Genomic DNA, 72,089 nt, shown 5'->3' with positions numbered 1-72,089 from the left:
AGATCATGCATCGAATGTGAGTTTCTATGGCCCCTCTTTTACATTTTTAATATTTGGGGGAGAATACATGAGTGTCTATTTAAAGTTTGATGATTTTCAAGTCTTATACATAAAATGACATCATACTTTATTATTGGTTAAGAGTTATGAAAATAACAATTTAGAAGGTATAAAGCATTAATAAATTATATAAGTTATATTAGAATGCTATAAATGATATAATTATACCTTGTTGTGATATATTAATTAATATTAATAAAAATCATTGGATTATAAGTAGATTGACATAAAGATATAAGTTATTCGACGAATCATAAACTGTAATACTCGTCGTATATATGTACATGAAAATATTGAGAAAACGTAAAAAGACACAATATCCACAACAAAATGTGTTATTTGATATAATTGTGTACAAAGGAAATGTACATTGTCTTAAACGACTATAAATAAAGATTTGACGAATATATAATAATTAATTGAAAATATACTAAAAATCAATTATTATTATTATTATCCTCTTGATTATTATGTGGGAATGATTTCTAAGTAAATGATATAATTTATTTTATAAGTATTATAAAAATATAAATCACTTTAGTTGTGATACTAAATGCGTCACATACAATGATATAACTGATTCTCAAATCTTTAGGTATTGTTACCTAATAAATTATATATCATATCAATTATGCAATTTATTGAATATTTGCATAAATGAGTATTCGGCTACGCGAACAAACATCCTCCTTATCGGCTGAAGTAAAGAACTATACAAATTATTACCGCTACAATAGTCGAACGCTACGTTAATTTCACTATTTAACTAATTTCACTAAGTTTCGAAAGTCTTAATAATCTAAGATTCGCATTAGTGACCCTAGTGAACGACAAATATTATGAGTTGAAGAATCGTCATCATGGATTTCGTGGATTGTGTATCCCGTGTGTGTTTGTGGGAGGAATGTATCGAAAGGGGTGAAAGGGAGAGTTTTATGATGGTGTATTTTTCCTTTGTAAGGATCAAATCCTGGAATCGACACCTAGCTCTATAACCGTTAATCCAGGAGGAATCATATATTGTAGGTCTATGTACACGGCATAGATTTATAATAAAGAACTTTAGTGTAGATCTATTTTTTATGGAAAGATTTATGCGAATGGTTATTTTCCGTCTGTGGTTGCTAGCTACAACTTCGTCTGACGAGGCAACAAGCGTCAAGTGTTTCTTTCTTCGTTACTATACGACTGCTTTTAAACGTTAGTAATGATCTCGATTCCTCCATTTATATTTATATTGTGCCTGTGTGGCTTGTTTATTGTGCCTTTTTGGCTTGTGGAGGAGCGACGAATAGTGTCGGTTATAGATAAATTGATATATTGAAGATTCTATTCGAAGAAGTATAGATCTAGATTGAGTCAATCCTCCCAATTTGGGCCGAGTGTGTAAGAGTGTTTAGGTATTTAACTACCTCTCCCTACGACTCAATTCTCCGTAAGCAGAGACGTTTGAAAGAATATAATTGTAAAGATAATGGTTAATATTTGTCGTTGAAATTATACGAGTGGTAAAAATATGCATTTATAATTTACCGGTTATTGAAAAGTATTTTGGGATGAGTTTGCCCCACTGGTTAAGTGTTGATTTCCAAATTAAGTAAGATAATGCTTAATTAATAATATGACACGGATTTACAAAGTTTATAAAATTCAAAATTTTGAGTTTTACATATAAACTATACGAACGTTTGTACAAAGTTTTAAGAGAAAACTTAGCAATTTTATGTTTACACAAAGTGTGATATGACTTTATTTATATAAATTGGTTTCAAAATCTTTATATAAAGAGCATTTCGGTCATGAGAACCGTAAGAATTTGTTATAAGTTTGGTTTACTTATATATTTTACAAATGGTGTATTTTTGGATTTGAGCAAATGACATTTCTAAATGAGTTTTAATATACTTTTATGACGCAATTATTTTATACTTGATAGAAAAATATGTGTTTATAAAAGCTGGTCAACCAGATAAATTTTATAAAACATTTTTGGGTGTAAAAATACTTTGTGTCAAAATCTGTAGAATTCACCAACAATTTTTGTTGACGTATCTTAATACATGTATTCTCAGGTTATTTATAAGGTCAGAAGAGTTTGTACAGAAGATTCTCCGATATTCTTATCATACAAATGTGAATGCCGGATTGTTAGGCATGTGTAGCGTTTCAACAATAACTATTGTCAATGTAATTTCCATTTCGGTAGTAATAAAAGATTATATTTCTATTGTTCAATATATGTTCAATAACTGTGATTACTGGTTTACGTCATGCACCTCGGCGTTTCCGCCGTCGGTCGAGGGTGTGACAAATTATATTTTTAATTTGCTTTTTTCACTACAGAAACAAAGTTTATGCAAAATCACCAAAAAACATCCTTCGGTTAATAAAACTTGAAGATAGCAATACCAAAGTTAGGCTAAATTACAAATTCGATCATTCAACAACAATAAAATGAACAACAAAATAAATATTAACCAAGATAATTTTGAATTTTTTTTTTGAAACGGCCATATATTATTAAAACTCTCAACGTATAAGGAACAAGGTAAAAGAGAGGGACAAGAAACAACAATATACCAACAAAAATAACGACCCATACCAACAAAAATAACGACCCACAACAGAGTATTATTCATCTTTCTAAAGATCTAGTTTTTTAATTGTCACTAGTATGGTATTTGTCATTTACATTAGTTTCATTGTAATCATGTTATTCAATTTTAATCTACTAAACCGATTTAAAATTTAAGTTTGGCAAAAATTATTTGCATTGCTCTCGTGACATGCATATACAAATTATTTTTATTTTTATTGTTTTTTTTTATTTTATTCTTTTACTTTAGAATGTTCAATTTCAACCCTTTTATTGATTTCTTGTAACTTTCTTTTAATAAAAATGATAAAACTTTCAGTAATTAAACTATTAATTAGGCGAACCTATGTTGAGTTGTGTTTCGGTACTAGGCATCATACAGTCATAGTGATAGGTTGTGGTGATGAGGTGACGCCATCACTATAGAGGTTGGCGGTGGGTATTGCACTATTGTGGATGACCTAAGATGAAACGAAAATGATAACATCAAACAAAACAAAAATAGAGTATGATAGTGATGCTTGGAACGAACATGAACTCGGGAGATCGGATATCCTTCATAATCTACTAAGAAAACAAACTCAAGTAACAAATGTAACCCAATGAAAGTTATATTTATACAAAACCAATGTCCATTAGAAAATCGGATTCAAAATCTTATACACTAGGTTAAATCATATAAACACATCATAAATTAAATCATTCAACCAACTAATCTATACCGCACTTGAATATCACCCAAATTAAAGTGGACCAAAAGCATCTAAAAGATCCTTAAAAATTAACTAATATATACACAAATGTGTTGCGTTTCATAATCCCAAATGGCTACTTTATCTAGCACAATATTGTTCCATTAACTTTTTGAAACATTTGATGAAAGACGTAAGTCAAATGACTAATATAGATGTCTTTTGTTTGTAAAATTGGTGTGTACACATTAAATTTGAAATAAATTCACAATTTGGATTTTAGTTCATGTGTGGTTAATGAATCTTTGTAATTTAGTGAAGACATTAATAGAGTCATCGGCCAGGATGCAACTCTATATTGATGTTGGAAACACTTCCTTTTTTACAGTTTAGCGATCATTGTAAAAAATTGGAGAATACAATCATCAACTCAGAGTGGCGTAGCGGAAGCGTGGTGGGCCCATAACCCACAGGTCCCAAGATCGAAACCTGGCTCTGATAATCAAAGAAGCTTCTACAATTATATTTTTAATTTGCTTTTTTCACTACAGAAACAAAGTTTATTCAAAATCACCAAAAAACATCATTCGGTTAATGCAACTTGAAGATAGCAATACCAAAGTTAGGCTAAATTACAAATTCGATCATTCAACAACAATAAAAAGAACAACAAAATAAATATTAACCAAGATGATTTTGATTTTTTTTTTTTTGAAATGGTCATATATTATTAAAACTCACAATGTAAAAGGAACAAGGTAAAAGAGAGGGACAAGAAACAACAATATACCAACAAAAATAACGACCCACAATAGAGTATTACTCATCTTTCGAAAGTTCTTGTTTTTTAATTGTCACTAGTATGGTATTCGTCATTTACATTAGTTTCATTGTAATCATGTTATTCAATTTTAAGACACTAAACCGATTAAAAATTTAAGTTTGGCAAAAATTATTTCCATTGCTCTCATGACATGTATATACAAATTATTTTTATATTTATTGTTTTTTTTATTTCATTCTTTTATTTTAGAATGATCAACTTTAACCCTTTAGTTGATTTCTTGTAACTTTCTTTTAATAAAAACGATAAAACTTTCAGTAATTAAACTATTAATTAGGCGAACCTACGTGGAGTTGTGTTTCGGTGCTAGGCATCGTACGGTCATAGTGATAGGTTGTGGTGATGAGGTGACGCCCATCACTATAGCGGTTGGCAGTGGGTATTGCACTATCGTGGATGACCTAAGATGAAACGAAAATGATAACATCAAACAAAACAAAAATAGAGCATGATAGTGATGCTTGGAACGAACATGAACTCGGGAGATCGGATATCCTTCATAATCTACTAAGAAAACAAACTCAAGTAACACATGTAACCCAATGAAAGTTATAGTTACACAAAACCAACGTCCATTTGAAAATCGGATTCAAAAGCTTATACACTAAGTTAAATCATATAAACACATCATAAATTAAATCATTCAATCAACTAATCTATACCGCACTTGAATATCACCCAAATTAAAGTGGACCAAAAGCATCTAAAAGATCCTTAAAAATTAACTAATATATACACAAATGTGTTGCGTTTCATAATCCCTAATGGCTACTTTATCTAGCACAATTTTGGTCCATTAATTTTTTAAAAGATTTAATGAAAGACGTAAGTCAAATTACTCATATAGATGTTTTTTGTTTGTAAAATTGGTGGGTACACATTAAATTTGAAATAAATTCACAATTTGGATTTTACTTCATGTGTGGTTTATGAATCTTTGTAATTCAATGAAGACATTAATAGAGTCATCGGCAAGGATGCCACTCTATATTGATGTTGGATACACTTCCTTTTTTAGAATTTAGCGATCTATGTAAAAAATTGGAGAATACAATCATCAAATCAGAGTGGCGCAGCGGAAGCGTGGTAGGCCCATAACCCACAGGTCCCAGGATCGAAAACTGGCTCTGATAATCGAAGAAGCTTCTACAATTATATTTTTAATCTGCTTTTGTCACTACAGAAACAAAGTTTATGCAAAATCACCAAAAAACATCCTTCGGTTAATGCAACTTGAAGATAGCAATACCAAGGTTATGCTAAATTACAAATTCGATCATTCAACAACAACAAAAAGAACAACAAAATAAATATTAACCTAGATGGTTTTGAATTTTTTTTTTGGAACGGCCATGTATTATTAAAATTCTCAACGTAAATGGAACAAGGTAAAAGAGAGGGACAAGAAACAACAATATACCAACAAAAATAACGACCCACAACAGAGTATTATTCATCTTTCTAAAGATCTAGTTTTTTAATTGTCACTAGTATGGTATTAGTCATTTACATTAGTTTCACTGTAATCATGTTATTCAATTTTAATCTACTAAACCGATTAAAAATTTAAGTTTGGCAAAAATTATTTTCATTGCTCTCGTGACATGCATATACGAATTATTTTTATTTTTATTGTTTTTTTTATTTTATTCTTTTATTTTAGAATGTTCAACTTCAACCCTTTTATTGATTTCTTGTAACTTTCTTTTAATAAAAATGATAAAACTTTCAGTAATTAAACTATTAATTAGGCGAACCTATGTGGAGTTGTGTTTCGGTACTAGGCATCATACGGTCATAGTGATAGGTTGTGGTGATGAGGTGACGCCCATCACTATAGCGGTTGGCGGTGGGTATTGCACTATTGTGGATGACCTAGGATGAAACGATAATGATAACATCAAACAAAAAAAAAAATAGAGCCTGATAGTGATGCTTGGAACGAACATGAACTCGGGAGATCGGATATCCTTTATAATCTACTAAGAAAACAAACTCAAGTAACACATGTAACGCAATGAAATTTATATTTATACAAAACCAACGTCCGTTAGAAAATCGGATTCAAAAGCTTATACACTAAGTTAAATCATATAAACACATCATAAATTAAATCATTCAATCAACTAATCTATACTTCACTTGAATATCACCCAAGTTAAAGTGGACCAAAAGCATCTAAAAGATGCTTAAAAATTAACTAATATATACACAAATATGTTGCGTTTCATAATCCCTAATGGCTACTTTATCTAGCACAATATTGGTCCATTAATTTTTTAAAAGATTTAATGAAAGACGTAAGTCAAATGACTCATATAGATGTTTTTTGTTTGTAAAATTGGTGTGTACACATTAAATTTGAAATAAATTAACAATTTGGATTTTAGTTCATGTGTGGTTAATGAATCTTTGTAATTCAGTGAAGACATTAATAGAGTCATCGGCAAGGATGCCACTCTATATTGATGTTGGAAAGACTTCCTTTTTTAGAATTTAGCGATCTTTGTAAAAAATTGGAGAATACAATCATCAAATCAGAGTGGCGCAACGGAAGCGTGGTTGGCTTATAACCCACAGGTCCCAGGATCGAAACCTGGCTCTGATTGTGACAACCCAAGTTGTCCCGTTATATTTCCCCGTTACCGTTAACGGAATATTCCAGTTTATAAAAGTTCCGTTAATTAGAGATCGTCAATTTAGATAAACATTCCATTGTTTACATTTAATATGTCGTTAAGTCGTGATTATAGGAAATAAAAACACATAACACATATTTCCATTTACTTGGAAAATATTAGTTTATTATCACAACCACTAAATCGGGTGCGACAAAAAGCCCCGAATAACGGCAGTATTGGGTAGAATTCAACTGAGCCCCGACTCTGAACCCTATATAAAGGTGAGTGGAGTCCATTGGAGACTTTTTACACTCTCTCTCTATACTCTCCCTCTAGACTCGTTTTCGCCCCGAATCCGCAACCAAACGCTTCCAAATTGTAAATCCGCTTACCCTAACCTATTCTAAACATATTGATTCATGTTTATAGCTTAGAAATCGAACCTAGAAGCTGTTGAAAAGGAGTTTACGGCCTAAGCTCCTTCTTAGGCCGTAAACACCTTAAAAGAGGCCAAAATGACCCCAAAAAGTCCCTATAGGCTTGGAAATAAATTAAGGGAATTGTCTAGGAGTGTTTAAGCATTAAATCACAATAATTTGAGGCATAAAAGAGAGTTTACGGCCCAAGCACATGCTTAGGCCGTAAACACCTCTAAACCTTGCAAAAGTGCCCCAAAAACACTCCTAAATCACCCTTAGGCTTCATACATAATTTAAGGACTTAGTATTTTGGGTTTAGCACAACTAAACACAATGAAATGAAGGCACAAAAGGAGTTTACGGCCCAGACATGTTTCAAGGCCGTAAACTCCCCAAACCAAGCCAAAATGTTAGTTTTTACTCCCCAAATGGCCTTAGTCTAATTCTATAAAATGCTAGGAGTGATTTAAGGGCTTAAAACTTCTTTAAATCCATGGTATGAGAGTTTACAGCCGTAAACACCCTTAGGAGTTGTCCCTAGGCCATAAACTCCAATATAATGCCCTTAGAAGCCTTAAACCCACTCATGCCTTTTTGGAAATGTACTTAGAAAAATCCCGTGAACAAGCTAGAAGCCTTAAACACACTAGAACCCCTCACCATGAGTTTACGGCCGTAAACTCATGGTGAGTAGTCCCTGGTCCGTAAACATGGTATTAGGGGTTTACTCTCGGAGAGTAAACTCCATTCTTAAGCCATACACACCTTTAGACGCTACCCGGGACACCCAAACACTTATCTAAAGTGTTTTCCGCTCCTTTGAGTGCGTATACTTGTGTAATTAGTATTAAATATACTAATTGTATGTGAACATATGTTATCATATGCTAAATAGGTCATTGAGTGTGTTCGAGTCCTTGCGTGACACTGAACGCCCAAACGGTACCTTCGTCGGACCTACTTACACCAGGTGAGTTCATACCCCTGAATGGACCTTTTAAATGTTTTTCCATGTTTTATAGGGGGGGAATACAAGTTAAACATGCCAGTTATCATATCAATCACATGTGATTGATAACCCGCATGCACAAGCTTTTACCACTGTACACTATTTTACCGAGTAGGACACTATAATGGTTTTCAAAAAGGTTTTCAATTGTTCAAAACTCTTACTTACACTGTTTTAGCTCAATTCATTTTAAACTGGTTTATAAGGGTTCCAAAGATTTTAAAGGCTTTCAAACTTATTTTACCAAGAACACCAAATGCGATTTTCCTAAATATAAAGGTTTCCTAAGGTTTTCATCAAAGTTCCTTTCATGATGTATACTTCTACTTGTTTGTTACTGCTGCTTCGCTTTTACTTATTTAAAAATCCTACTTGATAACGCATTTCTTTCGTGATACACTTATACCCAATGGACGCTGATACTTATTCACACTCTTACTTAGTGATACGATTCTACTTCACTTATACTTGATATCGCCTCTACTTCACTTATACTCGATACGTTCTTACTTCACTTATTGTGGTCTCTATTTCGTGATGCGCTTATACTTGTTCGACACTCCTACTTCACTTGCGACCGCTCCTACTTCACTTGTTAGACACTCCTACTTCATAAGAATCACTTTCACTTGATACACACTTAGTCGTGGTTAGATGTATGTCTGTGCTTATATAGATACATATAAGTAATCATTGAAAGACTTAGGAAGGTTCGTCCGCCCTATTTCCTTTTCTTCATTGAGATGTGGTCTGGTGGGATCGGATGACCGTTCGAAGGTCGTTTGGTTCATTAGTTATATACTATGTATATGAGTATGGGCGTATAGGAATGCTCTAGTAGATTCAATTAAGAGTCTCTACCTCTAGTCTACACTTACATTAGAAACACACTACCCACTTTTTGGAAGTCTCTACCCACTATTTGGGATGCATCTTCAGGACACGGCTTACTTCGTCGTCTAGTTGGTAACCAGAGTCTCCTGTAGGGAGAGCGGACATTGTGTGTATAGATCTATACGGGATTGACAACCCCGCACCCAGACTGCTAGCTACAGTCCCGGCCTACCAAGCCAACGGGTGACAAATGTCACATCTTATAGACGCTTGTAGGGCGTCTGGAACTCTAGTCAGTATGGTTACGAGTATCCCTTGTTACCTTATAATTCATGGCTTTAAGGTAACGGTATTTCACCGACAATCTACACTGTATGCCGGTAACTCATTCTCAGAGTCACACTGTTTTGACCTTACAAGAAGTATCTTTCATTTGATACTGTCTGGGGTCTGTTTTCTCTGTTTTAGACCTTACTAGACGCATCATTCACTTGATGCTGTCTAGGGTCTGTATTCCACTGTATTCACTGTATCCACTATTTTCACTGTATTCACAGTTTTGACCTTACAAGACGTATCTTTCATTTGATACTGTCTGGGGTCTGTATTCACTGTTTGAGACCTTACCAGCTGTACCTTTCATTTGGTACCTACTAGGGTCTGTGCCTCCATTTGTTAGACTAAACCAACCATGTCGTTCGTTCGATATTTTCCTGGAGTCTATGATTCCTTGCCTTAGTCAGCAGTCCTCACTGCTGCGGCATATGTTATTCCCTGGTTTCGTTTGCTTTCCTCAATAATCAAATTCAGTATTTTGATAATGATAGCAAATTAGGGAAAACTACTTTTTACCACATAACACTAACCAGTCTTGGTAGAAGGCTACTTTTATTAAAGAAAATATAGGATTTTCTGGAAAGAATTCTAATACACTGTAATCACTTAAACTACTACTTTTATTAAAGTTATTTGAATGAAAATGTAACTAAATGCTCATGAACTCACCAGCATTTGTAAAAAATACTGATACTCGCTTTTCAAATAACTTGTATTCTAAGGATAGCATTAGACAGGTACATCTCCGGAGCCGTTGATGGAGATAGCTCAGTACCACGCTGTATTTATTCTATTTGCTTGTATACTTTAATACGTTGTAATGTAATTCATGTAAAACTATTACTATTAATGCAATGTTTTGTTGTAGTTTGATTACTATATGCATGAGTTGTGATACTTGACATGATGTCATCCACCCCAGAACGTTTCCGCCGTTCCGGTTTTGGGGTGTGACAATGATAATCGAAGAAGCTTCTACAATTATATTTTTAATTTGCTTTTTTCACCACAGAAACAAAGTTTACGCAAAATCACCAAAAAACGTCCTTCGGTTAATGCAACTTGAAGATAGCAATACCAAAGTTAGGCTAAATTACAAATTCGATCATTCAACAACAATAAAAAGAACAACAAAATAAATATTAACCAAGATGATTTTGAATTTTTTTTTGAAACGGCCATATATTATTAAAATTCTCAACGTAAAAGGAACAAGGTAAAAGAGAGGGACAAGAAACAACAATATACCAACAAAAATAACGACCCACAATAGAGTATTACTCATGTTTCTAAAGTTCTAGTTTTTTAATTGTCACTAGTATGGTATTCGTCATTTACATTAGTTTCATTGTAATCATGTTATTCAATTTTAAGACACTAAACCGATTAATAATTTAAGTTTGGCAAAAATTATTTGCACTGCTCTCGTGACATGTATATACAAATTATTTTTATTTTTATTGTTTTTTTTATTTCATTCTTTTATTTTAAAATGATCAACTTCAACTCTTTTGTTGATTTCTTGTAACTTTCTTTTAATAAAAATGATAAAACTTTCAATAATTAAACTATTAATTAGGCGAACCTATGTGGAGTTGTGTTTTGGTGCTAGGCATCGTACAGTCATAGTGATAGGTTGTGGTGATGAGGTGACGCCCATCACTATAGCGGTTGGCGGTGGGTATTGCACTATCGTGGATGACCTAAGATGAAACGAAAACGATAACATCAAACAAAACAAAAATAGAGCACGATAGTGATGCTTGGAACGAACATGAACTCGGGAGATCGGATATCCTTCATAATCTACTAAGAAAACAAACTCAAGTAACACATGTAACCCAATGAAAGTTATAGTTACACAAAACCAACGTCCATTTGAAAATCGGATTCAAAAGCTTATACACTAAGTTAAATCATATAAACACATCATAAATTAAATCATTTAATCAACTAATCTATACCGCACTTGAATATCACCCAAATTTAAGTGGTCCAAAAGCATCTAAAAGATCCTTAAAAATTAACTAATATATACACAAATGTGTTGCGTTTCATAATCCGTAATGGCTACTTTATCTAGCACAATATTGGTCCATTAATTTTTTAAAAGATTTAATGAAAGATGTAAGTCAAATGACTCATATAGATGTTTTTTGTTTGTAAAATTGGTGTGTACACATTAAATTTGAAATAAATTCACAATTTGGATTTTAGTTCATGTGTGGTTAATGAATCTTTCTAATTCAGTGAAGACATTAATAGAGTCATCATCCAGGATGCCACTCTATATTGATGTTGGAAACACTTCCTTTTTTTTTAGAATTTAGCGATCTTTGTAAAAAACTGGAGAATACAATCATCAAATCAGAGTGGCGCAGCGGAAGCGTGGTGGGCGCATAACCCACAGGTCCCAGGATTCGATCGTGGCTCTGGTAATCGAAGAAGGTTCTACAATTTTATTTTTAATTTGCTTTTTTCACTACAGAAACAATGTTTATGCAAAATCACCAAAAAACGTCCTTCGGTCAATGCAACTTGAAGATAGCAATACCAAAGTTAGGCTACATTAAAAATTCGATCATTCAACAACAATATAAAGAACAACAAAATAAATATTAACCAAGATGATTTTGAATTTTTTTTTGAAACGGCCATATATTATTAAAACTATCAACGTAAAAGGAACAAGGTAAAAGAGAGGGACAAGAAACAACAATATACCAACAAAAATAATGACCCAAAACAGAGTATTATTCATCTTTCTAAAGATCTAGTTTTTTAATTGTCACTAGTATTGTATTAGTCATTTACATTAGTTTCATTGTAATCATGTTATTCAATTTTAATCTACTAAACCGATTAAAAATTTAAGTTTGGCAAAAATTATTTGCATTGCTCTCGTGACATGCATATACAAATTATTTTTATTTTTATTGTTTCTTTTGTTTTTATTCTTTTATTTTAGAATGTTCAACTTCAACCCTTTTATTGATTTCTTGTAACTTTCTTTTAGTAAAAATGATAAAACTTTCAGTAATTAAACTGTTAATTAGGCAAACCTATGTGGAGTTGTGTTTCGGTACTAGGCATCATACGGTCATAGTGATAGGTTGTGGTGACCAGGTGACGCCCATCACTATAGCGGTTGGCGGTGGGTATTGCACTATTGTGGATGACCTAAGATGAAACGAAAATGATAACATCAAACAAAACAAAAATAGAGCATGATAGTGACGCTTGGAACGAACATGAACTCGGGAGATCGGATATCCTTCACAATCTACTAAGAAAACAAACTCAAGTAACACATGTAACCCAATGAAAGTTATATTTATACAAAACCAACGACCATTAGAAAATCGGATTCAAAAGCTTATACACTAAGTTAAATCATATAAACACAGCATAAATTAAATCATTCAATCAACTAATCTATACCGCACTTGAATATCACCCAAATTAAAGTGGACCAAAAGCATCTAAAATATCCTTAAAAATTAACTAATATATACACAAATGTGTTGCGTTTCATAATCCCTAATGGCTACTTTATCTAGCACAATATTGGTCCATTAATTTTTTAAAAGATTTACTAAATGACGTAAGTCAAATTACTCATATAGATGTTTTTCTTTTGTAAAATTGGTGTGTACACATTAAATTTGAAATAAATTCACAATTTGGATTTTAGTTCATGTGTGGTTAATGAATATTTGTAATTCCGTGAAGACATTAATAGAGTCATCGGCAAGGATGCCACTCAATATTGATGTTGGAAACACTTCCTTTTTTAGAATTTAGCGATCTTTGTAAAAAAATGGAGAATACAATCATCAAATCAGAGTGACGTAGCGGAAGCGTGGTGGGCCCATAACCCACAGGACCCAGGATCGAAACCTGGCTCTGATAATCAAAGAAACTTCTACAATTATATTTTTAATTTGCTTTTTTCTGTACAGAAACAAAGTTTACGCAAAATCACCAAAAAACATCCTTCGGTTAATGCAACTTGAAGATAGCAATACCAAAGTTAGGCTAAATTACAAATTCGATCATTCAACAACAATAAAAAGAACAACAAAATAAATATTAACCAAGATGATTTTGAATTTTTTTTTTTAAAACGGCTATATATTATTAAAACTCTCAACGTAAAAGGAACAAGGTAAAAGAGAGGGACAAGAAACAACAATATACCAACAAAAAAAACGACCCACAATAGAGTATTACTCATCTTTCTAAAGTTCTAGTTTTTTAATTGTCACTAGTATGGTATTAGTCATTTACATTAGTTTCATTGTAATCATGTTATTCAATTTTAAGATACTAAACCGATTAAAAATTTAAGTTTGGCAAAAATTATTTGCATTGCTCTCGTGACATGTATATACAAATTATTTTTATTTTTATTGTTTTTTTTATTCTTTTATTTTAGAATGATCAACTTCAACCCTTTTGTTGATTTCTTGTAACTTTCTTTTAATAAAAACGATAAAACTTTCAGTAGTTAAACTATTAATTAGGCGAACCTATGTGGAGTTGTGTTTCGGTGCTAGGCATCGTACGGTCATAGTGATAGGTTGTGGTGATGAGGTGACGCCCATCACTATAGCGGTTGGCGGTGGGTATTGCACTATCGTGGATGACCTAAGATGAAACGAGAATGATAACATCAAACAAAACAAAAATAGAGCATGATAGTGATGCTTGGAACGAACATGAACTCGGGAGATCGGATATCCTTCATAATCTACTAAGAAAACAAACTCAAGTAACACATGTAACCCAATGAAAGTTATATTTACACAAAACCAACGTCCATTTGAAAATCGGATTCAAAAGCTTATACACTAAGTTAAATCATATAAAAAAATCATAAATTAAATCATTCAATCAACTAATCTATACCGCACTTGAATATCACCCAAATTTAAGTGGACCAAAAGCATCTAAAAGATCCTTAAAAATTAACTAATATATACACAAATGTGTTGCGTTTCATAATCCCTAATGGCTACTTTATCTAGCACAATATTGGTCCATTAATTTTTTAAAAGATTTAATGAAAGATGCAAGTCAAATGACTCATATAGATGTTTTTTGTTTGTAAAATTGGTGTGTACACATTAAATTTGAAATAAATTCACAATTTGGATTTTAGTTCATGTGTGGTTAATGAATCTTTCTAATTTAGTGAAGACATTAATAGAGTTATCGTCCAGGATGCCACACTATATTGATGTTGGAAACACTTCCTTTTTTAGAATTTAGCGATCTTTATAAAAAAATTGGAAAATACAATCATCAAATTAGAGTGGCGCAGGGGAAGCATGGTGGGCCCGTAACCCACAGGTCCCAGGATTCGATCCTGGCTCTGATAATCGAAGAAGGTTCTACAGTTATATTTTTAATTTGCTTTTTTCACAACAGAAACAATGTTTGTGCAAAATCACCAAAAAACGTCCTTCGGTCAATGCAAGTTGAAGATAGCAATACCAAAGTTAGGCTAAATTACAAATTCGATCATTCAACAACAATAAAAAAGAACAACAAAATAAATATTAACCAAGATGATTTTAAATTTTTTTTTGAAACGGCCATATATTATTAAAACTCTCAACGTAAAATGAACAAGGTAGAAGACAGGGACAAGAAACAACAATATACCAAAAAAAAAATAACAACCCACAATAGCATATTATTCATCTTTCTAAAGTTCTAGTTTTTTAATTGTCACTAGTATGGTATTCGTCATTTGCATTAGTTTCATTGTAATCATGTTATTCAAATTTAATCTACTAAACCGATTAAAAATTTAAGTTTGGCAAATATTATTTGCATTGCTCCTGTGACATGCATATACAAATTATTTTTATTTTTATTGTTTTTTTTTATTTTATTCTTTTATTTTAGAATGTTCAACTTCAACCCTTTTATTGATTTCTTGTAACTTTCTTTTAATAAAAATGATAAAACTTTCAGTAATTAAACTATTAATCAGGCGAACCTATGTGGAGTTGTGTTTCGGTGCTAGGCATCCTACGGTCATATAGTGATAGGTTGTGGTGATTAGGTGACGCCCATCACTATAGCGGTTGGCGGTGGGTATTGCACTATTGTGGATGACCTAAGATGAAACGAAAATGTTAACATTAAACAAAACAAAAATAGATCATGATAGCGATGGTTGGAACGAACATGAACTCGGGAGATCGGATATCCTTCATAATCTACTAAGAAAACAAACTCAAGTAACACATATAACGCAATGAAAGTTATATTTATACAAAACCAACGTCCAATAGAAAATCGGATTCAAAAGCTTATACACTAAGTTAAATTATATAAACACATCATAAATTAAATCATTCAATCAACTAATCTATACCGCACTTGAATATCACCCAAATTAAAGTGGACCAAAAGCATCTAAAAGATCCTTAAAAATTAACTAATATATACACAAATGTGTTGCGTTTCATAATCCCAAATGGCTACTTTATCTAGCACAATATTGGTCCATTAATTTTTTAAAAGATTTAATGAAAGACGTAAGTCAAATGACTCATATAGATGTTTTGTGTTTGTAAAATTGGTGTGTACACATTAAATTTGAAATAAATTCGCAATTTGGATTTTAGTTTGTTTGGTTAATGAATCTTTCTAATTCAGTGAAGACATTAATAGAGTTATTGGCCAGGATGCCACTTTATATTGATGTTGGAAACACTTCCTTTTTAAGAATTTAGCGATCTTTGTAAAAAACTGGAGGATACAATCATCAAATCAGAGTGGCGCAGCGGAAGAGATGCATTATATTTTTAATTTGCTTTTTTCTCTACAGAAACAAAGTTTAAGCAAAATCACCAAAAAACGTCCTTCGGTTAATGCAACTTGAAGATAGCAATACCAAAGTTAGGCTAAATTACAAATTCGATCATTCAACAACAATAAAAAGAACAACAAAATAAATATTAACCAAGATGATTTTGAATTTTTTCTTGAAACGGCCATATATTATTAAAACTCTCAACGTAAAAGGAACAAGGTAAAAGAGAGGGACAAGAAACAATAATATACCAACAAAAATAACGACCCACAATAGAGTATTACTCATCTTTCTAAAGTTCTAGTTTTTTAATTGTCACTAGTATGGTATTAGTCATTTACATTAGTTTCATTGTAATCATGTTATTCAATTTTAAGATACTAAACAGATTAAAAATTTAAGTTTGGCAAAAATTATTTGCATTGCTCTGGTGACATGTATATACAAATTATTTTTATTTTTATTGTTATTTTTGTTTTATTCTTATATTTTAGAATGATCAACTTCAACCCTTTTGTTGATTTCTTGTAACTTTCTTTTAATAAAAATGATAAAACTTTCAGTAGTTAAACTATTAATTAGGCGAACCTATGTGGAGTTGTGTTTCGGTGCTAGGCATCGTACGGTCATAGTGATAGGTTGTGGTGATGAGGTGACGACCATCACTATAGCGGTTGGCGGTGGGTATTGCACTATCGTGGATGACCTAAGATGAAACGAAAATGATAACATCAAACAAAACAAAAATAGAGCATGATAGTGACGCTTGGAACGAACATGAACTCGGGAGATCGGATATCCTTCACAATCTACTAAGAAAACAAACTCAAGTAACACATGTAACCCAATGAAAGTTATATTTACACAAAACCAACGTCCATTTGAAAATCGGATTCAAAAGCTTATACACTAAGTTAAATCATATAAACACATCATAAATTAAATCGTTCAATCAACTAATCTATACCACACTTGAATATCACCCAAATTTAAGTGGACCAAAAGCATCTAAAAGATCCTTAAAAATTAACTAATATATACACAAATGTGTTGCGTTTCATAATCCCTAATGGCTACTTTATCTAGCACACTATTGGTCCATTAATTTTTTTAAAAGATTTAATGAAAGATGTAAGTCAAATGACTCATAATGATGTTTTTTGTTTGCAAAATTGGTGTGTACACATTAAATTTGAAATAAATTCACAATTTGGATTTTAGTTCATGTGTGGTTAATGAATCTTTCTAATTCAGTGAAGACATTAATAGAGTTATCATCCAGGATGCCACACTATATTGATGCTGGAAACACTTCCTTTTTTAGAATTTAGCGATCTTTGTAAAAAATTGGAGAATACAATCATCAAATCAGAGTGGCGCAGCGGAAGCGTGGTGGGCCCATAACCCACAGGTCCCAAGATTCGATCCTGGCTCTGATAATCGAAGAAGGTTCTACAGTTATATTTTTAATTTGCTTTTTCACTACAGAAACAATGTTTGTGCAAAATCACCAAAAAACGTCCTTCGGTCAATAAAACTTGATGATAGCAATACCAAAGTTAGGCTGAATTAAAAATTCGATCATTCAACAACAATAAAAAGAACAAAAAAATAAATATTAACCAAGATGATTTTTAATTTTTTTTGAAACGATCATATATTATTAAAACTCTCAACGTAAAAGGAACAAGGTAAAAGAGAGGGACAAGAAACAACAATATGCCAAAAAAAATAACGACCCACAATAGCATATTATTCATCTTTCTAAAGTTCTAGTTTTTTAATTGTCACTAGTATGGTATTCGTCATTTGCATTAGTTTCATTGTAATCATGTTATTCAAATTTAATCTACTAAACTGACTAAAAATTTAAGTTTGGCAAATATTATTTGCATTGCTCTCGTGACATGCATATACAAATTATTTTTATTTTTATTGTTTTTTTTATTTTATTCTTTTGTTTTAGAATGTTCAACTTCAACCCTTTTATTGATTTCTTTTAACTTTCTTTTAATAAAAATGATAAAACTTTCAGTAATTAAACTATTAATCAGGCGAACCTATGTGGAGTTGTGTTTCGGTGCTAGGCATCCTACGGTCATAGTGATAGGTTGTGGTGATTAGGTGACGCCCATCACTATAGCGGTTGGCAGTGGGTATTGCACTATTGTGGATGACCTAAGATGAAACGAAAATGATAACATTAAAAAAAACAAAAATAGATCATGATAGCGATGGTTGGAACGAACATGAACTCGGGAGATCGGATATCCTTCATAATCTACTAAGAAAACAAACTCAAGTAACACATGTAACGCAATGAAAGTTATATTTATACAAAACCAACGTCCAATAGAAAATCGGATTCAAAAGCTTATACACTAAGTTAAATTATATAAACACATCATAAATTAAATCATTCAATCAACTAATCTATACCGCACTTGAATATCACCCAAATTAAAGTGGACCAAAAGCATCTAAAAGATCCTTAAAAACTAACTAATATATACACAAATGTGTTGCGTTTCATAATCCCAAATGGCTACTTTATCTAGCACAATATTGGTCCATTAATTTTTTAAAAGATTTAATGAAAGACGTAAGTCAAATGACTCATATAGATGTTTTGTGTTTGTAAAATTGGTGTGTACACATTAAATTTGAAATAAATTCACAATTTAGATTTTAGTTTGTTTGGTTAATGAATCTTTGTAATTCAGTGAAGACATTAATAGAGTTATCGGCCAGGATGCCACTCTATATTGATGTTGGAAACACTTCCTTTTTTAAAATTTAGCGATCTTTGTAAAAAATTGGAGAATACAATCATCAAATCAGAGTGGCGCAGCGGAAGAGTTGCATTATATTTTTAATTTGCTTTTTTCACTACCGAAACAAAGTTTATGCAAAATCACCAAAAAACATCCTTCTGTTAATGCAACTTGAAGATAGCAATACGAAAGTTAGGCTAAATTACAAATTCGATCATTCAACAACAATAAAAAGAACAACAAAATAAATATTAACCAAGATGGTTTTGAATTTTTTTTGAAACGGCGATATATTATTAAAATTCTCAACGTAATAGGAACAAGGTAAAAGAGAGGGACAAGAAACAACAATATACCAACAAAAATAACGACCCACAATAGAATATTACGCATCTTTCTAAAGTTCTAGTTTTTTAATTGTCACTAGTATGGTATTCGTCATTTACATTAGTTTCATTGTAATCATGTTATTCAATTTTAAGATACTAAACCGATTAAAAATTGAAGTTTGGTAAAAATTATTTGCAATGCTCTCGCGACATGCATATACAAATTAATTTTATTTTTATTGTTTTTTTTTATTTTATTCTTTTATTTTAGAATGATCAACTTCAACCTTTTTATTGATTTCTTGTAACTTTCTTTTAATAAAAATGGTAAAACTTTCAGTAATTAAACTATTAATCAGGCGAACCTACATGGAGTTGTGTTTCGGTGCTAGGCATCGTACGATCATAGTGATAGGTTGTGATGATGAGGTGACGCCCATCACTATAGCGGTTGGCGGTGGGTATTGCACTATTGTGGATGACCTAAGATGAAACGAAAATGATAACATCAAACAAAACAAAAATAGAGTATGATAGTGATGCTTGGAACGAACATGAACTCGGGAGATCGGATATCCTTCACAATCTACTAAGAAAACAAACTCAAGTAACACATGTAACCCAATGAAAGTTATATTTACACAAAACCAACGTCCATTTGAAAATCGGATTCAAAAGCTTATACACTAAGTTAAATCATATAAACACATCATAAATTAAATCATTCAATCAACTAATCTATACCGCACTTGAATATCACCCAAATTTAAGTGGTCCAAAAGCATCTAAAAGATCCTTAAAAATTAACTAATATATACACAAATGTGTTGAGTTTCATAATCCCTAATGGCTACTTTATCTAGCACAATATTGGTCCATTAATTTTTTAAAAGATTTAATGAAAGATGTAAGTCAAATGACTCATATAGATGTTTTTTGTTTGTAAAATTGGTGTGTACACATTAAATTTGAAATAAATTCACAATTTGGATTTTAGTTCATGTGTAGTTAATGAATCTTTCTAATTCAGTGAAGACATTAATAGAGTTATCGTCTAGGATGCCACACTATATTGATGTTGGAAACACTTCCTTTTTTAGAATTTAGCGATCTTTGTAAAAAATTGGAGAATACAATAATCAAATCAGAGTGGCGCAGCGGAAGCGAGGTGGGCCCATAACCCACAGGTCCAGGATTCGATCCTGGCTCTGATAATCGAAGAAGGTTCTACAGTTATATTTTTAATTTGCTTTTTGCACTACAGAAACAATGTTTGTGCAAAATCCCCAAAAAACGTCCTTCGGTCAATGCAACTTGAAGATAGCAATACCAAAGTTAGGCTAAATTACAAATTCGATCATTCAACAACAATAAAAAGAACAACAAAATAAATATTAACCAAGATGGTTTTGAATTTTTTTTTGAAATGGCCATATAATATTAAAAATTCTCAACGTAAAAGGAACAAGGTAAAAGAGAGGGACAAGAAACAACAATATAACAACAAAAATAACGACCCACAATAGAGTATTATTCATCTTTCTAAAGTTCTAGTTTTTTAATTGTCACTATTATGGTATTCGTCATTTACATTAGTTTCACTGTAATCATGTTATTCAATTTTAATCTACTGAACCGATTAAAAATTCAAGTTTGGCAAAAATTATTTGCATTGCTCTCGTGACATGCATATACAAATTATTTTTATTTTTATTGTTTTTTTATTTTATTGTTTTATTTTAGAATGTTCAACTTCAACCTTTTTATTGATTTCTTGTAACTTTCTTTTAATAAAAATGAAAAAACTTTCAGTAATTAAACTATTAATCAGGCGAACCTATGTGGAGTTGTGTTTCGGTGCTAGGCATCGTACGGTCATAGTGATAGGTTATTGTGATGAGGTGACGCCCATCAGTATAGCGGTTGGTGATGGGTATTGCACTATTGTGGATGACCTAAGATGAAACGAAAATGATAACATCAAACAAAACAAAAAATAGAGCATGATAGCGATGCTTGAAGCGAACATGAACTCGGGAGATCGGATATCCTTCATAATCTACTATGAAAATAAACTCAAGTAACACATGTAACCCAATGAAAGTTATATTTATACAAAACAAACGTCCATTAGAAAATTGGATTCAAAAGCTTATACACTAAGATAAATTATGTAAACACATCATAAATTAAATCATTCAATTAACTAATCTATACCGCACTTGAATATCACCCAAATTAAAGTTGACCAAAAGCATCTAAAAGATCCTTAAAAATTAACTAATATATACACAAATGTGTTGCGTTTCATAATCCCAAATGGCTACTTTATCTAGCACAATATTGGTCCATTAGTTTTTTAAAAGATTTAATGAAAGATGTAAGTCAAATGACTCATATAGATGTTTTTTATTTGTAAAATTGGTGTGTACACATTAAATTAGAAATAAATTCACAATTTGGATTTTAGTTTGTGTGGTTAATGAATCTTTGTAATACAGTGAAGACATTAATAGAGTCATCCGCCAGGACGCCACTCCATATTGATGTTGGAAACACTTCCTTTTTTAGAATTTAGCGATCTTTGTAAAAAATAGGAAAATACAATTATCAAGTCAGAGTGGCGCAGCAGAAGCGTGGTGGGCCCATAACCCACAGGTCCCAGGATCGAAACCTGGCTCTGATAATCGAAGAAGCTTCTACAATTATATTTTTAATTTGCTTTTTTCACTACAGAAACAAAGTTTATGCAAAATCAACAAAAAACATACTTCGGTTAATGCAACTTGAAGATAGCAATACCAAAGTTAGGCTAAATTACAAATTCGATCATTCAACAACAATAAAAAGAACAACAAAATAAATATTAACCAAGATGGTTTTGAATTTTTTTTTGAAATGGCCATATAATATTAAAAATTCTCAACGTAAAAGGAACAAGGTAAAAGAGAGGGACAAGAAACAACAATATACCAACAAAAATAACGACCCACAATAGAGTATTATTCATCTTTCTAAAGTTCTAGTTTTTTAATTCTCACTATTATGGTATTCGTCATTTACATTAGTTTCACTGTAATCATGTTATTCAATTTTAATCTACTAAACCGATTAAAAATTTAATTTTGGCAAAAACTATTTGGATTGCTCTCGTGACATGCATATACAAATTATTTTTATTTTTATTGTTGTTTTTTTATTTTATTCTTTTATTTTAGAATGTTCAACTTCAACCTTTTATTGATTTCTTATAACTTTCTTTTAATAAAAATGAAAAAACTTTCAGTAATTAAACTATTAATCAGGCGAACCTATGTGGAGCTGTGTTTCGGTGCTAGGCATCCTACGGTCATAGTGATAGGTTGTGGTGATGAGGTGATGCGCATCACTATCGCGGTTGGCGGTGGGTATTGCACTATTGTTGATGACCTAAGATAAAACAAAAATGATAACATCAAACAAAACAAAAAATAGAGCATGATAGCGATGCTTGGAGCGAACATGAACTCGGGAGATCGGATATCCTTCATAATCTACTATGAAAATAAACTCAAGTAACACATGTAACCCAATGAAAGTTATATTTATACAAAACAAACGTCCATTAGAAAATTGGATTCAAAAGCTTATACACTAAGATAAATTATGTAAACACATCATAAATTAAATCATTCAATTAACTAATCTATACCGCACTTGAATATCACCCAAATTAAAGTGGACCAAAAGCATCTTAAAGATCCTTAAAAATTAACTAATATATACACAAATGTGTTGCGTTTCATAATCCCAAATGGCTACTTTATCTAGCACAATATTGGTCCATTAATTTTTTAAAAGATTTAATGAAAGACGTAAGTCAAATGACTCATATAGATGTTTTTTGTTTGTAAAATTGGTGTGTACGCATTAAATTTGAAATAAATTCACAATTTGGATTTTAGTTTGTGTGGTTAATGAATCTTTCTAATTAAGTGAAGACATTAATTGAGTCATCGGCCAAGATGCCACTCTGTATTGATGTTGGAAACACTTCCTTTTTTTAGAAATTAGCGATCTTTGTAAAAAGTAGGAGAATACAATCATCAAATCAGAGTGGCGCAGCGGAAGCGTGGTGGGCCCATAACCCACATGTCCCTGGATCGAAACCTGGCTCTGATAATCGAAGAAGCTTCTACAATTATATTTTTAATTTGTTTTTTTCACTTCAGAAACAAAGTTTATGCAAATTCAAAAAAAAAAAAAAAAAAACATCCTTCGGTTAATGCAACTTGAAGATAGCAATACCAAAGTTAGGCTAAATTACAAATTCGATCATTCAACAACAATAAAAAGAATAACAAAATAAATATTAACCAAGATGGTTTTGATTTTTTTTTTTTGAAATGGCCATATATTATTAAAATTCTCAACGTAAAAATAACAAGGTAAAAGAGAGGGACAAGAAACAACAATATACCAACAAAAATAACGACCCACAATAGAGTATTATTGATCTTTCTAAAGTTCTAGTTTTTTAATTGTCACTATTATGGTATTCGTCATTTACATTAGTTTCACTGTAATCATGTTATTCAATTTTAATCTACTAAACCGATTAAAAATTTAATTTTGGCAAAATTTATTTGCATTGCTCTCGTGACATGCACATACAAATTATTTTTATTTTTATTGTTTTTTTTATTTTATTCTTTTATTTTAGAATTTTCAACTTCAACCTTTTTGTTTATTTCTTGTAACTTTATTTTAATAAAAATGAAAAAACTTTCAGTAATTAAACTATTAATCAGGCGAACCTATGTGGAGTTGTGTTTTGGTGCTAGGCATCCAACAGTCATAGTGATAGGTTGTGGTGATGAGGTGACACGCATCACTATAGCGGTTGGCGGTGGGTATTGCACTATTGTGGATGACCTAAGATGAAACGAAAATGATAACATCAAACAAAATAAAAATAGAGCATGATAGCGATGCTTGGAGCGAACATGAACTCGGGAAATCGGATATCCTTCAAAATCTACTAAGAAAACAAACTCAAGTAACACATGTAACCCAATGTAAGTTATATTTATACAAAACAAACGTCCATTAGAAAATTGGATTCAAAAGCTTATACACTAAGTCAAATTATATAAACACATCATAAATTAAATCATTCAATCAACTAATCTATACCGCACTTGAATATCGCCCAAATTAAAGTGGACCAAAAGCATCTAAAAGATCCTTAAAAATTAACTAATATATACACAAATGTGTTGCGTTTCATAATCCCAAATGGCTACTTTATCTAGCACAATATTGGTCCATTAATTTTTTAAAAGATTTAATGAAAGACGTAAGTCAAATGACTCATATAGATGTTTTTTGTTTGTAAAATTGGTGTGTACACATTAAATTTGAAATATATTCACAATTTGGATTTTAGTTTGTGTGGTTAATGAATCTTTCTAATTTAGTGAAGACATTAATTGAGTCATCGGCCAGGATGCCACTCTGTATTGATGTTGGAAACACTTCATTTTTTTAGAAATTAGCGATCTTTGTAAAAAGTAGGAGAATACAATCATCAAATCAGAGTGGCGTAGCGGAAGCGTGGTGGGCCCATAACCCACAGGTCCCAGGATCGAAACCTGGCTCTGATAATCGAAGAAGCTTCTACAATTATATTTTTAATTTGCTTTTTTCACTACAGAAACAAAGTTTATGCAAAATCAACAAAAAGCATACTTCGGTTAATGCAACTTGAAGATAACAATACCAAAGTTAGGCTAAATTACAAATTCGATCATTCAACAACAATAAAAAGAACAACAAAATAAATATTAACCAAGATGGTTTTGAATTTTTTTTTGAAATGGCCATATAATATTAAAAATTCTCAACGTAAAAGGAACAAGGTAAAAGAAAGGGACAAGAAACAACAATATAACAACAAAAATAACGACCCACAATAGAGTATTATTCATCTTTCTAAAGCTCTAGTTTTTTAATTGTCACTATTATGGTATTCGTCATTTACATTAGTTTCACTGTAATCATGTTATTCAATTTTAATCTACTGAACCGATTAAAAATTCAAGTTTGGCAAAAATTATTTGCATTTCTCTCATGACATGCATATACAAATTATTTTTATTTTTATTGTTTTTTTATTTTATTGTTTTATTTTAGAATGTTCAACTTCAACCTTTTTATTGATTTCTTGTAACTTTCTTTTAATAAAAATGAAAAAACTTTCAGTAATTAAACTATTAATCAGGCGAACCTATGTGGAGTTGTGTTTCGGTGCTAGGCATCGTACGGTCATAGTGATAGGTTATTGTGATGAGGTGACGCCCATCAGTATAGCGGTTGGCGATGGGTATTGCACTATTGTGGATGACCTAAGATGAAACGAAAATGATAACATCAAACAAAACAAAAAATAGAGCATGATAGCGATGCTTGAAGCGAACATGAACTCGGGAGATCGGATATCCTTCATAATCTACTAAGAAAACAAACTCAAGTAACACATGTAACCCAATGAAAGTTATATTTATACAAAACAAACGTCCATTAGAAAATTGGATTCAAAAGCTTATACACTAAGATAAATTATGTAAACACATCATAAATTAAATCATTCAATTAACTAATCTATACCGCACTTGAATATCACCCAAATTAAAGTTGACCAAAAGCATCTAAAAGATCCTTAAAAATTAACTAATATATACACAAATGTGTTGCGTTTCATAATCCCAAATGGCTACTTTATCTAGCACAATATTGGTCCATTAGTTTTTTAAAAGATTTAATGAAAGATGTAAGTCAAATGACTCATATAGATGTTTTTTGTTTGTAAAATTGGTGTGTACACATTAAATTAGAAATAAATTCACAATTTGGATTTTAGTTTGTGTGGTTAATGAATCTTTGTAATACAGTGAAGACATTAATAGAGTCATCCGCCAGGACGCCACTCCATATTGATGTTGGAAACACTTCCTTTTTTAGAATTTAGCGATCTTTGTAAAAAATAGGAAAATACAATTATCAAGTCAGAGTGGCGCAGAAGAAGCGTGGTGGGCCCATAACCCACAGGTCCCAGGATCGAAACCTGGCTCTGATAATCGAAGAAGCTTCTACAATTATATTTTTAATTTGCTTTTTTCACTACAGAAACAAAGTTTATGCAAAATCAACAAAAAACATACTTCGGTTAATGCAATTTGAAGATAGCAATACCAAAGTTAGGCTAAATTACAAATTCGATCATTCAACAACAATAAAAAGAACAACAAAATAAATATTAACCAAGATGGTTTTGAATTTTTTTTTGAAATGGCCATATAATATTAAAAATTCTCAACGTAAAAGGAACAAGGTAAAAGAGAGGGACAAGAAACAACAATATACCAACAAAAATAACGACCCACAATAGAGTATTATTCATCTTTCTAAAGTTCTAGTTTTTTAATTCTCACAATTATGGTATTCGTCATTTACATTAGTTTCACTGTAATCATGTTATTCAATTTTAATCTACTAAACCGATTAAAAATTTAATTTTGGCAAAAACTATTTGGATTGCTCTCGTGACATGCATATACAAATTATTTTTATTTTTATTGTTGTTTTTTTATTTTATTCTTTTATTTTAGAATGTTCAACTTCAACCTTTTTATTGATTTCTTGTAACTTTCTTTTAATAAAAATGAAAAAACTTTCAGTAATTAAACTATTAATCAGGCGAACCTATGTGGAGCTGTGTTTCGGTGCTAGGCATCCTACGGTCATAGTGATAGGTTGTGGTGATGAGGTGATGCGCATCACTATCGCGGTTGGCGGTGGGTATTGCACTATTGTTGATGACCTAAGATAAAACGAAAATGATAACATCAAACAAAACAAAAAATAGAGCATGATAGCGATGCTTGGAGCGAACATGAACTCGGGAGATCGGATATCCTTCATAATCTACTATGAAAATAAACTCAAGTAACACATGTAACCCAATGAAAGTTATATTTATACAAAACAAACGTCCATTAGAAAATTGGATTCAAAAGCTTATACACTAAGATAAATTATGTAAACACATCATAAATTAAATCATTCAATTAACTAATCTATACCGCACTTGAATATCACCCAAATTAAAGTGGACCAAAAGCATCTTAAAGATCCTTAAAAATTAACTAATATATACACAAATGTGTTGCGTTTCATAATCCCAAATGGCTACTTTATCTAGCACAATATTGGTCCATTAATTTTTTAAAAGATTTAATGAAAGACGTAAGTCAAATGACTCATATAGATGTTTTTTGTTTGTAAAATTGGTGTGTACGCATTAAATTTGAAATAAATTCACAATTTGGATTTTAGTTTGTGTGGTTAATGAATCTTTCTAATTAAGTGAAGACATTAATTGAGTCATCGGCCAAGATGCCACTCTGTATTGATGTTGGAAACACTTCCTTTTTTTAGAAATTAGCGATCTTTGTAAAAAGTAGGAGAATACAATCATCAAATCAGAGTGGTGCAGCGGAAGCGTGGTGGGCCCATAACCCACATGTCCCAGGATCGAAACCTGGCTCTGATAATCGAAGAAGCTTCTACAATTATATTTTTAATTTGTTTTTTTCACTTCAGAAACAAAGTTTATGCAAAATCAAAAAAAAAAAAAAAAAACATCCTTCGGTTAATGCAACTTGAAGATAGCAATACCAAAGTTAGGCTAAATTACAAATTCGATCATTCAACAACAATAAAAAGAATAACAAAATAAATATTAACCAAGATGGTTTTGATTTTTTTTTTTTGAAATGGCCATATATTATTAAAATTCTCAACGTAAAAATAACAAGGTAAAAGAGAGGGACAAGAAACAACAATATACCAACAAAAATAACGACCCACAATAGAGTATTATTGATCTTTCTAAAGTTCTAGTTTTTTAATTGTCACTATTATGGTATTCGTCATTTACATTAGTTTCACTGTAATCATGTTATTCAATTTTAATCTACTAAACCGATTAAAAATTTAATTTTGGCAAAATTTATTTGCATTGCTCTCGTGACATGCACATACAAATTATTTTTATTTTTATTGTTTTTTTTATTTTATTCTTTTATTTTAGAATTTTCAACTTCAACCTTTTTGTTTATTTCTTGTAACTTTATTTTAATAAAAATGAAAAAACTTTCAGTAATTAAACTATTAATCAGGCGAACCTATGTGGAGTTGTGTTTTGGTGCTAGGCATCCAACAGTCATAGTGATAGGTTGTGGTGATGAGGTGACACGCATCACTATAGCGGTTGGCGGTGGGTATTGCACTATTGTGGATGACCTAAGATGAAACGAAAATGATAACATCAAACAAAACAAAAATAGAGCATGATAGCGATGCTTGGAGCGAACATGAACTCGGGAGATTGGATATCCATCATAATCTACTAAGAAAACAAACTCAAATAAGACATGTAACCCAATGAAAGTTATATTTATACAAAACCAATGTCCATTAGAAAATCGGATTCAAAAGCTTATACACTAAGTTAAATCATATAAACACATCATAAATTAAATCACTCAATCAACTAATCTATACCACACTTGTATATCACCCATATTAAAGTGGACCAAAAGCATCTAAAAGATCCTTAAAAATTATCTAATATATACACAAATGTGTTGGGTTTCATAATCCATAACGGCTAATTTATCTAGCACAATATTGTTCCATTAACTTTTTGAAAGATTTGATGAAAGACGTAAGTCAAATGACTCATATAGATGTTTTTTGTTTGTAAAATTGGTGTGTACACATTAAATTTGAAATAAATTCACAATTTGGATTCTAGTTTGTGTGGTTAATGAATCTTTGTAATTCAGTGAAGACATTAATAGAGTCATTGGCCAGGATGCTACTCCATATTGATGTTGGAAACACTTCCTTTTTTAGAATTTAGCGATCTTTGTATAAAATAGGAGAATACAATCATCAAATTAGAGTGGTGCAGTGGAAGCGTGGTGGGTCCATAACCTATAACCTACAGGTCCTAGGATTGAAACCTGGCTCAGATAATCGAAGAAGCATCTACAATTATTATTTTTATTTGCTTTTTTCACTACAGAAACAAAGTTTATGCAAAATCACCAAAAAACGTCCTTCGGTTAATGCAACTTGAAGATAGTAATACCAAAGTTAGGGTAAATTACAAATTCGATCATTCAACAACAATAAAAAGAACACCAAAATAAATATTAACCAAGATGATTTTGAATTTTTTTTGAAATGGCCATATATTATTAAAACTCTCAATGTAAAAGGAACAAGGTAAAAGAGAGGGACAAGAAACAACAATATACCAACAAAAATAACGACCCACAATAGAGTATTACTCATCTTTCTAAAGTTCTAGTTTTTTAATTGTTACTAGTATGGTATTCGTCATTTACATTAGTTTCATTGTAATCATGTTATTCAATTTTAATCTACTAAACCGATTAAAAGTTTATGTTTGGCAAAAATTATTTCCATTGCTCTCGTGACATGCATATACAAATTATTTTTATTTTTATTGTTTTTTTATTTTATTCTTTTATTGTAGAATGTTCAACATCAACCCTTTTATTGATTTCTGGTAAGCTTCTTTTAATAAAAATTATAAAACTTTCAGTAATTAAACTATTAATCAGGAGAACCTATGTGGAGTTGTGTTTCGGTGCTAGGCATCCTACGGTCATCGTGATAGGTTGTGGTGATGAGTTGACGCGCATCACTATAGCGGTTGGCGGTGGGTATTGCACTATTGTGGATGACCTAAGATGAAACGAAAATGATAACATCAAACAAAACAAAAATAGAGCATGATAGCGATGCTTGGAGCGAACATGAACTCGGGAGATCGGATATCGTTCATAATCTACTAAGAAAACAAACTCAAGTAACACATGTAACCCAATGAAAGTTATATTTATACAAAACAAACGTCCATTAGAAAATTGGATTCAAAAGCTTATACACTAAGTTAAATTATATAAACACATCATAAATTAAATCATTTAATTAACTAATTTATACTGCACTTGAATATCACCCAAATTAAAGTGGACCAAAAGCATCTAAAAGATCCTTAAAAATTAACTAATATATACACAAATGTGTTGCGTTTCATAATCCCAAATGGCTACTTTATCTAGCACAATATTGGTCCATTAATTTTTTAAAAGATTTAATGAAAGACGTAAGTCAAATGACTCATATAGATGTTTTTTGTTTGTAAAATTGATGTGTACACATTAAATTTGAAATAAATTCACAATTTGGATTTTAGTTTGTGTGGTTAATGAATCTTTGTAATTCAGTGAAGACATTAATAGAGTCATTGGCCAGGATGCAACTCCATATTGATGTTGGAAACACTTCCTTTTTTAGAATTTAGCGATCTTTGTATAAAATAGGAGAATACAATCATCAAATCAGAGTGTTGCAGCGGAAGCGTGGTGGGCCCATAACCCACAGGTCCTAGGATCGAAACCTGGCTCAGATAATCGAAGAAGCATCTACAATTATATTTTTAATTTGCTTTTTTCACTATAGAAACAAAGTTTATGCAAAATCACCAAAAAAGTCCTTCGGTTAATGCAACTTGAAGATAGCAATACCAAAGTTAGGGTAAATTACAAATTCGATCATTCAACAACAATAAAAAGAACAACAAAATAAATATTAACCAAGATGATTTTGAATTTTTTTTTCAAACGGCCATATATTTTTAAAACTCTCAACGTAAAAGGAACAAGGTAAAAGAGAGGGACAAGAAACAACAATATACCAACAAAAATAACAACCCACAATAGAGTATTACTCATCTTTCTAAAGTTCTAGTTTTTTAATTGTTACTAGTATGGTATTCGTCATTTACATTAGTTTCATTGTAATCATGTTATTCAATTTTAATCTACTAAACCGATTAAAAGTTTATGTTTGGCAAAAATTATTTGCATTGCTCTCGTGACCTGCATATACAAATTATTTTTATTTTTATTGTTTTTTTTATTTTATTCTTTTATTTTAGAATGTTCAACATCAACCCTTTTATTGATTTCTTATAAGTTTCTTTTAATAAAAATTATAAAACTTTCAGTAATTAAACTATTAATCAGGCGAACCTATGTGGAGTTGTGTTTCGGTGCTAGGCATCCTACGGTCATCGTGATAGGTTGTGGTGATGAGGTGACGCGCATCACTATAGCGGGTCGCGGTGGGTATTGCACTATTGTGGATGACCTAAGATGAAACGAAAATGATAACATCAAACAAAACAAAAATAGAGCATGATAGCGATGCTTGGAGCGAACATGAACTCGGGAGATCGGATATCCTTCATAATCTACTAAGAAAATAAACTCAAGTAACACATGTAACCCAATGAAAGTTATATTTATACAAAACAAACGTCCATTAGAAAATTGGATTCAAAATCTTATACACTAAGTTAAATTATATAAACACATCATAAATTAAATCATTCAATTAACTAATCTATATGGCACTTGAATATCACCCAAATTAAAGTGGACCAAAAGCATCTAAAAGATCCTTAAAAATTAACTAATATATACACAAATGTGTTGCATTTCATAATCCCAAATGGCTACTTTATCTAGCACAATATTGGTCCATTAATTTTTTAAAAGATTTAATGAAAGACGTAAGTCAAATGACTCATATAGATGTTTTTTGTTTGTAAAATTGATGTGTACACATTAAATTTGAAATAAATTCACAATTTGGATTTTAGTTTGTGTGGTTAATGAATCTTTGTAATTCAGTGAAGACATTAATAGAGTCATCGGCTAGGATGCCACTCTATATTGATGTTGGAAACACCTCCTTTTTTAGAAATTAGCAATCTTTGTAAAAAATAGGAGAATACAATCATCAAATCCGAGTGGCGCAGCGGAAGCGTGCTGGGCCCATTACCCACAGGTCCCAGGATCGAAACCTGGCTCCGATAATCAAAGAAGCTCTTACAATTATATTTTTAATTTGCTTTTTTCACTACAGTAACAAAGTTAATGTAAAATCACCAAAAAACATCCTTCGGTTAATGCAACTTGAAGATAGCAATACCAAAGTTAGGCTAAATTACAAATTCGATCATTCAACAACAATAAAAAGAACAACAAAATAAATATTAACCAAGATGGTTTTGAATTTTTTTTTAAACGACCATATATTATTAAAATTCTCAACGTAAAAGGAACAAGGTAAAAGAGAGGGACAAGAAACAACAATATACCAACAAAAATAACAACCCACAATAGAGTATTACTCATCTTTCTAAAGTTCTAGTTTTTTAATTGTCACTAGTATGGTATTCGTCATTTAGACTAGTTTCATTGTAATCATGTTATTCAATTTTAATATACTAAACCGATTTAAAGTTTAAGTTTGGCAAAAATTCTTTGCATTGCTCTCGTGACATGCATATACAAATTATTTTTATTTTTATTGTTTTTTTATTTTATTCTTTTATTTTAGAATGTTCAACATCAACCCTTTTATTGATTTCTTGTAACTTTCTTTTAATAAAAATGAAAAAACTTTCAGTAATTAAACTATTAATCCGGCGAACCTATGTGGAGTTGTGTTTCGGTGCTAGGCATCATACGCTCATGACCGGTTGTGGTGATGAGGTGACGCCCATCACTATAGCGGTTGGCGGTGGGTATTGCACTATTCTGGATGACCTAAGATGAAACGAAAATGATAACATCAAACAAAACAAAAATAGAGCATGATAGCGATGTTTGGAACGAACATGAACTCGCGAGATCGGATTTCCTTCATAATCTACTAAGAAAACAAACTCAAGGAACACATGTAACCCAATGAAAGTTATATTTATACAAAACCAACGTCCAATAGAAAATCGGATTCAAAAGCTTATACACTAAGTTAAATTATATAAACACATCATAAATTAAATCATTCAATCAACTAATCTATACCGCACTTGAATATCACCCAAATTAAAGTGGACCAAAAGCATCTAAAATATCGTTAAAAATTAACTAATATATAAACAAATGTGTTGCATTTCATAATCCAAAATGGTTACTTTATCTAGCACAATATTGGTCCATTAATTTTTTAAACGATTTAATGAAAGACGTAAGTCAAATGACTCATATAGATGTTTTTTGTTTGTAAAATTGGTGTTGACACATTAAATTTGAAATAAATTCACAATTTGGATTTTAGTTTGTGTGGTTAATGAATCTTTGTAATTCAATGATGTAACATTCCCCTCTGGCACGTATCACAATAATGTCCGATTTGGGCTACACGACACGAGGTCTTCCCAAGGGGTCACCCATCCTTGGTCAGAGTGTTTTAGTCCCGAAGTGTTTATAGTTCGTATATCTTTTATAGGTTGATATACTTGATTCACTATAAACAATGCTCTGATACCAATCTGTCACACCCCAAAACCGATAACGGCGGAATACGTTTCGGGGTGGAGGACATCATGTACAATATCATCTCAATTGCAATATAGTAAAAACGAGAAACATACAACCATTGCATTACATAAAGAGTTAAGTACAAGTGTGTTTTGTAATGTTAAACAAACACCAAAAGTAATACAAAAATAAGAGATGGATCTTGTAGGCTCCACCTTCTCCAAAAAAAAAGCTGCACCTGTACCTGTTTATCTTTGACCTGAGGATACAAGTTATTTCGAAAATGAATATCAGCATAAAGTTGGTGAGTTCATAAGAGTTTAGTGTGAGATTTTGTATAAAAAGCATTAGAATCGATAGTATGAAAAGCTGCAATTTGCATTCATAAGTAGTAGAAAAACCTAGAAAATCCTATATTTTCTAGAAATACATTGTAAGTGAAAACCTTTAAGAAACATGTAATTTTCGTCTTTGAAAACCATTTATTGTAAAAGTATAATAGTGAATCTCCAATAAGTAATGCAATATGGTAGGTTATGCCTGAAGTCAATAATAGTGGTGCAAACTTCCTTTAGTGTTAGATACTTGTTTACTTCAGGATGTTAACTTAGCCTTTAGTTTAGTATTTTAGTGTGGATATAGCGTATTTCTTGTATGCTACCGATAGTGTGAATAATAGAGGACCCCATGACCTTCCCGATCATGTGTAGTGTAGTGAAGTAGCGGCATCCCTGGCCTGCACGGCTCAGACTGAAATTAACAGTTGGGATGTAATAGCGTCTGCCCCGTATAGATCTATACATGCAGCATCGTTCTCCTGTCAGAAAACTCTGGGCGTAGTGTGTAGCGAATAGAGTATCTCATAGTGAGTTAGTGTGTTATCTTCGGGTTAGTACTTTCTCTTGTATTATAGTGTCTTAGTCTTTTGTATAGCTCGTAGTGTGTTCTCTTATTAGTGTATAGTCTCGTAATAGTGTGTATTATAGTGTGTAGAGTAGTAGCTATAGCGAGTAGTAGTGGCCTTAACTATACCTATTATAGTTAACTTATTGTGTATGGTTCTTGTCAATTTAGTGGTTTAAACATCGAATGAAATGAAAATACTCGTATCCAACACTAATATATATATGATATATAACTAAGAAATCAACGACAGTCGGACGGATAACAACTACCCTAAGCCCACAATCAAACAAGAACAGTAAATAAGGCGAGCTATCGGTCCTATGTCCTTCAAGTCTTACTTATATAAATATATTAGTGTGGTTACATTTTATAAGGAATTTATTTAATAAAAATCTTGTCAAAAGGGAACATTTAGAAAATTGTTTATTTATCCAAAATAGTTTTGAAAACGAAAATCCTTTTATAAAACATAGTGGTAAATCACATGTGATTTGAACTACGGATAGTGAATCACATGTGATTAATTTCCATAAACATGTATAATTGACTTGTATCCCCCTCTAAAACATTTAAAAACAGTTGAAAGGTTCATTAAAGGGGTATGAACTCACCTGAAACCGAGTAAATCGGGTAAATCGGGTGAAAGTGTCGGTTGAGCGTTTTGTACCAAGTAAGGACTTGTGCACCTTTTAAGATCCTAATATCATATGAAATATGTATTTTACAAGAAATTAATCATTTTATGCTTTTCATTAAAATATTTAGGCATTCTAGCATTGATTCGGGGTCTTAGGGCCTAGAAGGGGTTCTCGGGGATCGTATAAGGCCAAATAGGGGTTATGGGGGAGTCCAAGAGTTTACTCCCTTGGAGTTTACGGCCGTAAGCCCCTAGGCTTGGCCGTAAACTCTTGTTCTCCTCCAAAAGTGAAAGTTAAGGCCTCAAATCAACTCCATATTTTTCTAGTAAATGTCTAGGACCAATTTGGGGGTTTAAAACCTTCATTTGGTTGAGTTTAGGGGAGTTTACGGTCCTAGCTTAGGCTTGGTCCATAAACTCCATTTTGTTCCTCAAAATGAATTGTTAAATGGTCCTAAGCACTCCCTTAAATCTTAGCTAAATTCTAGAATGCCTTAGGTGAGTTTTTGGGACATTTTGACATGGGAATTGGGTGTTTACGGCCTAAGCATAGGCTTGGGCCGTAAACTCCCTTTTAGGCTCTAAAACATGTTGCTTTATGGCCTTAAACATTTCCTAAGATCATATCTAAATTCTATCATGCCTTAGATGAGTTTTTGGGGCAATTTAAAATGGAAAATGGGTGTTTACGGCCTAAGCACAAGCTTGGGTCGTAAACCCTCTTTTAGGCTCTAAAAACTTATGTTTTGATGTCCAAACTCATCAAGGCAATTTCTTTAATTAGTATACAAGCTTAAAGGAAGGAAAAATGGGACTTTGGTCATGATTTGGGGTGTTTACGGATTAAGGGGCTTCCTAGGCCGTAAACTCCATATATTCCACTAATTCTTATGATTTTTGGGCTCTAAATGCAATGGAATACGTTTAGGACAAGATAGGGAGGAAACTCTTACGTTAGGAAGCCGGAATTCGCGGTTTTCGGGGTCGGGATCGACTCTAGAGAGAGAAAGTAGTGAGGGAGAGTGAGAGGGTGGTAAAGAGTGTTCAAGTGGTGTCCACTTCCTTTATATATGCCTCGGGTATTGCACCCGGTACACGGCTACCCGATGCTAAAGTTTAACGGGGTTAACACTTTTTACCCGGGTGAAGTGGTTGAAAGGTAATATAACTTTATTTAGTTAAACGGGGTTAACACTTACAAGTTATATTTACTTATGATAATATCAAGAAATATAAATAAATAGATATTTATTTATTGACGACTCCAAACATTTCGGAAATTAATACATAACGACAAATTTCGTTAGTGAAAACGGGATTATGTAACGACAATAAATTTGGTTTGTCACATCATCCCCCCGTTAGGGGAATTTCGTCCTGAAATTTAGAATTCATACAGATAAGTATTACAATACTACTAAGCAAAGAGATGGGGATATTTGAGTTTCATTTGATCTTCGCGCTCCCAAGTAAATTCCGGGTCCCGCTTGGCGTTCCACCGAACTTTCACAATAGGGATGCGGCTTTGCTTCGTTCGTGTTACTTCCCGATCCATAATCTCCGTAGGCTCCTCCACAAAGTTGAGGCTCTCATTGACCTCGATCTCGTCAAGGGGAATCACGAGAGTCTCATCGGACAGGCATTTCTTCAAGTTTGAGACGTGGAAGGTAGGGTGTATGTTGCTTAGCTCGTGGGGTAGGTTGAGTTTGTAAGCTACAGGGCCGATTCTGGCGAGAATCTCAAAAGGCCCTATGTACCTTGGGTTCAGCTTTCTCGCTTTCCGAAGCGTATCGTGCCCTTCCAGGGCGAGACCTTCAAAAGGACTCGGTCTCCCACCTCGAACTCCAAGGGTTTTCTTCGTTTGTCTGCGTAGGTTTTCTGTCGATCCCTAGCGGCTTTTAGTTGTTCACGAATCTGTACAATCTTCTCGGTCGTTTCTCGAATGATCTCCGGACCCGTGAGAGCGCTGTCAGGAACTCGTCCTTTAGCTAACTGAGTGTCACCCACCTTAGCCCAGCACAGAGGGGATCTGCACTTCCGGCCGTAGAGGGCTTCGAATGGAGCTGCCTTGATGCTCGTATGGTAACTATTGTTGTAGGAAAACTCCACAAGAGGTAAGTGTGTATCCCACGATTTACCAAAGTCGATCACACAAGCTCGCAGCATATCTTCGAGAGTTTGGATCGTTCTCTCACTTTGTCCTTCAGTCTGCGGATGGTAGGTTGTACTCATGTCCAGCCTCGTCCCTAGCGCCTTTTGTAGTGATTGCCAAAATCTAGAGGTAAATCTACTATCTCTGTCCGAGATAATAGATATGGGGACGCCATGCAGCCGCACTATTTCCTTTATGTATATTCTTGTGAGTTTCTCCATCTTGTCCGTTTCCTTGATGGGTAGGAAGTGTGCAGACTTGGTCAATCTGTCGACGATGACCCAAATGGTATCCAACCCACCCGCTGTCTTGGGTAGCTTGGTTATAAAGTCCATTGTAATCCGCTCCCACTTTTATTCCGGTATCTCTGGTTGTCGGAGGAGTCCTGATGGCTTTTGATATTTGACCTTGACCTTCGCGCAAGTAAGGCACTTGCTCACAAAGCTAGCGATCTCCGCTTTCATGTTAGGCCACCAGTATAGCTTTTTGAGATCCAGATACATCTTATCTGAACCTGGGTGGACTGAGTAGCGAGTGTTGTGTGCTTCCCTCATGACCAAGTCTCTGAAACCTCCATGGCGCGGAGTCAAAATTCGGTCCATGAAGTAGTAGGCTCCGTCACCCTTGACCTTCAAACTTTTATCCATTCCACGCAGGGATTCTCCCGTCACATTCTCAGGCTTTAAAGCTTCCAGCTGAGCCTCCCTGATCTGCGCGGATAGATGCGAACAGATAGTCATTGTCAATGATTTGGTTCTTCGTCCAGAATACTCCTTCCTACTCAGCGTGTCTGCTACTACGTTGGCTTTTCCCGGGTGGTATCGGATTTCACAATCGTAATCACTGAGTAGTTCGACCCATCGACGCTGCCTCATGTTGAGTTGTTTCTGGTTCAGTAAGTGTTGGAGGCTTTTGTGATCAGTGTACACCATGCTCTTCGTCCCATACAAGTAGTGTCTCCATATTTTTAGTGCGAAACGACCGCTCCTAACTCGAGGTCGTGAGTAATGTAGTTCACCTCATGTGTCTTTAGCTGTCTTGAGGCATAGGCGATGACCTTACCTCGTTGCATCAAGACACAACCGAGCCCCTGATTTGATGCATCGCAATATACAACAAAATCTTCTGTCCCTTCGGGAAGGGATAATACCGGTGCGGTGCGTAGGGCTCGCTTCAGGGTCTGGAATGCCTTCTCCTGTTTCTCTTCCCAGTCGAATGATACACCATTCTGCGTCAACATGGTGAGAGGCTTCGCAATCCGAGAGAAGTTTTGGATGAATCTGCGGTAGTAGCCAGCGAGGCCTAGAAATTGGCGAATTTTTGTAGGCGTCTTCAGTGCTGACCAGTTCTCAATAGCTTTAATTTTGGAGGGATCCACGTAGATTCCGTCTTCACTAACCACGTGTCCTAAGAATTCAACTCTTCGGATCCAAAATTCGCACATAGAGAACTTCGCATATAACTTCTCTGATCGCAGCGTTTCCAGGACTCGTCGTAAATGATCCATGTGTTCTTCTTCGCTCCAAGAGTAGACGAGTATATCATCAATAAAGACGATGACGAACTGATCTAGATATGGACGACACACCCTATTCATCAAGTCCATGAATACTGCGGGGGCGTTAGTCAGTCCAAAGGGCATCACTACAAACTCAAAATGCCCATAACGGGTTCGGAAGGCTATCTTCGAGACATCTTCCACAAGCACCCGTAACTAGTGATACCCGGATCTAAGATCAATCTTGGAGATGTAACTTGCTCCTTGTAGTTGGTCGAATAGGTCGTCGATACGAGGGAGAGGGTAGCGATTTTTGACCGTGAGTTTATTGAGTTCCCTATAATCGATGCACATTCGAAACGATCCATCCTTCTTCTTCACGAACAAGACCGGAGCTTCCCAAGGTTAGAAGCTCGGTCTTATAAAACCCTTGTTAAGAAGCTCGTTGAGTTGACCGGATAGTTCTTGCATTTCGGCAGGCACTTGACGATAGGGCGACTCAGCTACGAGAGTAGCTCCTGGGACTAGGTCGATTCTGAACTCAACCTGACGTTTGGGAGGTAGACCTAGAAGATCCTCTGGGAAAACATCAGGGAATTCGCATACAACGGGAATGTCCTTTGGATCTTTCGATTTCTGGCTAGTGTCGACAACGTTAGCAAGAAAGGCGCGATATTCCTTACGCAAGTATTTCTAAGCCTGAATACTGGAGATGATACGAAGGCTCGTACCCGGTTTATCTCCATAGATCAATAAGGTTTCGTGATTTGGGAGATTCAGGCGAATGGCTTTGTCGGAGCATAGGATATCAGCGCGATGAAGACTCAACCAGTCTATACCAATAATGATATCAAATTTTTTGATTGAGACTGGTATAAGATTGACTGGAAATGGGTGATCGTCTAACGTGAGGGTACAACCTATGTAGATTTCGTTAGAGCTTTCTGTCTTCCCGTTAGCCATTTCTACGACGAATGTTTCTTTTAGTGGTTGAGGAGATTGTTTGAGTAAGTGTTTAAAGTTTTGGTTTATGAAGCTTCTTTCTGCACCACTATCGAATAAGACACATGCATAAGAGTTGTTGAGAAGAAACGTACCCGTGACTACTGTGGGATCTGTTACCGCCTCGTTGTGACCAATAGCGAGTAGCCTTCCAGTTCCCCCAGCATTCGTAGCCTTTGGACAGTTCTTCTTAAAATGACCCGCTTCACCGCAACCATAACACGTCGAGGTCACTCCCGAACTGGGAACTTGTGAGATAGGTTTGGGAGGGGCCTTGCAAAATCGGACAGTATGGCCTTTCCGACCGCAATTGGAGCACTGCAATTCACGGCAGGGGCCGTGGTGGTGGAAAGGACATTTGGGACATTTGGGCAGATTCCCAACGTAATCCCTTGTTGGTGCAGGTGCGACTGGAGTGGTGGCAGCATGGACCGCCACGATTTGCTGGTCCTTGTAGGGGTTTGAGTCTTTCTGCCTTTCTTCTTATCCAAACACTTCCTTTTCCTGTCAGATGAATCGGGTGGTGCAGTGGTAGTTGTGGTTGCTGTCGCTGGAGTGGAAGAGATCTCATGGTTGATCAGACTCTGGGCCAATTCCTTGGCGCTGTCGAAGGTGGTAGGGCGTGAGGCTAGAACATTTCCTCGATACGGGGGCATTAAACCCCAGATGTACCGTTCAATCTTCTAGCTCTTAGACGGGATCATATTGGGACACATAGCCGCCAAGTCGCAGAACCTGGCCGTGTACGCTATTATGTCGGTCCCCACCATCTTGAGGTTCCAGAGTTCCTCCTCAAGTTTCTGGATTTCGCCCCTAGGGTAGTATTCCGTCCTCACAAGATCCTTTAGAGTATCCCAGCCCTTGGCATTGGCTGAAACCAAGGAGAGTGCACTGACATGGCCGTTCCACCATGTCAGGGCCCTGTTGGTGAGGGTGGCAGTAGCAAACTTGATTTTGCTCTCTTCGAGGCAAGAGCACATTTCAAACACAGCTTCGGTTCTTTCGAACCATTGGGATAACGCTAGAATTCCTCCGGTACCATCGAAGAAGGTAGGTTTACAGTTCATGAAGTCCTTATAAGTGCATCCCTGCACTCGTTGATGGACTTCACCAAACCTGGACTTACCACCGCTTCCATCTCCGGAGTTCATTTGGGCCATGGCTGCTGTCACAGCCGCGGTCACAGCTGTTTGGAACAGCACCGGATCGAACTGCGGAGGAGGAGGGGTTTGAGTTTCTGGTCTTCCTCTGCTTGGACGCTTTCGTGGAGGCATCTTTCACTGGAAGATCATAGAAATGATAGCAATAGTAAGAGTCTAGTGCAAATGTGAATATAGTGTTTCATGGATTAAATCAACATAACCCAAGATCAGAATGAGAGTCATAGTAATAGAGTAATCAACTGCCAATATACTGGTATTAATGATGTAACACAAGTTCATGAAAATTGACCTAACAGTAGGCCTTACATCAAACCATAAAGAAAATGTTGGTAGTTTAGAGGTCTAGTTAGAGTATTTTTAAGCTAGGAATGTTTACAGACAAGAGATCTACGGAACATAGAGAGGAAAGGCTAGTCCTTTAAACAAAAGAGTGAGGTAACTAGACGTCTTCTACTGGCGACGGTTACTTGTTGGGCGAATCCTTAGATCCGCTAGCTTACGCATAACTTCTTGAAGGTGTCGATCATGAGTCCTTTGGCGTGCTCGGAGTTCCCTAACTTCGGCTCGGGATGCAGCCAGCTGATGCTGCAGAGCCTCGTTGGTCCTCCTTGTCCTGTCCATGGCTTCTTCGAGTTGGCGGATGCGAACCGTGTTGAGATTCGAGTTGGCATCCACTTCTACAACTCGAACAATAGCAGCTAGACCCTGCTCGACATTCCTGGCAATCCTTCGGATCATGATGGGCAGAACCCGATCCGCTGATCCTCCTTCGCTTATGTTGTAGAAGCTTCGGTCTCCATTGTAAGGTAAAGGCTGACCCTGCTCCTCGCTCCATCGGTGCAAGGATATGGCCCACATAGGAGTGGGACCCTGAAATGCCGGACGGCGGTTAGGGTTCTGAGCTTCAGGAGGTTGGTTGTTAACTTCTGGTTCGGAGCTCGAGCTATCCGAGAAGCCTTCAGCATGATGATCATCCAAAGGGATCGGGTGATCATCGTCTGACTCCTCATCGAGCCATCCTCCATTGCCCTGGTTTGGATAGTATGGATCACCGGGATGGTGGAAGCCAGCCATGCTATCTACGCGAGAAAGGGGAAAGGAAAGGTTAATAGACGTACTACTCTAAGATACTTATAAGATGAATCGTTATTAGTCAACCCAATACTTGCGTAGTGCATACCGATTACATGTAACCGAAGCAAGATAGTCCTTCGAATAAGCAAACCTAACTTCAGACCCCCAATCAAACAAGAACAGGGAATGAAGCAAAGGCTACAGATTCTGAGTCTATAGCGCCCTAGTCACATGTAACCGTGGTGTATCCACTTAGCAACTGTTGTCCTACCAGTAACGACCCTTTTAGTTATCACATACGTATGTTTTAGAGATACAGAATACTCCTATAGTATTCTTATGGTAACGTTATTGTGGTAGTGTTGGTAAGTTTTAGACTTGTTGCAACACCACAACCAAACTTAGGCACATGCTAGTCACTCCCAGAAAAATGTAGTTGATCAGGCTACATCCCCCCAGATGTGACTATACGTCTCTAAGCCCAATTGTGCTGTCCAACAATCTTAATACTTTTCTTTTGTTCCAAGGTGATACTGACTTCTGTGTTTTATAGTGATGTGTGTATATATATACTTAGTTAAATCTTTTAGATACTTAACAATATATATTCTTGGTCAGAGTGTTTTAGTCCCGAAGTGTTTATAGTTCGTATATCTTTTATAGGTTGATATACTTGATTCACTATAAACAATGCTCTGATACCAATCTGTCACACCCCAAAACCGATAACGGCGGAATACGTTTCGGGGTGGAGGACATCATGTACAATATCATCTCAATTGCAATATAGTAAAAACGAGAAACATACAACCATTGCATTACATAAAGAGTTAAGTACAAGTGTGTTTTGTAATGTTAAACAAACACCAAAAGTAATACAAAAATAAGAGATGGATCTTGTAGGCTCCACCTTCTCCAAAAAAAAAGCTGCACCTGTACCTGTTTATCTTTGACCTGAGGATACAAGTTATTTCGAAAATGAATATCAACATAAAGCTGGTGAGTTCATAAGAGTTTAGTGTGAGATTTTGTATAAAAAGCATTAGAATCGATAGTATGAAAAGCTGCAATTTGCATTCATAAGTAGTAGAAAAACCTAGAAAATCCTATATTTTCTAGAAATACATTGTAAGTGAAAACCTTTAAGAAACATGTAATTTTCGTCTTTGAAAACCATTTATTGTAAAAGTATAATAGTGAATCTCCAATAAGTAATGCAATATGGTAGGTTATGTCTGAAGTCAATAATAGTGGTGCAAACTTCCTTTAGTGTTAGATACTTGTTTACTTCAGGATGTTAACTTAGCCTTTAGTTTAGTATTTTAGTGTGGATATAGCGTATTTCTTGTATGCTACCGATAGTGTGAATAATAAAGGACCCCATGACCTTCCCGATCATGCGCAGTGTAGTGAAGTAGCGGCATCCCTGGGCCTGCACGGCTCAGACTGAAATTAACAGTTGGGATGTAATAGCGTCTGCCCCGTATAGATCTATACATGCAGCGTCGTTCTCCTGTCAGAAAACTCTGGGCGTAGTGTGTAGCGAATAGAGTATCTCATAGTGAGATAGTGTGTTATCTTCGGGTTAGTACTTTCTCTTGTATTATAGTCTATTAGTCTTTTGTATAGCTCGTAGTGTGTTCTCTTATTAGTGTATAGTCTCGTAATAGTGTGTATTATAGTGTGTAGAGTAGTAGCTATAGCGACTAGTAGTGGCCTTAACTATACCTATTATAGTTAACTTATTGTGTATGGTTCTTGTCAATTTAGTGGTTTAAACATCGAATGAAATGAAAATACTCATATCCAACACTAATATATATGATATATAACTAAGAAATCAACGACAGTCGGACGGATAACAACTACCCTAAGCCCACAATCAAACAAGAACAGTAAATAAGGTGAGCTATCGGTCCTAAGTCCTTCAAGTCTTACTTATATAAATATATTAGTGTGGTTACATTTTATAAGGAATTTATTTAATAAAAATATTGTCAAAAGGGAACATTTAGAAAATTGTTTATTTATCCAAAATAGTTTTGAAAACGAAAATCCTTTTATAAAACATAGTGGTAAATCACATGTGATTTGAACTACGGATAGTGAATCACATGTGATTAATTTCCATAAACATGTATAATTGACTTGTATCCCCCCCCCCCTAAAACATTTAAAAACAGTTGAAAGGTTCATTAAAGGGGTATGAACTCACCTGAAACCGAGTAAATCGGGTAAATCGGGTGAAAGTGTCGGTTGAGCGTTTTGTACCAAGTAAGGACTTGTGCACCTTTTAAGATCCTAATATCATATGAAATATGTATTTTACAAGAAATTAATCATTTTATGCTTTTCATTAAAATATTTAGGCATTCTAGCATTGATTCGGGGTCATAGGGCTTAGAAGGGGTTCTCGGGGATCGTATAAGGCCAAATAGGGGTTATGGGGGAGTCCAAGAGTTTACTCCCTTAGAGTTTACGGCCGTAAGACCCTAGGCTTGGCCGTAAACTCTTGTTCTCCTCCAAAAGTGAAAGTTAAGGCCTCAAATCAACTCCATATTTTTGTAGTAAATGTCTAGGACCAATTTGGGGGTTTAAAACCTTCATTTGGTTGAGTTTAGGGGAGTTTACGGTCCTAGCTTAGGCTTGGTCCATAAACTCCATTTTGTTCCTCAAAATGAGTTGTTAAATGGTCCTAAACACTCCCTTAAATCTTAGCTAAATTCTAGAATGCCTTAGGTGAGTTTTTGGGACATTTTGACATGGGAATTGGGTGTTTACGGCCTAAGCATAGGCTTGGGCCGTAAACTCCCTTTTAGGCTCTAAAATATGTTGCTTTATGGCCTTAAACATTTCCTAAGATCGTATCTAAATTCTATCATGCCTTAGATGAGTTTTTGGGGCAATTTAAAATGGAAAATGGGTGTTTACGGCCTAAGCACAAGCTTGGGTCGTAAACCCTCTTTTAGGCTCTAAAAACTTATGTTTTGCTGTCCAAACTCATCTAGGCAATTTCTTTAATTAGTATACAAGCTTAAAGAAAGGAAAAATGGGACTTTGGTCATGATTTGGGGTGTTTACGGCCTAAGGGGCTTCCTAGGCCGTAAACTCCATATATTCCACTAATTCTTATGATTTTTGGGCTCTAAATGCAATGGAATACGTTTAGGACAAGATAGGGAGGAAACTCTTACGTTAGGAAGCCGGAATTCGCGGTTTTCGGGGTCGGGATCGACTCTAGAGAGAGAAAGTAGTGAGGGAGAGTGAGAGGGTGGTAAAGAGTGTTCAAGTGGTGTCCACTTCCTTTATATATGCCTCGGGTATTGCACCCGGTACACGGCTACCCGATGCTAAAGTTTAACGGGGTTAACACTTTTTACCCGGGTGAAGTGGTTGAAAGGTAATATAACTTTATTTAGTTAAACGGGGTTAACACTTACAAGTTATATTTACTTATGATAATATCAAGAAATATAAATAAATAGATATTTATTTATTGACGACTCCAAACATTTCGGAAATTAATACATAACGACAAATTTCGTTAGTGAAAACGGGATTATGTAACGACAATAAATTTGGGTTGTCACATCATCCCCCCGTTAGGGGAATTTCGTCCCGAAATTTAGAATTCATACAGATAAGTATTACAATACTACTAAGCGAAGAGATGGAGATATTTGAGTTTCATTTGATCTTCGCGCTCCCAAGTAAATTCTGGGTCCCGCTTGGCGTTCCACTGAACTTTCACAATAGGGATGCGGCTTTGCTTCGTTCGTGTTACTTCCCGATCCATAATCTCCGTAGGCTCCTCCACAAAGTTGAGGCTCTCATTGACCTCGATCTCGTCAAGGGGAATCACGAGAGTCTCATCGGACAGGCATTTCTTCAAGTTTGAGACGTGGAGGGTAGGGTGTATGTTGCTTAGCTCGTGGGGTAGGTTGAGTTTGTAAGCTACAGGGCCGATTCTGGCGAGAATCTCAAAAGGCCCTATGTACCTTGGGTTCAGCTTTCTCGCTTTCCGAAGCGTATCGTGCCCTTCCAGGGCGAGACCTTCAAAAGGACTCGGTCTCCTACCTGGAACTCCAAGGGTTTTCTTCGTTTGTCTGCGTAGGTTTTCTGTCGATCCCTAGCGGCTTTTAGTTGTTCACGAATCTGTACAATCTTCTCGGTCGTTTCTCGAATGATCTCCGGACCCGTGAGAGCGCTGTCAGGAACTCGTCCTTTAGCTAACTGAGTGTCACCCACCTCAGCCCAGCACATAGGGGATCTGCACTTCCGGCCGTAGAGGGCTTCGAATGGAGCTGCCTTGATGCTCGTATGGTAACTATTGTTGTAGGAAAACTCCACAAGAGGTAAGTGTGTATCCCACGATTTACCAAAGTTGATCACACAAGCTTGCAGCATATCTTCGAGAGTTTGGATCGTTCTCTCACTTTGTCCTTCAGTCTGCGGATGGTAGGTTGTACTCATGTCCAGCCTCGTCCCTAGCGCCTTTTGTTGTGATTGCCAAAATCTAGAGGTAAATCTACTATCTCTGTCCGAGATAATAGATATGGGGACGCCATGCAACCGCACTATTTCCATTATATATATTCTTGTGAGTTTCTCCATCTTGTCCGTTTCCTTGATGGGTAGGAAGTGTGCAGACTTGGTCAATCTGTCGACGATGACCCAAATGGTATCCAACCCACCAGCTGTCTTGGGTAGCTTGGTTCTAAAGTCCATTGTAATCCGCTCCCACTTCTATTCCGGTATCTCTGGTTGTTGGAGGAGTCCTGATGGCTTTTGATATTCGACCTTGACCTTTGAGCAAGTAAGGCACTTGCTCACAAAGCTAGCGATCTCCGCTTTCATGTTAGGCCACCAGTATAGCTTTTTGAGATCCAGATACATCTTATCTGAATCTGGGTGGACGGAGTAGCGAGTGTTGTGTGCTTCCCTCATGACCAAGTCTCTGAAACCTCCATGGCGCGGAGTCCAGATTCGGTCCATAAAGTAATAGGCTCCGTCACCCTTGACCTCCAAACTTTTATCCATTCCGCGCAGGGATTCTCCCGTCACATTCTCAGGCTTTAAAGCTTCCAGCTGAGCCTCCCTGATCTGCGCGGATAGATGCGAACGGATAGTCATTGTCAATGGGACTTTGGTCATGATTTGGGGTGTTTACGGCCTAAGGGGCTTCCTTGGCCGTAAACTCCATATATTCCACTAATTCTTATGATTTTTGGGCTCTAAATGCAATGGAATACGTTTAGGACAAGATAGGGAAGAAACTCTTACGTTAGGAAGCCGGAATTCGCGGTTTTCGGGGTCGGGATCGACTCTAGAGAGAGAAAGTAGTGAGGGAGAGTGAGAGGGTGGTAAAGAGTGTTCAAGTGGTGTCCACTTCCTTTATATAAGCCTCGGGTATTGCACCCGGTACACGGCTACCCGATGCTAAAGTTTAACGGGGTTAGCACTTTTTACCCGGGTGAAATGGTTGAAAGGTAATATAACTTCATTTAGTTAAACGGGATTAACACTTACAAGTTATATTTACTTATGATAATATCAAGAAATATAAATAAATAGATATTTACTTATTGACGACTCCAAACATTTCGGAAATTAATACATAACGACAAATTTCGTTAGTAAAAATGGGATTATGTAACGACAATAAATTTGGGTTGTCACAAGTGAAGACATTAATAGAGTCATCGGCCAGGATGCCACTCTATATTGATGTTGGAAGCACTTCCTTTTTTAGAATTTAGCGATCTTTGTAAAAAATAGGAGAATACAATCATCAAATCAGAGTGGCGCAGCGGAAGCGTGGTGGGCCCATAACCCACAGGTCCCAGGATCGAAACCTGGCTCTGATAATCGAAGAAGCTTCTACAATTATATTTTTAATTTGCTTTTTTCACTACAGAAACAAAGCTTATGCAAAATCACCAAAAAGCATCCTTCGGTTAATGCAACTTGAAGATAGCAATACCAAAGTTAGGCTAAATTACAAATTTGATCATTCAACAACAATAAAAAAGAACAACAAAATAAATATTAACCAAGATGGTTTTGAATTTTTTTTTGAAACGGCCATATATTATTAAAATTCTCAACGTAGAAGGAACAAGGTAAAAGAGAGGGACAAGAAACTACAATATACCAACAAAAATAACGACCCACAATAGAGTATTACTCGTCTTTCTAAAGTTCTAGTTTTTTAATTGTCACTAGTATGGTATTCGTCATTTACATTAGTTTCATTGTAATCATGTTATTCAATTTTCATCTACTAAACCGATTAAAAGTTTAAATTTGGCAAAAATTATTTGCATTGCTCTCGTGACATGCATATACAAATTATATTTATTTTTATTGTTTTTATTTTTTATTTTATTCTTTTATTTTAGAATGTTCAACATCAACCCTTTTATTGATTTCTTGTAACTTTCTTTTAATAAAAATTATAAAACTTTCAGTAATTAAACTATTAATTAGGCGAACCAATGTGGAGTTGTGTTTCGGTGCTAGGCATCCTACGGTCATAGTGATAGGTTGTGGTGATGAGGTGACGCCCATCACTATTGCGGTTGGCGGTGGGTATTGCACTATTGTGGATGACCTAAGATGAAACGAAAATGATAACATCAAACAAACCAAAAATAGAGCATGATAGTGATGGTTGGAACGAACATGAACTCGGGAGATCGGATATCCTTCATAATCTACTAAGAAAACAAACTCAAGGAACACATGTAACCCAATGAAAGTTATATTTATACAAAACCAACGTCCAATAGAAAACCGGATTCAAAAGCTTATACACTAAGTTAAATTATATAAACACATCATAAATTAAATCATTCAATCAACTAATCTATACCGCACTTGAACATCACCCAAATTAAAGTGGACCAAAAGCATCTAAAAGATCCTTAAAAATTAACTAATATATACAAAAATGTGTTGCGTTTCATAATCCCAAATGGCTACTTTATCTAGCACAATATTGGTCCATTAATTTTTTAAAAGATTTAATGAAAGACGTAAGTCAAATGACTCATATAGATGTTTTTTGTTTGTAAAATTGGTGTGTAATCATTAAATTTGAAATAAATTCACAATTTGGATTTTAGTTTGTGTGGTTAATGAATCATTGTAATTCTGTGAAGACATTAATAGAGTAATCGGTCAGGATGCCACTCTATATTGATGTTGGAAACACTTCCTTTTTTTAGAAATTAGCGATCTTTGTAAAAAATAGGAGAATACAATCATCAAATCAGAGTGGCGCAGCGGAAGCGTGGTGGGCCCATAACTCACAGGTCCCAGGATCGAAACCTGGCACTGATAATCGAAGAAGCTTCTACAATTATATTTTTAATTTGCTTTTTTCACTACAGAAACAAAGTTTATGCAAAATCACAAAAAAACATCCTTCGGTTAATGCAACTTGAAGATAGCAATACCAAAGTTAGGCTAAATTACAAATTCGATCATTCAACAACAATAAAAAGAACAACAAAATAAATATTAACCATGATGGTATTGAATTTTTTTTGAAACAGCCATATATTATTAAAATTCTCAATGTAAAAGGAACAAGTAAAAAAGGGAGGGACAAGAAACAACAATTATTCACTGTAATCATGTTATTCAATTTTAATCTACTAAACCGATTAAAAATTTAATTTTGGCAAAAATTATTTGCATTGCTCTCGTGACATGCACATACAAATTATTTTTATTTTTTTGTTTTTTTTACTTTATTCTTTTATTTTAGAATTTTCAACTTCAACCTTTTTACTGATTTCTTGTAATTTCTTTTAATAAAAATGAAAAAACTTTCAATAATTAAACTATTAATCAGGCGAACCTATGTGGAGTTGTGTTTCGGTGCTTGGCATCCTACGATCATAGTGATAGGTTGTGGTGATGAGGTGACGCGCATCACTATAGCGGTTGGCGGTGGGTATTGCACTATTGTGGATGACCTAAGATGAAACGAAAATGATAACATCAAAGAAAACAAAAATAGAGCATGATAGCGATGCTTGGAGCGAACATGAACTCGGGAGATCGGATATCCTTCATAATCTACTAAGAGAACAAACTCAAGTAACACATGTAACCCAATGAAAGTTATATTTATACAAAACCAATGTCCATTAGAAAATCGGATTCAAAAGCTTATACACTAGGTTAAATCATATAAACGAATCATAAATTAAATCATTCAATCAACTAATCTATACCATACTTGAATATCACCCAAATTAAAGTGGACCAAAAGCATCTAAAAGATCCTTAAAAATTAACTAATATATACACAAATGTGTTGCGTTTCATAATCCCAAATGGCTACTTTATCTAGCACAATATTGTTCCATTAACGTTTTAAAAGATTTGATGAAAGACGTAAGTCAAATGACTCACATAGATGTTTTTTGTTTGTAAAATTGGTGTGTACACTTTAAATTTGAAATAAATTCACAATTTGGATTTTAGTTCATGTGTGGTTAATGAATCTTTCTTATTCAGTGAAGACATAAATAGAGTCATTGGCCAGGATGCAACTCTATATTGATGTCGGAAACACTTCCTTTTTTAGAATTTAGCGATCTTTGTAAAAAATTTGAGAATACAATCATCAAATCAGAGTGGCGCAGCGGAAGCGTGGTGGGCCCATAACCCACAGGTCCAGGATCGAAACCTGGCTCTGATAATCGAAGAAGCTTCTACAATTATATTTTTAGTTTGCTTTTTTCACTACCGAAACAAAGTTTATGCAAAATCACCAAAAAAAGTCCTTCGGTTAATGCAACTTGAAGATAGAAATAACAAAGTTAGGCTAAATTACAAATTCGATCATTCAACAACAATAAAAAGAACAACAAAATTAATATTAACCAAGATGATTTTGAATTTTTTTATGAAACGTCCATATATTATTAAAACTCTCAACGTAAAAGGAACAAGGTAAAAGAGAGGGACAAGAAACAACAATATACCAACAAAAATAACGACCCACAATAGAGTATTACTCTTCTTTCTAAAGTTCTAGTTTTTTAATTGTCACTAGTATGGTATTCGTCATTTACATTAGTTTCATTGTAATCATGTTATTCAATTTTAATCTACTAAACCGATTAAAAGTTTAAGTTTGGCAAAAATTATTTGCATTGCTCTCATGACATGCATATACAAATTATTTTTATTTTTATTGTTTTTTTTATTCTTTTATTTTAGAATATTCAACATAAACCCTTTTATTGATTTCTTTTAACTTTCTTTTGATAAAAATTATAAAACTTTCGGTAATTAAACTATTAATCAGGCGAACCTATGTGGAGTTGTGTTTCGGTGCTAGGCATCCTACGGTCATAGTGATAGGTGGTGGTGATTAGGTGACGCGCATAACTATAGCGGTTGGTGGTGGGTATTGCACTATTGTGGATGACCTAAGATGAAAGGAAAATGATAACGTCAAACAAAACAAAAATAGAGCATGATAGCGATGCTTGGAGCGAACATGAACTCGGGAGATCGAATATCCTTCAAAATCTACTAAGAAACTTAACTCAAGTAACACATGTAACTCAATGAATGTTATATTTATACAAAACAAACGTCCATTAGAAAATTGGATTCAAAAGCTTATACACTAAGATAAATTATATAAACACATCATAAATTAAATCATTCAATCAACTAATCTATACCGCACTTGAATATCACCCAAATTAAAGTGGACCAAAAGCATCTAAAAGATCCATAAAAATTAACTAATATGTACACAAATGTGTTGCGTTTCTTAATCCCAAATGGCTACTTTATCTAGCACAATATTGGTCCATTAATTTTTTAAAAGATTTAATGAAAGACGTAAGTCAAATGACTCATATAGATGTTTTTTGTTTGTAAAATTGGTGTGTACACATTAAATTTGAAAATTTAATTTTGTTTCACTGTAATCATGTTATTCAATTTTAATCTACTAAACCGATTAAAAATTTAATTTTGGCAAAAATTATTTGCATTGCTCTCGTGACATGCACATGCAAATTATTTTTATTTTTATTGTGTTTTTTATTTTATTCTTTTATTTTCGAATTTTCAACTTCAATCTTTTTATTGATTTCTTGTAACTTTCTTTTAATAAAAATGAAATAACTTTCAGTAATTAAACTATTAATCGGGCGAACCTATGTGGAGTTGTGTTTCGGTGCTAGGCATCCTACGATCATAGTGATAGGTTGTGGTGATGAGGTGACGCGCATCACTATAGCGGTTGGCAGTGGGTATTGCACTATTGTGGATGACCTAAAATAAAACGAAAATGATAACATCAAACAAAACATAAATAGAGCATGATAGCGATGCTTGGAGCGAACATGAACCCGGGAGATCGGATATCCTTCATAATCTACTAAGAAAACAAACTCAAGTAACACATGTAACCCAATGAAAGTTATATTTATACAAAACAAACGTCCATTAGAAAATTTGATTCAAAAGCTTATACACTAAGATAAATTATATAAATACATCATAATTTAAATCATTCAATTAACTAATCTATACCGCACTTGAATATCACCCAAATTAAAGTGGACCAAAGGCATCTAAAAGATCCTTAAAAATAAGCTAATATATACACAAATGTGTTGCGTTTCATAATCCCAAATGGCTACTTTATCTAGCACAATATTGGTCCATTAATTTTTTAAAAGATTTAATGAAAGACGTAAGTCAAATGACTCATATAGATGTTTTTTGTTTGTAAAATTGGTGTGTACACATTAAATTTGAAATAAATTCAAAATTTGGATTTTAGTTTGTGTGGTTAATGAATCTTTGTAATTCAGTGAAGACATTAATAGATTCATCGGCCAGGATGCCACACTATATTGATGTGGAGTTGTGTTTCGGTGCTAGGCATCCTACAGTCATAGTGATAGGTTGTGGTGATGAGATGACGCGCATCACTATATCGGTTGGCGGTGGGTATTGCACTATTGTGGATGACCTAAAATGAAACGAAAATGATAACATCAAACAAAACAAAAATAGAGCATGATAGCGATGCTTGGAGAAAACATGAACTTCGGAGATCGGATATCCTTCATAATCTACTAAGAAAACAAACTCAAGTAACACATGTAACCCAATGAAAGTTATATTTATACAAAACAAACGTCCATTAGAAAATTGCATTCAAAAGCTTATAGACTAAAATAAATTATATAAACACATCATAAATTAAATTATTCAATTAACTAATATATACCGCACTTGAATATCACCCAAATTAAAGTGGACCAAAGGCATCTAAAAGATCCTTAAAAATAAGCTAATATATACACAAATATATTGTGTTTCATAATCCCAAATGGCTACTTTATCTAGCACAATATTGGTCCATTAATTTTTTAAAAGATTTAATGAAAGACGTAAGTCAAATGACTCATATAGATGTTTTTTGTTTGTAAAATTGGTGTGTACACATTAAATTTGAAAATTTAATTTTGTTTCACTGTAATCATGTTATTCAATTTTAATCTACTAAACCGATTAAAAATTTAATTTTGGCAAAAATTATTTGCATTGCTCTCGTGACATGCACATGCAAATTATTTTTATTTTTATTGTGTTTTTTATTTTATTCTTTTATTTTCGAATTTTCAACTTCAATCTTTTTATTGATTTCTTGTAACTTTCTTTTAATAAAAATGAAATAACTTTCAGTAATTAAACTATTAATCGGGCGAACCTATGTGGAGTTGTGTTTCGGTGCTAGGCATCCTACGGTCATAGTGATAGGTTGTGGTGATGAGATGACGCGCATCACTATATCGGTTGGCGGTGGGTATTGCACTATTGTGGATGACCTAAAATGAAACGAAAATGATAACATCAAACAAAATAAAAATAGAGCATGATAGCGATGCTTGGAGCGAACATGAACTTGGGATATCGGATATCCTTCATAATCTACTATGAAAACAAACTCAAGTAAAACATGTAACCCAATGAAAGTTATATTTATACAAAACAAACGTCCATTAGAAAATTGGATTTAAAAGCTTATACACTAAGATAAATTATATAAACACATCATAAATTAAATCATTCAATTAACTAACCTATACCGCACTTGAATATCACCCAAATTAAAGTGGACCAAAGGCATCTAAAAGATCCTTAAAAATAAGCTAATATATACACAAATATATTGTGTTTCATAATCCCAAATGGCTACTTTATCTAGCACAATATTGGTCCATTAATTTTTTAAAAGATTTAATGAAAGACGTAAGTCAAATGACTCATATAGATGTTTTTTGTTTGTAAAATTTGTGTGTACACATTAAATTTGAAATAAATTCACAATTTGGATTTTAGTTTATGTGGTTAATGAATCTTTGTAATTCAGTGAAGACATTAATAGAGTCACCGGCCAGGATGCCACTCTATATTGATGTTGGAAACACTTCCTTTTTTAGAAATTAGCGATCTTTGTAAAAAATAGGAGAATTCAATCATCAAATCAGAGTGGCGCAGCGGAAGCGTGGTGGGCCCATAACCCACAGGTCCCAGGATCGAAACCTGGCTCTGATAACCGAAGAAGCTTCTACAATTATATTTTTAATTTGCTTTTTTCACTCCAGAAACAATGTTTATGCAAAATCATAAAAAAAACATCCTTCGGTTAATGCAACTTGAAGATAGCAATACCAAAGTTAGGCTAAATTACAAATTTGATCATTCAACAACAATAAAAAGAACAACAAAATAAATATTAACCAATATGGTTTTGAATTTTTTTTTGAAACGGCCATATATTATTAAAATTCTCAACGTAAAAGGAACAAGGTAAAAGGGAGGGACAAGAAACAACAATATACCAACAAAAATAACGACCCACAATAGACTATTATTGATCTTTCTAAAGTTCTAGTTTTTTAATTGTCACTATTATGGTATTCGTCACTTACATTAGTTTCACTGTAATCATGTTATTCAATTTTAAAATACTAAACCGATTAAAAAATTAATTTTGGCAAAAATTATTTGCATTGCTCTCGTGACATGCACATACAAATTATTTTTATTTTTATTGTTTTTTTTATTTTATTCTTTTATTTTAGAATTTTCAACTTCAACCTTTTTATTGATTTCTTGTAACTTTCTTTTAATAAAAATGAAAAAACTTTCAGTAATTAAATATTAATTAGGCGAACCTATGTGGAGTTGTGTTTCAGTGCTAGGCATCCTACTGTCATAGAAATAGGTTGTGGTGATGAGGTGACGTGCATCACTATAGCGGTTGGCGGTGGGTATTGCACTATTGTGGATGACCTAAAATGAAACGAAAATGATAACATCAAACAAAACAAAAATAGAGCATGATAGCGATGCTTGGAGTGAACATGTGATCGGATATCCTACATAATCTACTAAGTAAACAAACTCAAGTAACACATGTAACCCAATGAAAGTTATATTTATACAAAACCAATGTCCATTAGAAAATCGGATTCAAAAGCTTATACACTAAGTTAAGTCATATAAACACATCATAAATAAATCATTCAATCAACTAATCTATACCATACTTGAATATCACCCAAATTAAATTGGACCAAAAGCATCTAAAAGATTCTTAAAAATTAACTAATATATACACAAATGTGTTGCATTTCATAATCCCAAATGGCTACTTTATCTAGCACAATATCGTTCCATTAACGTTTTGAAAGATTTGATGAAAGACATAAGTCAAATGACTCATATTGATGTTTTTTGTTTGTAAAATTGGTGTGTACACATTAAATTTGAAATAAATTCACAATTTGGATTTTAGTTCATGTGTGGTTAATGAATCTTTCTTATTCAGTGAAGACATTAATAGAGTCATTGGCCAGGATGCAACTCTATATTGATGTTGTAAACACTTCCTTTTTTAGAATTTAGCGATCTTTGTAAAAAATTTGAGAATACAATCATCAAATCAGAGTGGAGCAGCGGAATCGTGGTGGGCCCATAACCCATAGGTCCCAGGATCGAAACCTGGCTCTGATAATCGAAGAAGCTTCTACAATTATATTTTTAATTTGCTTTTTTCACTACAGAAACAAAGTTTATGCAAAATCACCAAAAAACGTCCTTCGGTTAATGCAACTTGAAGATAGCAACACCAAAGTTAGGCTAAATTACAAATTCGATCATTCAACTACAATAAAAAGAACAACAAAATAAATATTAACCAAGATGATTTTGATTTTTTTTTTTTGAAAGGGCCATATATTATTAAAACTCTCAACGTAAAAGGAACAAGGTAAAAGAGAGGGATTAAAAACAACAATATACCAACAAAAATAACGACCCATAACAGAATATTACTCATCTTTCTAAAGTTCTAGTTTTTTAATTGTCACTATTATGGTATTCGTCATTTACATTAGTTTCACTGTAATCATGTTATTCAATTTTAAAATACTAAACCGATTAAAAATTTAATTTTGGCAAAAATTATTTGCATTGCTCTCGTGACATGCACATACAAATTATTTTTATTTTTATTGTTTTTTTTATTTTATTCTTTTATTTTAGAATTTTCAACTTCAACCTTTTTATTGATTTCTTGTAACTTTCTTTTAATAAAAATGAAAAAACTTTCAGTAATTAAACTATTAATCAGGCGAACCTATGCGGAGTTGTGTTTCGGTGCTAGGCATCCTACGGTCATAGAAATAGGTTGTGGTGATGAGGTGACGCGCATCACTATAGCGGTTGGCGGTGGGTATTGCACTATTGTGGATGACCTAAGATGAAACGAAAATGATAACATCAAACAAAACAAAAATAGAGCATGATAGCGATGCTTGGAGTGAACATGAGATCGGATATCCTTCATAATCTACTAAGAAAACAAACTCAAGTAACACATGTAACCCAATGAAAGTTATATTTATACAAAACCAATGTCCATTAGAAAATCAGATTCAAAAGCTTATACACTAAGTTAAATCATATAAACAAATCATAAATAAATCATTCAATCTACTAATCTATACCATTCTTGAATATCACCCAAATTAGAGTGGACCAAAAGCATCTAAAAGATCCTTAAAAATTAACTAATATATACACAAATGTGTTGCATTTCATAATCCCAAATGACTACTTTATCTACCACAATATTGTTCCATTAACGTTTTGAAATATTTGATGAAAGACGTAACTCAAATGACTCATATTGATGTTTTTTGTTTGTAAAATTGGTGTGTACACATTAAATTTGAAATAAATTCACAATTTGGATTTTAGTTCATGTGTGGTTAATGAATCTTTCTTATTCAGTGAAGACATTAATAGAGTCATTGGCCAGGATGCAACTCTATATTGATGTTGGAAACACTTCCTTTTTTAGAATTTAGCGATCTTTGTAAAAAATTTGAGAATACAATCAACAAATCAGAGTGGCGCAGCGGAAGCGTGGTGGGCCCATAACCCACAAGTCCCAGGATCGAAACCTGGCTCTAATAATCGAAGAAGCTTCTACAATTATATTTTTAATTTCCTTTTTTCACTACAGAAACAAAGTTTATGCAAAATCACCAAAAAACGTCCTTCGGTTAATGCAACTTGAAGATAGCAATACCAAAGTTAGGCTAAATTACAAATTCGATCATTCAAAAACAATAAAAAGACCAACAAAAGAGCGGGACAAAAAACAACAATATACCAACAAGAATAACGACCCACAACAGAATATTACTCATCTTTCTAAAGTTTTAGTTTTTTAATTGTAATCATGTTATTCAATTTTAATCTACTAAACCGATTAAAAGTTTAAGTTTGGCAAAAATTATTTGCATTGCTCTCGTAACATGCATATACAAATTATTTTTATTATTTTTGTTTTTTTTATTTTATTCTTTTATTTTAGAATGTTCAACTTCAACCTTTTTATTGATTTCTTGTAACTTTCTTTTAATAAAAATGAAAAAACTTTCAGTAATTAAACTATTAATCAGGCGAACCTATGTGGAGTTGTGTTTCGGTGCTAGGCATCCTACGGTCATAGTGATACGTTGTGGTGATGAGGTGACGCCCATCACTATAGCGGTTGGCGGTGGGTATTGCACTATTGTGGATGACCTAAGATGAAACGAAAATGATAACATCAAACAAAACAAAAATAGAGCATGATAGCGATGCTTGGAGCGAACATGAACTCGGGAGATCAGATATCCTTCATAATCTACTAAGAAAACAAACTCAAGGAACACATGTAACCCAACGAAAGTTATATTTATACAAAACCAACGTCCAATAGAAAATCGGATTCAAAAGCTTATACACTAAGTTAAATTATATAAACACATCCTAAATTAAATCATTCAGTCAACTAATCTATACAACACTTGAATATCACCCAAATTAAAGTGGACCAAAAGGATCTAAAAGATCCTTAAAAATTAACTAATATATACACAAATGTGTTGCGTTTCATAATCCCAAATGGGTACTTTATCTAGCACAATATTGGTCCATTAAGTTTTTAAACGATTTAATGAAAGACGTAAGTCAAATGACTCATATAGATGTTTTTTGTTTGTAAAATTGGTGTGTATACATCAAATTTGAAATAAATTCACAATTTGGATTTTAGTTTGTGTGGTTAATGAATCTTTGTAATTCAGTGAAGACATTAATAGAGTCATCCGCCAGGATGCCACTCTATATTGATGTTGTAAACACTTCCCTTTTTAGAAATTAGCGATCTTTGTAAAAAATAGGAGAATACAATCATCAAATCAGAGTGGCGCAGCGGAAGCGTGATGGGCCCATAACCCACAGGTCCCAGGATCGAAACCTGGCTCTGATAATCGAAGAAGCTTCTACAATTATATTTTTAATTTGCTTTTTTCACTACAAAAACAAAGTTTATGCAAAATCACCAAAAAACATACTTCGGTTAATGCAACTTGAAGATAGCAATACCAAAGTTAGGCTAAATTACAAATTCGATCATTCAACAACAATAAAAAGAACAACAAAATAAATATTAACAAAGATGGTTTCGAAATTTTTTTTAAAACGGCCATATATTATTAAAATTCTCAATGTAAAAGGAACAAGGTAAAAGAGAGGGAGAAGAAACAGCAATATACCAACAAAAATAACGACCCACAATAGAGTATTATTCATCTTTCAAAAGTTCTAGATTTTTAATTGTCACTATTATGGTATTCGTCATTTACATTAGTTTCACTGTAATCATGTTATTCAATTTTAATCTACTAAACCGATTAAAAATTTAATTTTGGCAAAAATTATTTGCATTACTCTCGTGACATGCGTATAAAAATTATTTTTATTTTTATTGTTTTTTTTTTATTTTATTCTTTTATTTTAGAATGTTCAACTTCAACCTTTTTATTGATTTCTTGTAACTTTCTTTTAATAAAAATGAAAAAACTTTCAGTAATTTAACTATTAATCAGGCGAACCTATGTGGAGTTGTGTTTCGGTGCTAGGCATCCTACGGTCATAGTGATAGGTTGTGGTGATGAGGTGACGCGCGTCACTGTAGCGTTTGGCGATGGTTATTGCACTATTGTGGATGACCTAAGATGAAATGAAAATGATAACATCAAAAAAAACAAAAATAGAGCTTGATAGCGATGCTTGGAGCGAACATGAACTTGGGAGATCGGATATCCTTCATAATCTACTAAGAAAACAAACTCAAGTAACACATGTAACCCAATGAAAGTTATATTTATACAAAACAAATGTCCACTAGAAAATTGGATTCCAAAGCTTATGCACTAAGTTAAATTATATAAACACATCATAAATTAAATCATTCAATTAACTAATCTATACCGCACTTGAATATCACCCAAATTAAAGTGGACCAAAAGCATCTAAAAGATCCTTAAAAATTAACTAATATATACACAAATGTGTTGGGTTTCATAATCCCAAATGGCTACTTTATCTAGCGCAATATTGGTCCATTAATTTTTTTAAAGATTTAATGAAAGACGTAAGTCAAATGACTCATATAGATGTTTTTTGTTTGTAAAATTGGTGTGTACACATTAAATTTGAAATAAATTCACAATTTGGATTTTAGTTTGTGTGGTTAATGAATCTTTGTAATTCAGTGAAGACATTAATAGAGTCATCGGCCAGGATGCCACTCTATATTGATGTTGGAAACACTTCCTTTTTTAGAAATTAGCGATCTTTGTAAAAAATAGGAGAATACAATCATCAAATCAGAGTGGCGTAGCGGAAGCGTGGTGGGCCCATAACCCACAGGTCCCAGGATCGAAACCTGGCTCTGATAATCGAAGAAGCACTTACAGTTATATTTTTAATTTGCTTTTTTTCACTACGAAAACAAAGTTTATGCAAAATCACCAAAAAACATCCTTCGGTTAATGCAACTTGAAGATAGCAATACCAAAGTTAGGCTAAATTACAAATTCGATCATTCAACAACAATAAAAAGAACAACAAAATAAATATTAACCAAGATGGTTTTGAATTTTTTTTTTGAAACGGCCATATATTATTAAAATTCTGAACGTAAAAGGAACAAGGTAAAAGAGAGGGACAAGAAACAACAATATACCAACAAAAATAACGACCCACAATAGAGTATTACGCATCTTTCTAAAGTTCTAGGTTATTAATTGTCACTAGTATGGTATTCGTCATTTACAGTAATTTCATTGTAATCATGTTATTCAATTTTAATCTACTAAACTGATTAGAAGTTTTAGTTTGGCAAAAATTATTTGCATTGCTCTCCTGACTTGCATATACAAATTATTTTTATTTTTATAGTTTTTTTTATTTTATTCTTTTATTTTAGAATGTTCAACATCAACCGTTTTATTGATTTCTTGTAACTTTCTTTTAATTAAAATTATAAAACTTTCAGTAATTAAACTATTAATTAGACGAACCTATATGGAGTTGTGTTTCAGTGCTAGGCATCCTACGGTCATAGTGACTGGTTGTGGTGATGAGGTGACGCCCATCACTATAGCGGTTGGCGGTGGGTATTGCACTATTCTGGATGACCTAAGATGAAACGAAAATGATAACATCAAACAAAACAAAAATAGAGCATGATAGCGATGGTTGTAACGAACATGAACTCGGGAGATCGGATTTCCTTCATAATCTACTAAGAAAACAAACTCAAGGAACACATGTAACCCATTGAAAGTTATATTTATACAAAACCAACGTCCAATAGAAAATCGGATTCAAAAGCTTATACACTAAGTTAAATTATATAAACACATCATAAATTAAATCATCCAATCAACTAATCTATACCGCACTTGAATATCACCCAAATTAAAGTGGACCAAAAGCATCTAAAAGATCGTTAAAAATTAACTAATATATACACAAATGTGTTGCGTTTCATAATCCCAAATGGCTACTTTATCTAGCACAATATTGGTCCATTAATTTTTTAAAAGATTTAATGAAAGATGTAAGTCAAATGACTCATATAGATGTTTTTTGTTTGTAAAATTGGTGTGTACACATTAAATTTGAAATAAATTCACAATTTGGATTTTAGTTTGTGTGGTTAATGAATCTTTGTAATTCTGTGAAGAGATTAATAGAGTCATTGGCCAGTATGCAACTCTATATTCATGTTGGAAACACTTCCTTTTTTAGAATTTAGCGATCTTTGTAAAAAATTTGAGGATACAATCATCAAATCAGAGTGGCGCAGCGGAAGCGTGGTGGGCCCATAACCCACAGGTCCCAAAATCGAAACCAGGCACAGATTATCGAAGAAGCTTCTATAATTATATTTTTAATTTGCTTTTTTCACTACAGAAACAATGTTTATGCAAAATCACCAAAAAACGTCCTTCGGTTAATGCAACTTGAAGATAGCAATACCAAAGTTAGGCTAAATTACAAATTCGATCATTCAACAACAACAAAAAGAACAACAAAATAAATATTAACCAAGATGATTTTGAATTTTTTTTTGAAACGGCCATATATTATTAAAACTCTCAACGTAAAAGGAACAAGGTAAAAGAGAGGGACAAGGAACAACAATATACCAACAAAAATAACGACCCACAATAGAGTATTACTCATCTTTCTAAAGTTCTAGTTTTTTAATTGTCACTAGTATGGTATTCGTCATTTACATTAGTTTCATTGTAATCATGTTATTCAATTTTAATCTACTAAACCGATTAAATGTTGAAGTTTGGAAAAAATTATTTGCATTGCTCTCGTGACATGCATATACAAATTATTTTTTTTTATTGTTTTTTTATTCTTTTATTTTAGAATGTTCAACATCAACCCTTTTATTGATTTATTGTAACCTTCTTTTAATAAAAATTATAAAACTTTCAGTAATTAAACTATTAATCAGGCGAACCTATGTGGAGTTGTGTCTCGGTGCTAGGCATCCTACGGTCAAAGTGATAGGTTGTGGTGATCAGGTGACGCGCATCACCATAGCGGTTGGCGGTGGGTATTGCACTATTGTGGATGACCTAAGATGAAACGAAAATGATAACATCAAACAAAACAAAAATAGAGCATGATAGCGATGCTTGGAGCGAACATGAACTCGGGAGATCGGATATCCTTCATAATCTACTAAGAAAACAAACTCAAGTAACACATGTAACCCAATGAAAGTTATATTTATACAAAACCAATGTCCATTAGAAAATAGGATTCAAAAGCTTATACACTAAGTTAAATCATATAAACACATCATAAATTAAATCATTCAATCAACTAATCTATACCATACTTGATTATCACCCAAATTAAAGTGGACCAAAAGCATCTAAAAGATCCTTAAAAATTAACTAATATATACACAAATGTGTTGCGTTTCATAATCCCAACTGGCTACTTTATCTAGCACAATCTTGTTCCATTAACTTTTTGAAAGATTTGATGAAAGACGTAAGTCAAATGACTCGTATAGATGTTTTTTGTTTGTAAAATTGGTGTGTACACATTAAATTTGAAATAAATTCACAATTTGGATTTTAGGTCATGTGTGGTTAATGAATCTTTCTAATTCAGTGAAGACATTAATAGAGTAATTGGCCAGGATGCAACTCTATATTGATGTTGGAAACACTTCCTTTTTTAGAATTTAGCGATCTTTGTAAAAAATTTGAGTATACAAACATCAAATCAGAGTGGCGTAGCGGAAGCGTGGTGGGCCCATAACCCACAGGTCCCAGGATCGAAACCTGGCTCTGATAATCGAAGAAGCTACTACAATTATATTTTTAATTTGATTTTTTCACTACAGTAACAAAGTTTATGCAAAATCACCAAAAAACGTCCTTCGGTTAATGCAACTTGAGGATAGCAATACCAAAGTTAGGCTAAATTACAAATTCGATCATTCAACAACAATAAAAAGAACAAACAAAATAAATATTAACCAAGATGATTTTGAATTTTTTTTTTTGAAAGGACCATATATTATTAAAACTCTCAACGTAAAAGGAACAAGGTAAAAGAGAGGGACAAGAAACAACAATATACCAACAAAAATAACGACCCACAATAGAATATTACTCATCTTTCTAAAGTTCTATTTTTTAATTGTCACTAGTATGGTATTCGTCATTTACATTAGTTTCATTGTAATCATGTTATTCAATTTTAATCTACTAAACCGATTAAAAGTTTAAGTTTGGCAAAAATTATTTGCATTGCTCTCGTGACATGCATATACAAATTATTTTTATTTTTATTGTTTTTTTTTATTATATTCTTTTATTTTAGATTGTTCAACATCAACCCTTTTATTGATTTCTTGTAACTTTATTTTAATTAAATTTATAAAACTTTCAGTAATTAAACTATTAATCAGGCGAACCTATGTGGAGTTGTGTTTCGGTGCTAGGCATCCGACGGTCATAGTGATAAGTTGTGGTGATGAGGTGACGCCCATCACTATAGCGGTTGGCGGTGGGTGTTGCACTATTGTGGATGACCTAAGATGAAACGAAAATGATAACATCAAACAAAACAAAAATAGAGCATCATAGCGATGGTTGGAACGAACATGAATATCACCCAAATTAAAGTGGACCAAAAGCATCTAAAAGATCGTTAAAAAATTAACTAATATATACACAAATGTGTTGCGTTTCATAATCCCAAATGGCTACTTTATCTAGCACAATATTGGTCCATTAATTTTTTAAAAGATTTAATGAAAGACGGAAGTCAAATGACTCATACAGATGTTTTTAGTTTGTAAAATTGGTGTGTACACATTAAATTTGAAATAAATTCACAATTTGGATTTTAGTTTGTGTGGTTAATGAATCTTTGTAATTCAGTGAAGACATTAATAGAGTCATTGGCCAGGATGCAACTCTATATTGATGTTGGAAACACTTCCTTTTTTAGAATTTAGCGATCTTTGTAAAAAATTTGAGAATACAATCATCAAATTAAAGTGGAGCAACGGAAGCGTGGTGGGCCCATAACCCAACGGTCCCAGGATCGAAACCTGGCTCTGATAATCGAAGAAGCTTCTACAATTATATTTTTAATTTGCTTTTTTCACTACAGAAACAAAGTTTATGCAAAATCACCAAAAAACGTCCTTTGGTTAATGCAACTTGAAGATAGCAATACAAAAGTTAGGCTAAATTACAAATTCGATAATTCAACAACAATAAAAAGAACAACAAAATAAATATTAACCAAGATGATTTTGAATTTTTTTTTGAAACGGCCATATGTTATTAAAACTCTCAACGTAAAAGGAACAAGGTAAAAGAGAGGGACAAGAAACAACAATATACCAACAAAATTAACGACCCACAATAGAGTATTACTCATCTTTCTAAAGTTCTAGTTTTTTAATTGTCACTAGTATGGTATTCGTCATTTACATTAGTTTCATTGTAATCATGTTATTCAATTTTAATCTACTAAACCGATTATTAGTTTAAGTTTGGCAAAAATAATTTGCATTGCTCTCGTGACATGCATATACAAATTATTTTTATTTTTATTGTTTTTTTTATTTTATTCTTTTATTTTAGAATGTTCAACATCAACCCTTTTATTTATTTCTTGTAACTTTCTTTTAATAAAAATTATAAAACTTTCAGTAATTAAACTATTAATCAGGCGAACCTATGTGGAGTTGTGTTTCGGTGCTAGGCATCCTACGGTCATAGTGATAGGTTGCGGTGATGAGGTGACGCGCATCACTATAGAGGTTGGCGGTGGGTATTAAACTATTGTGGATGAACTAAGATGAAACGAAAATGATAACATCAAACAAAACAAAAATAGAGCATGATAGCGATGCTTGGAGCGAACATGAATTCGGGAGATCGGATATCCTTCATAATCTACTAAGAAAACAAACTCAAGTAACACATGTAACCCAACGAAAGTTCTATTTATACAAAACCAATGTCCATTAGAAAATCGGAATCAAAAGCTTATACACTAAGTTAAATCATATAAACACATCATAAATTAAATCATTCAATCAACTAATCTATACCATACTTGAATATCACCCAAATTAAAGTGGACCAAAAGCATATAAAAGATCCTTAAAAATTAACTAATATATACACAAATGTGTTGCGTTTCATAATCCCAAATGGATAATTTATCTAGCGCAATATTGTTCCATTAACTTTTTGAAAGATTTGATGAATGACGTAAGTCAAATGACTCATATAGATGTTTTTTGTTTGTAAAATTGGTGTGTATGCATTAAATTTGAAATAAATTCACAATTTGGATTTTAGTTCATGTGTGGTTAATGAATCTTTCTTATTCAGTGAAGACAATAATAGAGTAATTGGCCAGCATGCACTCTATATTGATGTTGGAAACACTTCCTTTTTTAAAATTTAGCGATCTTTGTAAAAAATTTGAGAATACAATCATCAAATCAGAGTGGCGCAGTGGAAGCGTGGTGGGCCCATAACCCATAGGTCCCAAGATCGAAACCAGGCTCTGATAATCGAAGAAGCTTCTACAATTATATTTTTAATTTGCATTTTTCACTATAGTAACAAAGTTTATGCAAAATCACCAACAAACGTCCTTCAGTTAATACAACTTGAAGATAGCAATACCAAAGTTAGGCTAAATTACAAATTCGATCATTCAACAACAAGAAAAAGAACAACAAAATAAATATTAACCAAGATGATTTTGAATTTTTTTTTAAAGGGCCATATATTATTAAAACTCTCAACGTAAAAGGAACAAGATAAAAGAGAGGGACAAGAAATAACAATATACCAACAAAAATAACGACCCACAATAGAATATTACTCATCTTTCTAAAGTTCTAGTTTTTTAATTGTCACTAGTATGGTATTCGTCATTTACATTAGTTTCATTGTAATCATGTTATTCTATTTTAATCTACTAAACTGATTAAAAGTTTAAGTTTGGCAAAAATTATTTGCATTGCTCTCGTGACATGCATATACAAATTATTTTTATTTTTATTGTTTTTTTTATTTTATTCTTTTATTTTCGAATGTTCAACATCAACCCTTTTATTTATTTCTTGTAACTTTCTTTTAATATAAATTATAAAACTTTCATTAATTAAACGATTAATCAGGCGAACCTATGTGGAGTTGTGTTTCGGTGCTAGGCATCCTACGGTCATAGTGATAGGTTGTGGAGATGAGGTGACACGCATCACTATAGAGGTTGGCGGTGGGTATTGCACTATTGTGGATGACCTAAGATGAAACGAAAATGATAACATCAAACAAAACAAAAATAGAGCATGATAGCGATGCTTGGAGTGAACATGAACTCGGGAGATCGGATATCCTTCATAATCTACTAAGAAAACAAACTCAAGTAACACATGTAACCCAACGAAAGTTATATTTATACAAAACCAATGTCCATTAGAAAATCGGATTCAAAAGCTTATACACTAAGTTAAATCATATAAACACATCATAAATTAAATCATTCAATCAACTAATCTATACCATACTTGAATATCACCCAAATTAAAGTGGACCAAAAACATCTAAAAGATCGTTAAAAATTAACTAATATATACACAAATGTGTTGCGTTTCATAATCCCAAATGGCTAATTTATCTAGCACAATATTGGTCCATTAATTTTTTAAAAGATTTAAGGAAAGACGTAAGTCAAATGACTCATATAGATGTTTTTTGTTTGTAAAATTGGTGTGTACACATTAAATTTGAAATAAATTCACAATTTGGATTTTAGTTTGTGTGGTTAGTAAATCCTTGTAATTCAGTGAAGACATTAATAGAGTCATCGGCCAGGATGCCACTCTATATTGATGTTGGAAACAATTCCTTTTTTAGAATTTAGCGATCTTTGTAAAAAAATCGAGAATACAATCATCCAATCAGAGTGGCGCAGCGGAACAGTGGTGGGCCCATAACCCACAGGTCCAGGATTGAAACCTGGCTCTGATAATCGAAGAAGCTTCTACAATTATATTTTTAATTTGCTTTTTTCACTACAGAAACAAAGTTGATGCAAAATCACCAAAAAACATACTTCGGTTAATGCAACTTGAAGATAGTAATACCAAAGGTAGGCTAAATTACAAATTCGATCATTCAACAACAATAAAAAGAACAACAAAATAAATATTAACCAAGATGGTTTTGAATTTATTTTTGAAACAGCCATATATTATTAAAATTCTCAACGTAAAAGGAGCAAGGTAAAAGAGAGGGACAAGAAACAACAATATACCAACAAAAATAACGACCCACAATAGAGTATTATTCATCTTTTTAAAGTTCTAGTTCTTTTAATTGTCACTATTATGGTATTCGTCATTTACATTAGTTTCACTGTAATCATGTTATTCAATTTTAATCTACTAAACCGATTAAAAATTTAATTTTCGCAAAAATTATTTGCATTGCTCTCGTGACATGCATATACAAATTATTTTTATTTTTATTGTTTTTTTTTATTTTATTCTTTTATTTTAGAATGTTCAACTTCAATCTTTTTATTGATTTCTTGTAACTTTCTTTTAATAAAAATGAAAAAACTTTCAGTAATTAAACTATTAATCAGGGGAACCTATGTGGAGTTTTGTTTCAGTGCTAGGCATCCTACGGTCATAGTGATAGGTTGTGGTGATGAGGTGACGCGCATCACTATAGCGGTTGGCGGTGGGTATTGCACTATTGTGGATGACCTAAGATGAAACGAAAATGATAACATCAAACAAAACAAAAATAGAGCATGATAGCGATGCTTGGAGCGAACATGAACTCGGGAGATCGGATATCCTTCATAATCTACTAAGAAAACAAACTCAAGGAACACATGTAACCCAATGAAAGTTATATTTATACAAAACAAACGTCCATTAGAAAATTGGATTCAAAAGCTAATACACTAAGTTAAATTATATAAACACATCATAAATTAAATCATTCAAATAAGTAATCTATACCGCACTTGAATATCACCCAAATTAAAGTGGACCAAAAGCATCTAAAAGATCCTTAAAAATTAACTAATATATACACAAATGTGTTGCGTTTCATAATCCCAAATGGCTACTTTATCTAGCACAATATTGGTCCATTAATTTTTTAAAAGATTTAATGAAAGACGTAAGTCAAATGACTCATATAGATGTTTTTTGTTTGCAAAATTGGTGTGTACACATTAAATTTGAAATAAATTCACAATTTGGATTTTAGTTTGTGTGGTTAATGAATCTTTCTTATTAAGTGAAGGCATTAATAGAGTCATCGGCCAGGATGCCACTCTATATTGATGTTGGAAACACTTCCTTTTTTAGAATTTAGCGATCTTTGTAAAAAATTGGAGAATACAATCATTCAATCAGAGTGGCGCAGCGGAAGCGTGGTGGGCCCATAACCCACAAGTCCCAGGATCGAAACCTGGCTCTGATAATCGAAGAAGCTCTTACAATTATATTTTTAATTTGCTTTTTTCACTACAGAAACAAAGTTTATGCAAAATCACCAAAAAAACATCCTTCGGTTATTGCAACTTGAAGATAGCAATACCAAAGTTAGGCTAAATTACAAATTCGATCATTCAACAACAATAAAAAGAACAACAAAATAAATATTAACCAAGATGGTTCTGAATTTTTTTTTGAAACGGCCATATATTATCAAAATTCTCAACGTAAAAGGAACAAGGTAAAAGAGAGGGACAAGAAACAACAATATACCAACAAAAATAACGACCCACAAAAGAGTATTACTCATCTTTATAAAGTTCTAGTTTTTTAATTGTCACTAGTATGGTATTCGTCATTTACATTAGTTTCATTGTAATCATGTTATTCAATTTTAATCTAATAAACCGATTAAAAGTTTAAGTTTGGCAAAAATTATTTGCATTGCTCTCGTGACATGCATATACAAATTATTTTTATTTTTATTGTTTTTTTTTTATTTTATTCTGTTATTTTAGAATGTTCAACATCAACCGTTTTATTGATTTCTTGTAACTTTCTTTTAATAAAAATGAAAACACTTTCAGCAATTAAACTATTAATCTGGCGAACCTATGTGGAGTTGTGTTTCGGCGCTAGGCATCCTACGGTCATAGTGACTGGTTGTGGTGATGAGGTGACGCCCATCACTATAGCGGTTGGCGGTGGGTATTGCACTATTCTAGATGACCTAAGATGAAACGAAAATGATAACATCAAATAAAACAAAAATAGAGCATGATAGCGATGGTTGGAACGAACATAAACTCGGGAGATCGGATTTCCTTCATAATCTACTAAGAAAACAAACTCAAGGAACACATGTAGCCCAATGAAAATTATATTTATAGAAAACCAACGTCCAATAGAAAATCGGATTCAAAAGCTTATACACTAAGTTAAATTATATAAACACATCCTAAATTAAATCATTCAGTCAACTAATCTATACAACACTTGAATATCACCCAAATTAAAGTGGACCAAAAGGATCTAAAAGATCCTTAAAAATTAACTAATATATACACAAATGTGTTGCGTTTCATAATCCCAAATGGGTAGTTTATCTAGCACAATATTGGTCCATTAAGTTTTTAAACGATTTAATGAAAGACGTAAGTCAAATGACTCATATAGATGTTTTTTGTTTGTAAAATTGGTGTGTATACATCAAATTTGAAATAAATTCACAATTTGGATTTTAGTTTGTGTGGTTAATGAATCTTTGTAATTCAGTGAAGACATTAATAGAGTCATCCGCCAGGATGCCACTCTATATTGATGTTGTAAACACTTCCCTTTTTAGAAATTAGCGATCTTTGTAAAAAATAGGAGAATACAATCATCAAATCAGAGTGGCGCAGCGGAAGCGTGATGGGCCCATAACCCACAGGTCCCAGGATCGAAACCTGGCTCTGATAATCGAAGAAGCTTCTACAATTATATTTTTAATTTGCTTTTTTCACTACAGAAACAAAGTTTATGCAAAATCACCAAAAAACATACTTCGGTTAATGCAACTTGAAGATAGCAATACCAAAGTTAGGCTAAATTACAAATTCGATCATTCAACAACAATAAAAAGAACAACAAAATAAATATTAACAAAGATGGTTTCGAAATTTTTTTTAAAACGGCCATATATTATTAAAATTCTCAATGTAAAAGGAACAAGGTAAAAGAGAGGGAGAAGAAACAGCAATATACCAACAAAAATAACGACCCACAATAGAGTATTATTCATCTTTCAAAAGTTCTAGATTTTTAATTGTCACTATTATGGTATTCGTCATTTACATTAGTTTCACTGTAATCATGTTATTCAATTTTAATCTACTAAACCGATTAAAAATTTAATTTTGGCAAAAATTATTTGCATTACTCTCGTGACATGCGTATAAAAATTATTTTTATTTTTATTGTTTTTTTTTATTTTATTCTTTTATTTTAGAATGTTCAACTTCAACCTTTTTATTGATTTCTTGTAACTTTCTTTTAATAAAAATGAAAAAACTTTCAGTAATTTAACTATTAATCAGGCGAACCTATGTGGAGTTGTGTTTCGGTGCTAGGCATCCTACGGTCATAGTGATAGGTTGTGGTGATGAGGTGACGCGCGTCACTGTAGCGTTTGGCGATGGTTATTGCACTATTGTGGATGACCTAAGATGAAATGAAAATGATAACATCAAAAAAAAACAAAAATAGAGCTTGATAGCGATGCTTGGAGCGAACATGAACTTGGGAGATCGGATATCCTTCATAATCTACTAAGAAAACAAACTCAAGTAACACATGTAACCCAATGAAAGTTATATTTATAGAAAACAAATGCCCACTAGAAAATTGGATTCCAAAGCTTATGCACTAAGTTAAATTATATAAACACATCATAAATTAAATCATTCAATTAACTAATCTATACCGCACTTGAATATCACCCAAATTAAAGTGGACCAAAAGCATCTAAAAGATCCTTAAAAATTAACTAATATATACACAAATGTGTTGGGTTTCATAATCCCAAATGGCTACTTTATCTAGCGCAATATTGGTCCATTAATTTTTTTAAAGATTTAATGAAAGACGTAAGTCAAATGACTCATATAGATGTTTTTTGTTTGTAAAATTGGTGTGTACACATTAAATTTGAAATAAATTCACAATTTGGATTTTAGTTTGTGTGGTTAATGAATCTTTGTAATTCAGTGAAGACATTAATAGAGTCATCGGCCAGGATGCCACTCTATATTGATGTTGGAAACACTTCCTTTTTTAGAAATTAGCGATC

This window comes from Lactuca sativa, chromosome 8 (assembly GCF_002870075.4).
Source record: "Lactuca sativa cultivar Salinas chromosome 8, Lsat_Salinas_v11, whole genome shotgun sequence".
Classification (NCBI taxonomy): Eukaryota; Viridiplantae; Streptophyta; class Magnoliopsida; order Asterales; family Asteraceae; genus Lactuca; species Lactuca sativa.
Note: the sequence above shows the minus strand (reverse complement) of the source record.